Source organism: Balaenoptera musculus, chromosome X (assembly GCF_009873245.2).
Source record: "Balaenoptera musculus isolate JJ_BM4_2016_0621 chromosome X, mBalMus1.pri.v3, whole genome shotgun sequence".
In the NCBI taxonomy this organism is placed as follows: domain Eukaryota; kingdom Metazoa; phylum Chordata; class Mammalia; order Artiodactyla; family Balaenopteridae; genus Balaenoptera; species Balaenoptera musculus.
In genome coordinates this window covers 72,142,906-72,214,994 of record NC_045806.1, presented here as the reverse complement: position 1 = coordinate 72,214,994, position 72,089 = coordinate 72,142,906, and positions in this window count along the sequence as shown.

Below are 72,089 nucleotides of genomic sequence, written 5' to 3'. Positions count from 1 at the left end.
TTTTGACCAGTTAATAATAGTGTAAGTGTTTCCTGAAGAAAATAGGAACTAAATGAATTGGTGGGATGGAGTAACTTGCAATAAACCAAGAATGACATTTATGAATTGGCAGAAAACAGCATAATTGGAAATCTGAAGTGAAATATAGTTATATTAATCATGCATATGGTATTAATAATGAATAGTATTAAATACTATTAAAATTAAATAACTATAACATTTATTAAGTAGAATAACGTAATAGTGCAATCATTCAATTAGTAGATTTTATCACTGTGTCCAGTAATGAAGCTATTGATAAGTTCAGTAGGAACAATCACTTATAGATGAATTTCCTGTAGATACTATATAAACAAAAATGTCTTGCAAATGCTCGTGAAAAGGGTGTGTGATACAAGGAACAATTCAGATTGTTATTTATGTATTGTATAACAATCTAAATGAAAATTGAATTTTATTAATTTGCTTGCTAATTTCTAAATATTGTTAGTAACACAGTATAGTGAATGCTTTGATGTTAAAACATGTATATGCCTTTCTATATTCCAAGTCATAGGGAAAAACAGTTCCTTTGGCCTTTCCAGTCTCACTTAAAACAACTATGTAAACATAAGTCATATAATAAGGTTGTTGTTATTAAACATTTTATACTAATAAAGGTTGCCCTAATTAAATTTTAAGCTATATTTATCTACTAACAAGATTCAAACTTTTATGTGGGAAAATCAACCATGCTTTTGATAAGAAGAATTATACAACTTGTATTTGATGGAAGAATAGTTCCGTCATTATAAAACAGTTGAAGGGCAGTCCCAGGCTAAGTTAAATAGGAAGAATGAATGAAAAACTCTCAAATTTCAATGATCAAAAGCATTTTATTAAATCCCAGGCATAGGGCATAATTCATATCAGACTTGAGCATAAACTGTTTGACATAAAGTTATACTGTTTAATGACAACAAGCCACAGGTGGATGGAAGTGACTGTTGAATGCTTCACCACCCTCATGCCATTCTAGGAAAAGGTGGTGACAATAATTATAGGGAAAAAAGTAAAGACCTCTCTACTCAATTTTACACACCATTTGCTGTACTTGCTGTATTCCTCCATTAAATGGACAGTTTCCAATGTCACTAGACAGTAGTTAGGAATCACAGTTTTTTTTATAAGTCAACTGAGTTTTACAAATTAAGCCATAGGTGAACTTTAGGGTATAAATTGGTGCTGTTAATCTGTTCTAATTATTATGTTTTTAACACTTGGATCTTTCATTTTCAGGTTGTTAAAGAAATTTAAAAGTATGTTTTTAAACAGAAAAACAGAAAAATGTGCAGCCCTAACTCATGAAAGGTAAAGTCTCAGAGGTGGGTGGTAGAGGCACTTTATAAATGGAGATATTAAGAAACACGCACTCACAGAATTCTAGACTTGAGTCAAGAGTAGGCATACTGATAATTGTTTTATGTTCTTAATAGCTTAATCTTCTTTATGCTGGTTGTGAATTTAAATAGCCTTTTCTATATATTGTTATAAACACTCATTAAAATGTATTTTTCTGGGGCTTCCCTGGTGGCTCAGTGGTTAAGAATCTGCCTGCCAATGCAGGGGACATGGGTTCGAGCCCTGGTCCGGGAAGATCCCACATGCTGCAGAGCAACTAAGCCTGTGCACCACAACTACTGAGCCTGAACTCTAGAGCCCACGTGCCACAACTACTGAAGCCCGCGCACCTAGAGACCATGCTCCACAACAAGAGAAGCCATTGCAATGAGAAGCCCGCACACCACAACAAAGAGTAGCCCCCACTCGCCGCAACTAGACAAAGCCCACGTGCAGCAATGAAGACCCAACGCAGCCAAAAATAAATAAATAAAATAAATAAATTTATAAAAATAAAATGTATGTTTCTATACAATTTACCTTAATGTTGGTAAAAATAAAAGTTTTTTTTAAATTTTTAAAAAATTTTATTGAAGTATAGTTGATTTACAATGTTGTGGTAGTTTCAGGTGTATAGCACAGTGATTCAGTTATATATATATATATATAATTTTTAAGATTCTTTTCCCTTTTAGGTTATTACAAAATATTGAGTATAGTTCCCTGTGCTATACAGTAGGTCCTTGTTGGTTATTTACTTTATATATAGTAGTGTGTATATGTTAATCCCAACCTCCTAATTTCTCTCTCCCCACCCCTGGGAGAAATGCTTCCAAAGAACAATTTAGATTACAAATTAAATGTCAAAGTGTATTAAAATAAATATTAAGATATTAAAATGAGAAGAAAAATTTAAATATGGGCTGTGAGTTACAGTATTTCTTACAATAAAGCAATATGATTTTTTCCTCAATGCTTAATTTCAAAAAAAGTGCTTAATTGGCAAATAATACTTTTTAGAAAAAATATTATATTTTATCATATTTTACCAGTATATATGGAGCATATTTTAATTATAAAAATATTCACAAAATATCAACACTCTAAACACTGGGAAAATTTTCTGAAACAACATATCTTTACATATGTGTTTCTCAGTGACACTTTGTAAAGATTTGACCCATAAAAAATGTTTTAATGCTGCAATTTCTTACATCCTTTTGTTTACCTGAGGAGAGGCATAGTGATTAATGTATTTGATTCTATCCAAAGTTTAGTTGTTATATAATGTGGTTAGCATTACATGTAGACATTTTTCCACAAAATGATAGAGAACCATATTACTTTATTTCGCCGGATGTCATAAGAATTTATAGAGAAATCAGGTTGGCTGCATTCAAGAAATTAATTAGAAACATCAAAAGCAGTACTCACAGAAAGCTTTTAGGTTGTCTTTAAAATTATCGTACCTAGCAATTTTACTGAACCTGTTGTTGCAAAAAAATTAGTTACCAATTCTATGAAACATTATGTACAGGCATACTTCATTTTACTGCACTTTGCTTCATTGAATTTTGCAGTTATTGTTTTCTGTTTTTTAAAAAAAATTGAAGGTTTGTGGCAACTTTGCATCAAGCAAGTCAATTGGCTCCATTTTTCCAACAGCATTTTCTTACTGTCACATTTTGGTAATTCTTGCAATATTTCAAACATTTTCATTATTATTATATTTGTTATGCTGATCTGTGATCAGTGATCTTTGATGTTACTACTGCAAAAAGATTATGACTCACTGAAGGCGCAGATGATGGTTAGAATTTTTTAGCAATAATGTATTTAAAAATTTTTTTTAGACATAAAAGGGATTTATGAGTGAATTACCTAATTTTCTGGTTTTACATTCATTATAACTAAGTAAACTAAGGCACAGTGAAAAAAAGTAGCTATCTGCGGGCAAGATTGCTTGGAATACATATTTGTTATTCTGAGTAGAAAACTATTACTGTAACCAGAAGTTGCTTAGGATTTAACAATAGACTTTGAAATATAATCTACTTTTTTAAATGCCACATTTCTAAACTGCAATCCAGACATTCATATAATAAAAGGAGATAAAGGTATCCATTTTAATTTCTAAAGAGGATAAAGGTGTCTGTCTTAATTTTAAAGAGCAAATTGATAAATTTATTTGAACTCATTTCTTTAAATCTTTGAGAGCCTCTGAATCTATTGCTGAGTAAATATGTACAGTAGCTAGTGAAACTCAGTAACAATTTTCATGAGTCTTTATTCACTTTTTTGTTTTAATCGCTCAGCTGGTCTTTGCTAGCTTTCATGATGATTTTGACCGTTATATAATTTTAAAGTATTTTGCCTATTATTCATATAATATTTAACTTATATGCATAAAGAACATTGATTTTGAAATACAAGGTAATCAGAATAAAAAATGATACTCCATGTGGCATGATCTGCATCAGATCCAAAAATTCATTAGTATGACAAAATCATCCATGAAGTGTGAAGATATCTCTGGCAATTCAAAATCAACACAAAAAAGTGAAAATATATTGAAAAACAAAATTATATCCCATGTCATTTTTTTATTAATTTGAAATAAAAATGACTCCCACCCATAACATGATAGTTGCAAAGCTTGAAACTTACTCTTGTAATATAATCTTATAATTTGGAAATAAAACATGATTATATAAAAATACATTGATTTATTTAAAATGCCAATACAGGGCTTCCCTGGTGGTGCAGTGGTTGAGAATCTGCCTGCCAATGCAGGGGACACGGGTTCGAGCCCTGGTCTGGGAAGATCCCACATGCCACGGAGCAACTGGGCCCGTGAGCCACAGTTACTGAGCCTGCGCATCTGGAGCCTGTGCTCCACAACAAGAGAGGCCGCGATGGTGAGAGGCCCACGCACCGCGATGAAGAGTGGTCCCCACTTGCCGCAACTAGAGAAAGCCCTCGCACAGAAACGAAGACTCAACACAGCCATAAATTAAAAAATAAATAAATAAAAGAACGTGAATTTCTAAAAAAAAAAATGCCAATACATAGGTATTAAACATCAAATCATAAAACAAGTTTATCTATTTTTGGTGCATTACATAGAGTTAATTTTCTGTCTCTTTGTTCAGTCCCAAAATCAAACATGAGTTTATATTTCAAGAAATCATATTTATACTAACATAATTAATGAAAATTAAAACAGTGCATAAGGTGGATATTTTGAATTGTCTTGCTCATCATCCATCTCAACCTCCTTCTAATGTGCCTTGCTGTATTGCAGAGACTGTAAAGCTAAAAATGACATTTTCCATAGTTCTTATAGCACAGATGTGATTTTATTCCTCTAATCAGATGCACTTTCATGCATGAGGTTTAATTTGAAAATGAATTTAGTAGAGAAAAAGATACAAGTTTTTTTGTAAGTATAATTGACATACAATATCACATTAGTTTTAGCTGTGCATCATAGTGATTTGAAATTTATATACATTTTGAAATGTTCACCACAATAAGTGTAGTGCACCATACAAAGTTATTACAATATTATTGACTATATTCTCTATGTTGTACATTACATCCCCATGATTTACTTTTTTTATAACTGGAAGTTTGTACATCTTAATCCACTTCACTTATTTCTCCTACCTCCCAATCTCTTTCCCCTCTGGTAACCACACGTTTGGTTTTTGTATCTGTGAGTCTGTTTCTCTTTTGTTTTGTTCATTTTTTTTTTTTTTTAGATCCCACATATAAGGGAAATAATATGGTAATTGTCTTTCTCTGTCTTACTTATTATACTTAGCATAATACCCTCTAGGTCCATCCATGTTGTTGCAAATGACAAGATTTCATTATTTGTTATGGCTGAAAAATATTCCGTGTGTGTGTGTTTGTGTGTGTTTGTGTGTGTGTGTGTATCCCATCTTCTTCTTCATCCATTCATCTATTGATGGATGCCTAAGTTGTTTCCATATCTTGGTTATTGTAATTAGTGCTGCAGTGAGCATAAGGGTGCATATATCTTTTCGAGTTAGTGTTTTTGTTTTCTTCAGATAAATACCCAGAAGTGGAATTGCTGGATTGTACGGTAGTTCTATTTTTAATTTTTTGAGGAACCTCCATACTGTTTTCCATAGTAGCTGTACCAATTACAGTCCCAGCAACAGTGCACAAGGGTTCCCAAATGCAAGTTTTAAGGCATCCATTTGGCTGAAAGTTGTAGAATAGGCAGCATGGGCCCTTGGTCATCAACTTTCTTAATCAGCAGCAATGGCAGCCTAAATGAGAGAGAAGTTTGTGTCTCTCTCATGTGAAAGAAGTCTGTGGGTAGGCAGTTCAAGGGTGAGGTTGCTTCACAAAATCATCAAGGACATAGGCTTCTTCTACCTTGCTACTCTCCCATTCTTATCAGATAGTTTCAACCTCATGATCCAAAAGGTTTACCCATCACATCTGCATTCAGCCAGCAGGAATGAATCAAAGGCAAAGAAAAGGCATGGTCCTTTCCTTTAAAAAACACTGTTTTAGTTACAAGGCCACACTTAGCCACAAGGGAAGCTGGGAAATGTAGTATTTAATCTGAGAAGTCATGTGCCCAGCTAAAAATGAGTTTCTCTTTCAGAAGAAAAGAATAGCTATTAGGAGACTGCTGTCACAACGAGTCACTTGTTAAATGGGAATAGGTAAAACTATTTTTAAATGTATCATATTTTAAAAGTATATTTAAAGAAAACATAATAAAATGTTTGGTCTAAATTAAGCTTTAACATCATTTCTTTATCATATGCCAAGCAAAACTTTTAAACAGTGGCCTTTACTTTTTACTTTTTTTACTTTTAAAAACTAATTAAGTAATTACTTAATTCCTAAGAGCTTCTCAAAATTATACATTACTTTGAAAGAGATTCTTGAGTCCAAAAGGGTTAAGAAACATAGATTTAAAGAGTTCCCAGTAATTGGATTCAAACCTGACCCTAATACTTGACACACACCTACTTTTTGCACTACTTTTGACAAGTAATTTAACCTCACTAGGCCTCATTTTCTTTATATGCACAATAGAGAGAATGATATAACCATTATTACAAATATTCATTTATTTAAATGATGCATGTTAAATTACTTTCTAAAATATATAATATAATGTACAAATAAGATTATGTTACTATTAGCGTTGCTATTGAGTAGCAAATAAAAATAAGGAATGCACAGTTAAATATAAACTTCAAATAAACAACTACTAATGTTTTAATATAAGTATGTACTGCAAATACTTTATTTGGCAGCCCTAGTTTTTCTTCACCTAGTTGGGAAGGTAGCCCAACTTTATACTTTCGTATTTTATACTTTATAAGGAATTTTCACATCCACCATTTCATTAGATTCTCACAACAAACTTTTGACGTTAACAGTGAAGATATGTAAATAATACTCACCCACGTCCCTTTGGGGGAAAAAAAAGGCTCAGAGAGATTAGGAACTGAGGACCCAAATTCAGACAGTTTAGCAGAGAAATTAGATCCAGACTCCAGTACTCATCACATTGTCTCTCCAAGCTTCTTCAACACTAAGGTCCTTTAATTGGGATTACTGTCATCTTGGTAGCTTATTAGGTTTTGTCATAATTCATTTATTATTGCCTCTAATAGACCAACCATGGGACTGAGGCAGGAGGCAGTTCTTAGGATATTGTAAAAAATAATTTGCTTTTGCTTCTTTATTAGTATCTGACTCTGAGATGCTGGATTTTTATATTCAATGGCGGTAGAGTCTATGTCTTAAAAGGGTCAGCAAACTTTTTCTGTAAACAGTTATATAGTAAATATATTGTGCTTTGTAGGCCATATAAGATCCCTGTCACATGTTCATCTTTGTGTTTTATTTATATGCTTTTAAAAATGTAAAATAACATGCTCAGCTCTCAGACCTACAAAAACAGGCTGAGGAGGGTTGCGGAGTAGGGGGAAGTGGGGGGGGGGTGACTGCTAATGGATATGGGTTTCTTCTGGGAATGATGAAAATGTTCTAAACTTGTGGTTATGGTTGCACTAATCTGTGAATTTAACAAAGCCCACTGAACTATACACTTTAAGTCTGTGAATTGTATGGTATGTGAATTATATATCAATAAAATAGCTATAAAAATAGATAATCCTAAGAAGTGAAGAAAAAGAAAGCTGAGGATGGGATCTGGCCAAAGGCTATTGCCAACCCCTGGAGAATAGTGTTACTCAAAATAGAGCTCCTCACCAAAGGCAGCAAATGAGAACATATTCGAAATGCGGAATCTCAGGCCCACTCCAGTCAGAATCTCTGAGTGTGGGGACCACCTATCTGTGTTTTAACAGGTTCTCCAGATGATTCTGATGGACCCAAATGATTGAGAACCACAGTTTAAGATAATTTGTAGTTTTGGGTTCCGTCACTATTGATGACAGAGATTCAATATTTAAACAATGAGAAGAATATTGAGGGAGGAGAGTAAGGGTTTCAATAACAGAACATTAGAGAAACAATGTATACAAAAAAGAAAAAAAGGATACAAAGTTAAAGGTTTTTGTCCTTGTGAAGCTCATGTGGGAGAGGGGGACAAAACAAGCATACCAAAAATTTAACATTATGCAAGTATACATTGTTAAGATATAGGTGAATTCAGAGGAAATAAATCTCATCAGAATAGGCCTCATAGGTATAGTGAGAGGTATATTGAAGGGTGAAAAAGATTTTGACAAGCAGAGATGATATATTAATTTGTAAGCCTGCATTTCCTTTCTAAAAAAAGGTATACCTCTTTTCTCTTTTTAGTATTACATTCGGGGGAAAATCAACAGAATTAAATGTCTAACAAAGTATGCTATGATATTTGCCTTTCATTCTAAGCATATTTATAATCTCTCTGGTAAATGGAATTGATATAAAAGTACTGAATTAACAACCACCCTAAGGTTTTATTTTCCTTTTTTTTTAAAGTTTAGGTTCACTTTATTTTTTTTAATTTTTTTTATTTTTTAACATCTTTATTGGAGTATAATTGCTTTACAATGGTGTGTTAGTTTCTGCTTTATAACAAAGTGAATCAGTTATACAGATACATATGTCCCCATATCTCTTCCCTCTTGCATCTCCCTCGCTCTCACCCTTCCTATCCCACCCCTCTAGGTGGTCACAAAGCACTGAGCTGATCTCTCTGTGCTATGCGGCTGCTTCCCACTAGCTATCTATTTTACATTCGGTAGTGTATATATGTCCATGCCACTCTCTCACTTTGTCCCAGCTTACACTTCCCCCTCCCCGTATCCTCAAGTTCATTCTCTAGTAGGTCTGTGTCTTTAATCCCATCTTGTCCCTAGGTTCTTCATGACCACTTTGTTGTTGTTTTTTAGATTCCATATATATGTGTTAGCATACGGTATTTGTTTTTCTCTTTCTGACTTACCTCACTCTGTATGACAGATTCTAGGTCCATCCACCTCACTACAAATAACTCAATTTCGTTTCTTTTTATGGCTGAGTAATATTCCATTGTATATGTGTGCCACATCTTCTTTATCCATTCATCTGTTGATGGACACTTAGGTTGCTTCCATGTCCTGGCTATTGTAAGTAGAGCTGCAATGAATATTTTGGTACATGACTCTTTTTGAATTATGGTTTTCTCAGGGTATATGCCCAGTAGTAGGATTGCTGGGTTGTATGGTAGTTCTATTTTTAGTTTTTTAAGGAACCTCCATACTGTTCTCCATAGTGGCTGTATCAATTTACGTTCCCACCAACAGTGCAAGAAGGTTCCCTTTTCTCCACACCCTCTCCAGCATTTATTGTTTGTAGATTTTTTGATGATGGCCATTCTGACGAGTGTGAGATGATATCTCATTGTAGTTTTGATTTTCATTTCTCTAATGGTTAATGATGTTGAGCATTCTTTCATGTGTTTGTTGGCAATCTGTATATATTCTTTGGAGAAATGTCTATTTAGGTCTTCTGCCCATTTTTGGATTGGGTTTTTTTTTTTTATATTGAACTGCATGAGCTGTTTATGTATTTTAGAGATTAATCCTTTGTCAGTTGCTTCATTTGCAAATATTTCTCCCATTCTGAGGATTGTCTTTTCATCTTGTTTATGGTTTCCTTTGCTGTGCAAAAGCTTTTAAGTTTCATTAGGTCCCATTTGTTTATTTTTGTCTTTATTTCCATTTCTCTAGGAGGTGGGTCAAAAAGGATCTTGCTGTGATTTATGTCATACAGTGTTCTGCCTATGTTTTCCTCTAAGAGTTTGATAGTGTCTGGCCTTACATTTAGCTCTTTAATCCATTTTGAGTTTATTTTTGTGTATGGTGTTAGAGAGTGTTCTAATTTCATTCTTTTACATGTAGCTGTCCAGTTTTCCCAGCATCACTTATTGAAGAGGCTGTCTTTTCTCCATTGTATATTCTTGCTTCCTTTATCAAATATAAGGTGACCATATGTGCATGGGTTTATCTCTGGGCTTTCTATCCTGTTCCATTGATCTATATTTCTGTTTTTGTGTCAGTACCATACTGTCTTGATTACTGTAGCTTTATAGTATATTCATTTTCCTTTGAAACCATTTGCAAAGGAGTCATAAATTATAGCCTTTAGTACTGCCTCTGTGTGAGTGTTTGTGTGTGTATATGTTTGAGAATACATATGTGTGCAAGGCCTTTCCATCTACTTCTTAATCCAAGTTCCAGCTAGTCTAGACATTTATCTGGTCAGCCCCATTCTTCTTTCCTTTTTTTTGGTTGTTGCAGACTCATCCATTCTCCCAAGTTATTTCTGCTTCTTGGTTCACCCATTTACTATTAGCTTCTTTTCTCTACACTCCACCTCCTGTTCCAGAGGTGGGCCAGTGTTACAACTTGACTTCCTCCCTATTTTCCGCTATCTACCAGGAGACCACAAAGTGAAATTTCTGGCATCTTTACAACGTTCTGACCCCAAATGCCAGAGATTTTTAGTAAATGACCCTCTGTTTTTCAGTGATGTTACTCTTAATCTTTAAATGTGTGATGTTTTAAAAGTTATTTTCATGCATCCTGTTTTATTTTAAATTCCTACATATGAATTTTCTTGTACCTTTGAGCATTACGTAAACAATGACTTTTCTTAGGTGAATGAACAACTAAAATTTCTGTTGTAGACTTTGAAAAACCCCTTGAATAGGAAAAAAAATGAATAAATGAATTTAGTTACTTTTTAATGAGTAAATGCATGATTCCAAAATTATATTCCCCTTCTCTATTTTCAAAGTTTATGTAGAGTATCTCAAATACTTTTGTTTTCTGTCCATAGGCTAATGGGTAAGAATGAAATAGTTCACTATTTGCACACATAATATATTTGGTAATGTCATAATTTAAAATTAACAACTTATCTAGGATCATATTTTAAGGGAATATTTTTAAAAGTGTGGTCCTAGGGCACAGAGGCTGTCTTAATGGGGTGACCATTTATTTCAGAGTTTTAATAGGCAGTAACTCAGTTTTACCACAGTGAATAGGTCAAGTCAAACATAATCCTTTTGTCCAATTGTATTACATGAAATATAAATACAGTGCCAAGGAATGGAAATAATGTTTTGTCTGTTGTTACATGACAAATTCTTGTGTAATTTTAATTGAAATGAATGATAAATGGAAGAATGGATTTTGTAAATTGCTGCCACAGAAATGGTGTTAATACATTTGAGTTTGGAATGCAGCAGAGTTCCTGAAGCAAGATATGACAGGTCAGGAGCCTCCCAGATTGCCAGTGTTTTCATTTGAGTTCTGTATTGTCGTTCTCCCTTCAAGAAATAAATCTTAAGACATTCTGCTCAAGAAATAAATCTTAAGACATTCTACTTCCCCACAACTCCTTCCCACCCCCAATGCTAACATACTATAAGTCTGCAATCTACTCATAATATCTCTGTTTTCAGAATTACCGTTTATTTCTGGAGGAGAGATGGTTAGATTCCTGTGGTAATTGTAAATTCCTCCTTTTATTGTATAAACTCCTTAAGGACAAGAACTATGTCTTATCTACCCCTGGTTATTATTACTTTTTGTCAATAAGCATGCATACTCGCTGATTTGCGTTTAGTAGATAGTCAATAAATGAATGGTGAGCAAAGGATTCCTAGGTTTTCTTCATGGTTTGTGGCAAGCCTAGAGACAAATAGAAAAGCCTTCAATAGGAGTTGAAGTTGTTTCACCAATAGTCACTTCTAACTTGCCTCATTACTGTAGTACTAAAATTCTTAATTAGTTTTCAGTGTATATTTAGACAGCTGGTAATGAAATATAAATTTTAAAGTGTGGTAATTTCCATGACTTTACAAAACTCAGTATGTCTTACAGAAAAACATTAGTTGAGCTAGTCAGATTTTTGACCACGTTGTAATTAATGCGAACAGAAAATCTGCATTAATACAGTGAGCTACTGCTAAGTGCTAAGGTCAGTTGTGCATTTCATACTTCAGCTGCACTGAAAGAATTTTATTGTATTTCATAATCATACTGCAGTGAAAGGGTTCTTTATGATGCCACAGACAATTAATTGAGGTACATTACCTAGAAACTTAAAAAGGTCATATGTGGAACATAATCAACACCTCATAACCCCTATTACTGATTACTAAAATGCAAATTAGTGCTCTTCAGTTTCCTTTGAGAAGCATAACTCTTCTTTAGACTTGAATTACATCTTAATTTGCTTACACTCCTAAAACTTAAATGTTTAATTTACTCTTTTCAAATAATGTCAATCCAACTTAAAAAACTGTACATCTGCATTCATACAAAATTCTATTAGGTTGCAATTAAAATATTATAATTTATAGCAAATAGCTTATTTGATGAATCTGTTATCTTTTTTTGCTTATATGTAATCATGTATTTTTATATATGATCCTACAATAAAGGGAGGAAGAGCATACAAAAGGCCAATTTTTGAAATAGAGGCAGTGAAGTAAAGCCCAGGAATCATATATTATAAAGAATGTTATTTGATACTGGCAACAAATCTCCTTACTGTGAACAGATCATTTATTGATTTTGGAAATATAAGACCAATTATTTCACTTTCAACATCTATGATTTAGGGAGCGGAACCACTTATTTCAGCCTTACAAACAGAGGCAAATTTAACAAAGAGTGAAGGGGAGAGTTCTGTCATATCACATCATCTGAGAAAGGCAGAATTGCCTGATTTTGGCTCTGTTCTCCAAAACCCATTGACATGTCCTGTGAAGTCATAGAGCAGAGAGAACGATCTCTCGACTAACTACAAAAAAATCACACATGAATTCACTTCTACCTTTATAAAGCCCAGAGTTGTTCAGCTATGATCCAAAAGCTGCTGTGATAAAAGACCTCTGAAAGTCTCTTTCCAAAATGAAATCTAGAACCTTTTTAGCTGGAAAATAGGAAGCCATTCAAGTTCATCCATGTGATGAATAAAGAGACTGTATTCAGCAACCACTTGGAGATCTAGAGTTTGTATTCAGGAAAGTTAAATTATGCTTCTACAATGAAGTATTTTTAGCTTTATTATTGTTTCCTGAAAAGAAAGATGGACATTCTTTCTCACTTTTAAATAGCTAAATCTGTTTGCCTGCTCAGTGTTTCTTAAATTTTAAGGTGCTTATGAGGAGACCTTGGGTCTTGTTAAATACAGACTCTGAATCAGCACGTGTAGCGTGGGGCCAGGGTTCTGCATTTCTAACAAGCTCCCAGGCCATGCTGATGCTGCTGGTATGAGGACCTCACTTTGAGTAGCAGGCCTCTTGGAAAGCAAACACTGTACTTTCTGCCTTATGGTTATGCGTTACTGCTCGAGACAGTGGTTCACAGTCCCAGCTACACATTAGAATTACTTGTGGAGCTTTTTAAAAATACAGGTGCTTGGGCAAAAATTCAGACCTTGAATCAGAATTTCTAAGGGTAAATCATATCTATTTTTTAAGAAGCACCCCCGGATATTTTGTATATATGCTGTTAAGAATCACTTAAGCATATTTAAAGTCATGACTAAGAGTAAACAAATCGAGTTATTTTGTGGTTTCTATGAGTAAAGAAAATGTTGCATGGTATATGATTTTTAATATTAAGAGTGTATGTTAATAATGTGCATACTTATTTTTGTGCAACATGGCTCAACATATATTAGTCAAAAATGAAAACAATTAGAATGAAAGAATTTTACCATAATAACCAAATTCATAGTGTATATCCAGGATCTGTTTGCTCATAGCTTCTACCTCCCTGCAGGGTGATAAAGCATGGTTACATAAGGGTAGTGAACATACTCAAACATAGATTCCTACCTTATAACCTTGAGAGAAACAATTGCATACACTCTTATGCATATAGATTTCTTGATTCCAAACCCAGCACTTCTGCCCTAGGATATACCTGAAAATCCTCTATAAGATGACATACTCTGAAAAACAAGTTAGAGCAATTCTAGCAATAAAGGAAACATCACTTTTATTCATAGACTTGGCATTTTAAAGTCCTTCAAGGTTTTGAGTTGAAAGAATATTTCATCAGTCAGGAATTCATCTCTAAGCATCAGTAAAACATTTGTAACATTTGAAAACCAATGATGAAAGGTTTGGGATGAAGGAAAGGTCATACTACTATTTCTGAAAATAGTTTATTTGAAAAGGTGACACAGCAAGAGAAATATTCTGATAGCAAATATTGAGCTCTGTCATAAAAGCAATTGACTACTGTGGTCATGGTTAGATATAACTTGTACATCATATAAAGGAAATTCTGCATGTTGAAAGTCTTTTCTTATAAATTGTATTGAAAATGGGAGAGGATCATGTATACTATAAGAAAAAAATGAAGATTTCAGTTAAATGCCAGTTCAATGATTATGAGATGTAAATAATCAGATATTAACTATTTACATTTTGGGGAAGATTTCTGCAAGTTTCTCTACATATATTGTATAATTTTATATTAAGTTTGTAAATTATATGGAGGAAACAGGAAAAGTAACATTTATCTTAACAAATTTTTCAACTTATTATTTCTCATTTGCATTTTCATAAATTTTACATAAGGTATACAAATTTGGTTCCTGGCTATTGTACTGTATGTCACATCTTTCACAAGTCAAAGCAAAGTTGGTTCTCCTATGAGTTTCTGTTGCTCATTTCCAAAAAAGACCTCCTCAAATATATAGCCTGTATTTTCCAAATTGTCTATTATGAAGACTGTATTTTATAGTTAGTTCTACTTTGTTGCTCCACCAAAGCCTTGCTGGATCATTAGTCAATTGTTTCTTATAACAGAAGAAGGAACTTTGAGTTAGATATGCATACTTCTCTTCAAATTCCAGATTACACCATTGCCATAACTATTATAAAGCTTCTGATAAAATGCACACACAGTGCTAAATGCAGACAAATGACAGTGTATTGTTCTTAATCACATTTTCAACAATGATTGGACATCTTTAACCATTATAATGTTAGATGTTATTTATTGTGCCTCTCCAGTGTCATGCTGGAATGAGCTGGTGCCAGCTTCTGAGAGCTGATTATGCACATCTCTTCCCAACTCTGCATTCAGTGACATAACATTGACAACTTGAAATTGGCCGTGGTAGAAATATTTACATCATGGAAATTGGGAAGCTCTAGAAATCAGGGCTTTTTGTTCCCCTGAAAACAGGTTGTTAAACATTTACCAGCACACCATCAGGCACTATGCTAGACAGTTTCATTATGTTATTTCATCTTCACAATAACTCTATGAAGAGAATATTATTATTTCCATTTTACAAATGTGGAAACTGAAGCTTGGAGATATTAAGTAACTTACCCAATGTCACACATAGCTAATAAATGGCAAACCCATGATTAGAAACAAAATCTCTCTGATTCCAAAGCTCATCTTTTTGTTCTATATCACATTAATCAATTACTGTCAATTGGTAAGCACTATAGTAAGCACAATGGGATATTCAAAAATTAATAAAATACAGCTCTTTTTTTTTAAATTGAAGTATAGTTGATTTACAATGTGGTGTTAATTACTGCTGTACAGCAAAGTGATTCAGTTATACATATATTGTAGATTTTGGTTTGTGGTTCCCATGAAGTTTTGATATAGCAGTCTATATATGTACAAGATTGTTTTAAGTTACTGATCTCTTAATTTCAAATGTATTTCCAATATCCTGCATTTGTACTCTCCTCTTCTCATGATTGCTGGGTTTGATATCATATTGTGTGTGGATAATTTCCTACATTTACTGTATATTTGCCTTTACCAGTGAGCTTCCCCATTCATAATTTTCTTGATTCTAGTTGTGGCCTCTTCTTTTCCACCTAGAGAAGTTCCTTTAGGATCTGTTATAACACTGGTTTGGTGGTGCTGAATTCTCTTAGCTTTTGCTAGTTTGTAAAACTTTTGATTTCTCCATCAAATCTGAACGAGAGCCTTGCTGGGTAGAGTATTATTGGTTGTAGGTTTTTCACTTTCATCACTTTAAATATATCATGCCACTCCCTTCTGGCCTGCAGAGTCTCTGCTGAAAAATCAGCTGATAACCTTATGGGGGTTTCCTTGTATGTTATTTGTTGCTTTTCCCTTGTTGCTTTTAATATTTTCTCTTTGTCTTTAATTTTTGTCAGTTTGATTAATATGTGTCTTGGTATGTTCCTCCTTGGGTTTATGTTGTAGGGGACTCTCTGCACTTCCTGGACTTGAATGAGCATTTCCTTTCTCATGTTAGGGAGGTTTTCAGCTATAATCTCTTCAAATATTTTCTCAGGCCCTTTCTCTCTTCTCCTTCTGGTACCCCTATATGTTGGTGCATTTAATGTTGTACCAGAGGTCTCTGAGACTGTCCTCATTTCTTTTTATTCTTTTTTCCTTATCCTGTTCTGTGGCTGTGATTTCCACCATTCTGTCTTCCGGCTCACTTATTCGTTCTTTTGCCTCAGTTATTCGGCTATTGGTTCCTTCTAGTGTATTTTTCATTCCAGTTATTGTATTGTTCATCTCTGTTTGTTTGTTCTTTAAATATTCTAGCTCTTTGTTAAAAATCTCTTGTAACTTCTCCATCTGTGCCTCCATTCTTTTCCTGAGATCTTGGATCATCTTTACTATCATTACTCTAAATTATTTTTCAGATAGGTTGCCTATCTCCTCTTCATTTAGTTGTTCTTGTGGGTTTTTATCTTGTTCCTTCATCTGAAACATATTTCTCTGCCATCTCATTTTGTCTAACTTTCTGTGTTTGTAGACTCCTTTCTGCTGGCTGGAGGATTGTAGCTCCTCTTGCTTCTGGTGTCTGCCCTCTGGTGGGTGAAGTTGGTCCTGAGGCTTGTGGGGGCTTCCTGATATGAGGGACAGGTGCCTGCCCACTGGTGGATGGAGCTGGGTCATGTCCCTCTGGTGGGCAGGGCCATGTTTAGGAGTGTGTTTATAGGTGGCTGTGAGCTTAGTAAGGCTTTAGGCACCCAGTCTGTTGATAGGTGGGCCTGTGTTCCTATCCTGCTGGTTGTTTGGCCTGAGGTGTTCCAGCACTGGAGCTTTGTAGGCTGTTGGGTAAGGCCAAGTCTTGATGCCAAAATGGCAAACTCTGGGAGAGCTCACACTGATCAATCTTCTCTAGGGCCTCTGACACCAGTGTGCTTGACCACCACAGTAAGCCACAGCTGACACTCATCTCCCTAGGAGACCCTCCAAGACTTGTAGGTAGGTCCAGCCCCAGCTTCTATGGAGTTACTGCTTTGTGCTGGGTCCCAGTGTACATGAAACCTTGTGTGCACCCTCCAGGAATAGAGTCTCTGTTTTCCCCAGTCTTGTGGAGCTCCTGCTCTCAAGTCCTGCTGACCTTCAAAGCCAAATGCTTTGGGGATTTCTCTTCCTGATGCCGGACCCTCAGGCTGGGGAGGCTCAGAACTTTCACTCTTGTGGGAGAACCTCTGTGATATAATTATTTTCCAGTTTTCAGGTCGCTCACCCAGTGGGTATGGGATTTGATTATGTCATGAAAGCACCCCTCCTGCTGTCTCATTATGTCTTCTTCTTTGTCTTTGAATGTAAAATATATTTATTGGTAGGTTCCAGTCATTCTTTGTCAATGGTTGTTCAGCAGTTAGTTGTAATTTTGGTGTTTTCATGAGAGGAGTTGAGCTCAAGTCCTACTCTGCCTATTTCTGGAATCGATGGGCTGCTTTTAGTTTGGATGCTTGCTGCCTCTTTCCTCAGTGTATGCTGGCCTTTATCCCCTTGATATGGGGTGTGCAGGTACAGCGGCCCTTGTGCGCTCCCAGGACAGTGGGGGCAATGTCTGCCGCCTGCTTTAGGGTCTTCTATGGGCAGCTCCTCTCTGTGCCCTCCCAGGACAGCAGGGACAGGGCCCACTACCTGCTTGTGGATCTCGTAGTGGTGGCCAGTGCCCACCTCTGGAGTCCACGATGGCAGTGGCTACTCATGCCCACCCCCGGAGTTCCTTTAGGTGGTGTCCTGTTGCCTGGGAACACTCAAAGGGAAAGAAGCTATTATGGTGGTCCTGCTCCTCTCCTCATTCACTCTCAAATAATGGTGCCTTGCCTCTTTGGCGGACCCAGACTTATTCTGAGTACACCCTCAGCTGCCACAGCCCAGCCTTTTCAGGCTCTTTCCACGCAGCCAACCCTGGTCCTCTCCCTGGGTCTGACCTCTGAAGCCTAGCTTCAGCACTCAGCCCTGACCCATGCCGACAGATGAGTGTCTCAGGCTGGGGAGCACAGCACAGCAGTGCCAACCTTCTGTGCAGGTTACTCTCCATTTGCCTTCCACAAACCTGTTGCTGTGCTCTCCTCCTAGGTTCCAAAGCTCCTCCTCTGTCCACTCTGATCCCCCCAACCGTGAGGAAACTTCCCCAGGTATGGGAACATTTCTTCCTTCACAGCTCCCTCCCCAGGGCACAGGCCCTGTCCTGATTCCTTCTTTTTCTTTTTCCTATTGTTGTACCCATTTATGTGGAGGTTTTCTTGTCTTTTTGGAAGTTTGAGGTCTTCTGTCAGCATTCAGTAGCTGTTCTGTGTGAGTCGTTCCACTTGAAGATGTATTTTTAATGTTTTTGTGGGAGGAGGTGAGCTCCACGTCCTATTCCTCTGCCATCATGATCCCCCCTCCTTATCATAGGATATTGAATATAGTTCTCTGTGCTATACAGTAGGACCATGTTGTTTATCCATTCTATATATAAAAACTTACATCTGCTAACCCCAACCTCCCGCTCCATCCCTCCCCCAAACCCCTCCCCCTTGGCAACCACCAGTCTCTTCTCTATGTCTGTGATTCTGTTTGTGTTTCATAGATAGGTTCATTTGTGTCATATTTTAGATTCCACATAAAATATAGTTCTTAACTAGCCCTAAGGAGCTCAAAACTTTTGTTACAGATAACATTAAGTAAATATTTGTCAATACTTACAGTAACAAGGAAAATTTTTGTAAGTTGGCAGGACATAGATTGAGCAATATTTTCAATAACAAACTTCTAATACATTTGTAATGTAAGAAGATGATGTATCATATTTTACTGAGAAAATAGAAAGAAAAATCATACAAAGCTTCCTTAATTTCCCATCACTCAAAATGTCAACTCAACTGTGTTCTTACTCTCTGCCTTCTCTTGTGTACTAGGAAAGGTTTCCTTGCTCCCATCAAAGACTCCTACATTTGTGTTCTAGATTCCATTCCTCTCTTTTTTTCAAGGTCTTCACTCCTGATGTTCTCCTTTTCTCCTGCATCTTTAATTAATTAATTAATTGGACCATTTAATTGGACCATTACCTTCAGCGTACAAAGATGCTATAGTTTGTATCTTTCATTTTAAGAAAAATATCCTTCCTTTAACTGTGTGATACTGAACAATTATATTTGAAAAGAGCAAATGCAGTTGTCTTCATTTATAGCATTGAGTTCCTACTATATGCCAGGTACTGTGCTAAGCTAAAGTATCCCCTTGTGATTTTTTATTTTCTATTTTGTTTGTTTTTATTTCAACTTGACTTCACTTTTTGGTGTAGAATTAGATATTTCCCCACATATTATCACAGTGGTAAAAACTGAAATACTCTTGGGAAGCATCTCAAGACCAGATATAAATAGCTACAGATAATTTCTTTGATAAGGGTAGGAGTGCTAATTGATTGATTGTGCTTTCTTTTCCCCTACATTTTCTTCTAGCAGTTTTATAGTTTCAGTTCTGTTTTTCAGTCTTTAATCCATTTTGAGTTGATTTTTATATATGGTGTAAGGTAGGGGTCCTATATCATTTTCTTTGCATGTGGATATCCAGTTTTCTAGCACCATTTGTTGAAGAGACTATCTTTTTATTTTTTTAATAAATTTATTTACTTATTTTATTTTTGGCTGCGTTAGGTCTTCGTTGCTGTGCACGGGCTCTCTCTAGTTGCAGCAAGTGGGAACTACTCTTCATTGTGGTGCACGGGCTTCTCTTTGCAGTGGCTTCTCTTGTGGCAGAGCACAGGCTCTAGGCACACAGGCTTCAATAGTTGTGGCTTGTGGGCTCTAGAGCGCAGGCTCAGTAGTTGTGGCTCATGGGCTTAGTTGCTCCGTAGCATGTGGGATCTTCCCGGACCAGGGCTTGAGCCCATTTCCCCTTCATTGGCAGGCAGATTCTTAACCACTGCACCACCAGGGAAGCCCTGAAGAGACTATCTTTTTCCCATTGTGTGTTCTTGGCATTCCTACCAAATTCAGTTGACCATATATGGGAGGGTTTACTTCTGGGCTCCCTAATTCTGTTCCTTTGGTCTATATGTCTGTCTTTATGACAGTACCATACTTTTTATTTTATTTATTTATTTATTTATTTGAATATATTATGAGGATGCATGTTATATTTTCCCACCATATGTATTCCCTCCAAATGTATATTTTTTCGTTCCAGTTTTATTGAGATATAATTAACATACAACACTGTGTAAATTTAAGGTGTATAGCATAATGATTTGACTTACATCATTAAATGATTATCACAATAATTTTAATGAATATCCATCATCTCATATACATACAAAATTAAAGAAATAGAAATTTTTGTTTCCTTGTGATGAGAACTCTTAAGATTTACTCTCTTAACAACTTTTATATGTGTCATGCAGCAGTGTTAATTATTTTATCATGTTGTACTTTACATCCGTAGTACTTATAACTGGAAGTTTGTACCTTTTGACTTTTCTTCAACCTATTCCCCTTACCCCGACCCCCCACCTCTGGCAACCACAAATCTGATCTCTTTTTCTATGAGTTTGTTTGTTTTTTGGGGTTTTTAAATAAATTTATTTATTTATTTATTTATTTTTGGCTGTGTTGGGTCTTCATTTCTGTGTGAGGGCTTTCTCTAGTTGTGGCAAGCGGAGGCCACTCTTCATCGAGGTGCGCGGGCCTCTCACTATCGCGGCCTCTCTTGTTGTGGAGCACAGGCTCCAGATGCGCAGGCTCAGTAGTTGTGGCTCATGGGCCCAGTTGCTCCATGACATGTGGGATCCTCCCAGACCAGGGCTCGAACCCGTGTCCCCTGCATTGGCAGGCAGATTCTCAACCACTGCGCCACCAGGGAAGCCCCCTGTTTGTTTTGTTTTTGAGGTATAATTGACCTTCATTATACTTCACTGTATAATGTATAACTATGTATACATTATAGGATAATGTTATACTACGTATAACATTGTTTAATGTATAGTATAATATAAATAATAGTTATATATTAGTTCCTATTACACAACATAGTGATTTGCTATTTCTATACATTTCAAAATGATCACCATGATAGGTCTAGTTACAATATGTCACCATACAAAGATATTACATAGTTATTGACTATATCCCCCATACTGTATATTTCATACACATGACTTATTTTTTTGCCACTGGAAGTTTGTACCTGTCAATCTCCCTCAACTATTTCTTCCCCTCTCCCTTTGGCAACCCCTGTTTGTTCTATGTATCTATAACTCTGTTTCTATTTTGTCATGTTTGTTCATTTGTTTCTTTTTTAGATTCCCCATATAAGTGCAATCATACAGTATTTGTCTTTCACTGTCTGGCCTGCATTTCTGTCCTCTAACAATGAACTATCAGAAAGAGAAATTAAGAAAGCAATCCCATTTATAATCATATTAAAAAGTACCATACTTTTAACTTACTTTATTTTTGTAATATGTTTTGAAATCAAGAAATGTGATGCTTCCTGCTTTATTTTTCCTTCTGAAGATCGCATTGTCTATTCTGGGTCTTTTGTGGTCTCATATGAATTTTAGCATTGTTTTTTAAATTTCTGTAAATAATGTCAGTGGTATTTTGATGGAGATAGTATTGAATCACTTCGGGGATTATGGACATTTTAACAATATGAAGTCTTTCAATCCATGAACACAGGATGTCTTTCCATTTATTTGTGTCTCCTTACGTTGCAAGGGAGGTTGAAGCTGTAATTCTAGGAAAAAATCTGGCCTTTGAAGTGACACAAATCTTACTCAAATCCCAGCTCTAATAACTACTACTATTTGTCAGAGCTTGGGCAATTACTTCTCCTCTTGGCCTCAATTCTCTTACTTGTAAAATGCGAATCATAATAACTAAAAAGGATTTTGAGGAGTACCTTGAGCTAATGTATGCAAAATGCATGCAAAATAGTATGGTGCTTGGCATACAGTAGGCACTAGATAAATGGCAAATATTATTGTTATCATAGCTCAACAGATGTTTTCTTTGCCATTTATCTCTATATAAACACTTGCTACTCAAAGTATGATCCACAGAGCAGCAGCATCCACCTGGGGACTTGTTTGTAAGGCAGTATCTCTGGTCCCACATCAGAACTACTGAATCAGAGGCTGAATTTTATGCTAAATGTTTCATATGCATATTAAACTTTGATAAGCACTAGTCTAAACCATCTTAGATTACAAATGGGGTTCATGTTTTTATGTTTATCTTTTACCTCTTCTTTAAAAAAAAAAAATCCATTTTCCTTATTTCCTCCTCCCATTCTGGAAGTGTAAATGCTTAGGACAATATCACTGAGTAAAAATATTCATTTTAGTGAAGAAGTATTCACCAAGGCTGTGAAGAAACTTGAATCAGTGGAATAAAATTGGATGAAAAATGTATAAATTGAGTGTAAATTAGCTGCCTGTCCCTATTAACATATACCTGTTTTATTGCATAGAAAATCTTTCTTACTCTTGAAAGAGTTAAACTGGAACATTGCCTTGGGAAGTTTCTCAAGACCAGGTATAAGTAACTACAGAAGATATATTTGAAAAGGGTAGAAATGCTAATTGTTCCTTTGTGATTTCTTTTAAAGAGAAGCTTTTCAGGGTAGGTTGAAAATGTAATTCTAAGGAAATAGAAGAGTAACACCTAGTGTATGGGTCAAAGAAGCTTCTACTCTTCTGCTTTATTACTTTTTTTCCTAAATTTGCTATAGACTCTTGATTAGAGATCATCCATGTAATTGCTAGCATCAGCAAAAGTCTTCTATATAGTATATTTTACAAATGGCATCTCACCTCTCAAAGTTCTGATTAGCCGATGTTGAAACTTATGTTAAAATGAGTATATGTACTTATCAGTGCTGTTCTTTTTAATGCAAGTTCAGCATTGCTTATCAAGCAATAAAAGGGAAGTTGAAGGACCTTGACATATGATATTTTCAAATAACATATATTGAGCTAATGAGCGTGTGCTTTTATTCTCTTTAACATTAATTTATTTCACTATGTTGGAGAAAATATCTTTACCATAATTCTCCCTGCCTATATAGTTAGTAGAGAAAAAACTACCTAGATATATAATGCTTTGATGTTTTTGATTCAACACGTGCTTTTAAATTCTAAAGTTTTTTGTTTGTCAGAAAACATATGATATCCTCTGATTCATGCATAGAAAGAAAAAATGAAATATTCAATTAAGAAACTATCACTAGCATCTTCTTGATGTTATTCTATGTTAGTATACCATTTTGAGGAAGTCCAACACTGACTAGAGTAGTCTAATGAATAAGTTGCTTTATTAACTCCCTCTATTCCTTGATGATCATTAGAAGATCATCCCGGCTTATCTGTGGAACCTTGAACTTAGGCTATCTATTCTAGCTAGTAGATAATTTCCTATTGTGAAGTTCTGGAATTATTTGGGGATTTAGGTAGCCATCAAAGTGGAACTGCAGGCATGGGTTATTTAGAATCAAAATCATCCAGATTGACCTAAACTAATCAGATACTACATTATTCATTTTTAGGCCTGGAGTTTACTTGCCCTGAGCCAGGCCAGAACAACCACTACAATATAGTATTTCAAATACTTAATACAAGGCATGTGCTATGGCTTGTTTCTCTTTTCATCTATTCTTTGTTTACCCCACCATTGCATTGATCATATAAAGAATTTTGTATGAATTATAAAATTAACATTCTACTGACTTTAATTGATAATGGGATGGCAAATAGGTATCTAATGGAAAGGCTATTTGAATAATAGTCATGTCATGTTTTCTAATTGTACTCATATCTGTAGATGGCATAAGGAAGTAGAATGATACCTGAGCATTATCCAATAAGATTTTGACTTGTATTACTTAAATGAATTGCCTTGTCACTAATCTAATCATATGTTATTGTTGAAGTGCTATGCCTGCTGTCTCCTAAGTAAAAATAAAGACAAGAGTGGCACTTTAATGGAATTTAAGAAGAATTATAATCAAATTTAATTTCCAATATGGTATACTAAAGAGAAGATAAATTTAATTTTGGTCTAACAAACATTAGAATTGTTACAACCTTACTTGTTCCCCTTATTTCAAATACAGAGAATTAAAATGAAAATGAAAACATTTTCTTTACCTTTAAGAGAGCAAAAATGGAAACATTTTTTTTTATGAAGTAGAGATCCATAAATGAAAATAAATACAAACCATACAAACAGATGTTTGTTATGCTAAGCTGATAGGAAATTGTGTTTACGCAGTGCAGTGTTTCCAACCAGGACATACAGTCATTATCTGGTATGCTCACTTGATGAGTAAGAAGTGTGGTTCTACTTGCTTTCGTGAAATTATCATTAATTCTGTTCCAACAAAAGATGTGAGGAATTATCTCATTTCCCATGAAAAGCTGAGTTGGAAATAAATTTCTCATACCCTTTAGAAAAGTAGAATGAAGGATCATTGCAGATACTAGATCCTCTGTAAAAGAGTAACATGAAATAATGTTGGTAAAATCAAATAGTGATTTTAGGTTAAAATAAATCTGAACAAATTTCATCTTTGAAAAATCTGTTTTGAACTGTGGTCCTCTATTTTATTACAAGTTTAGTAACTTCAGACCCTTAGCATGAGAGTCTTGTCATTTGGTTATTATTTTCACTATTTTAAGTCAATTTCCATATATTTCAGTTGTTAGAGATATGGGCATGTAATGTTTTGTACCTTGGTCAAAGTCATATACACTGTGAAATTCTTTTCACAGCCCTAACAATGTTGTTGAGGTCTACAAGATGACAGTCTTTATTGGTGTAATTATTTATTATAAATAAACGTCTCTCCAATACTCTGTAATGGCCTATAAAATAATCAAAAAAAACGGGTGGATATATTTATATGTATAACTGATTCACTTTGCTGTACACCTGAAACTAACACAACATTGTAAATCAACTATACTCCAATAAAAATTAAAATAAATAAATAAATGTATGTCTCTCAAAGGGTATAGTCTTTGAAGAAAAAATATATGTGCACATAAAGCATCTATAATCAGAAGTACACTATGAATTCAGAGGAAAAGTTCAAAATTGGAAAATGTTTTTTTCAAAACTTCTGAAAATAGGTTGATAACAAATATTTATTTGAATCATCTTTTCCCAGGTAACTAGAATTTCATGTCTAAATGTTTCAGGGTTTTGCATAGATATAAATTGAATCATTTAGTCCTTCTTTTTAAATCTATCTTGATACCTGCTAGTAGAAAAATGCTTACTATGTTGATGAATATCTTAATATCCCTAGTTATGTCATATTAAAGTATCTGAAAAAGTAATAGGGGTTGTTTAATATTTACAAAAGAAAAATAGTGATTTGTTTAAACACAAAATGTCCTTTCTTTGATTTTAAAATGATTCTCTTACATTTTACTCGATCTGCTTTTTTATTGTTCATCTACAGGGTGTTTAGTAGTTTACTATGGTCAATAACACCATAGGCTTATAAATATAGGAGTGAATTTTAATGTCTGATGAATTTATGCATATTTTCAAGCTTCAGTGAAGCTGTGGACATTCTCTTTAGGGTGTCAATTGAGCCAAAATTTGTTTAATCCAACTAGAAAAATGAGAGGAGAAATATTGTCTTTTATAAAAATCTGTATTATGGAACCTAATTCCTATCTAAAATATCAGACAGAGGGGCTCAAAACTGCAGGCTCTAGGATGATATGTTTGTTGAAGAATGCATTTTTATAGCTCACAGGAGGAAAAAAATTGAATAAAAGTTATGAAAGTGAATTTGATAGTCGATATAAAAAGTGCTGGGACAATAATTGGAAAATTGAATCCTTACCAGCATTCACTGTAAAGAGAGTAAAATTTGGCATGCATGAAATGAGATGTTACTTTATTCATAATTTATTACTCTAAGTGCGTCTGTTTTAGTCCATTTAATTTCACTTTATTGTTGCCCCTCCTTTCTTCTTTTCACTCACCCTACTCCTGAAGCCACAGGCGTGCTCACCTCTCTTTGCTTTATCCCTCTTCTCTCCCTTCAGTTACCTGCCTGCTGAATCAGTCCACTATTACCATCACTTTTTATAAAGTTAAAAAATTTGATTTCTGATTATATTCATTTTGTAGCCAAAGGTAAAAAGAAGAAAGTTATTACATGTCATCGAACTTCAAAGAGAGGTAACCATTGTTAATTTTTTAAAATGTTTTCCTCTAGTCATTTTTGATAAACATATATTTACAAAGTTGAGATCATACTGTGTATATAGTTTCAAGTCCTATGGTTTCATATCACGTCATAAACATTTTCCATCTCATAATTTTAACAAGTTCATTTTAATTGCTGCAAAATATTCTGTTGTATGAATGCATTCAAATTTGTTTTACCAGTCACCTATTTATATAGTTTTCTTTCTTGTGCTATTAAAAATAACATTGCACTGAACAGCAATGAACATAATTCTTTGTACACATCTGCATGTTTACTTAGAAATGGATTCTTAAAACGAGATTGCTAGGTAAACCTTTTTTTTTTTTTTTAAGGCTCTTGATATTTTACTAGATTAGTTTCTAGAAAAGAAGTACCGATTTACACCCTCTTCAGCAAAATTGAGGCTTCCATTATCTTTTTGAAGAAAGTAATTTAGTTCATGCCATTGGGTTGAATTAAATACTTTTCAGGGCAATATTAATGCTAGTTTTGAAGAATTATATGAAATGCCCTTCTTACATTACACCTTAGCAGATTAATATTCCTGCTTTAGCTTTCAGAAGAAAACACTATAAACCTGTGGGACTGTGAAGGAGAGTAATCTCTCTTGGGTGCATTTCATGTTTTTGCTTACTATCAAAGTCTGACCTCATTTGCCAGTTACTAGCTGTTTATCCCCATTCTTTAATGTGTAGCTCACATTTTGCCTTTTTAATCTAGTCTTTCTTTACTAATACTTGACCTTTTATAGCCTGGTCACAGCATTTAATTATAGTAATTTAGTATGTTTGTTGCTTTTATGTATACATCTCCCATCAAGATTAGAAATCACTGCAGAGCAGGGAGCATATTTATATCTTTTATGTTGTGCAGAATGCAAAAAGACAACTTGAAATATTAGTTAAGTTCAATCTCAAGCAGGCTAAAGACTTAGGTTCAATGTAAGAAAAGTAGAAATGTATGCATAGTATATGCCAGTTTCCAAAATGTTGTTCCAGGTATGTTGATAAATGTTTTCTCTGCAAAGAGGGTATGTAGCCACATACATAAGTATGTTTATTGAGTGACTTTTCCTAACCTTTAGTATGCTAATGTATTGTGACTTTCCAAGACCATTACTATGGTTTGAAAATATCCTCCAAATTATTTGACCACAAAATTTTGGGTGTGGAATATTAATTATAATTTGATAAATACTCATGTTTTGTGGCATGGCTTGGGAAATGCTAGAGCTTATTATTTCCTATTAAAAAATCATGACTACTGATCATTATCCTTACTGGTTTTTCATTTACTGCTGAAATAATTGAAAAGCATTCTGTGCTAATTTCTACTTCCTTATTTCATTATAGATTTAGATATAAAGAAGTTGGATGCTTTATGTTTTTAAAGATGTAAAGAAATTTTATTACCTTATCTCAGCAAAATTAGGAGGGAAACCCAGATTGTGCACCTGGGGGTAAATTCTAACAAGCATTATTAGCTCATGCATGATATAAACATTTATCCTTCTTATGTCAGATAAGTCATGTAATTTTTTGTCTGTCCAACTGCTCTTTTTTCAGTAATGTTTCATCGACATGTCTAGGTTACATAACTTGTGTGAGATTTTAAAGTGAAAATATATACTAATGGAGGCAATTGTCTTAGGGTACAAAAATGTTTCTTCAGTGCCAGAATTTCACACCCTTTAACTCTCTAAAGCATAGGGGCAGTGGGGCTCTGGATGAGGTCCCCTTCAGAGCACACATTTCCAGATTCCATCAAATCTCTGTATTCTTTTTGATTAGGTGGCATTTTCAGGTCTTTTTCATCATTCAGTGTAATAATAATAATAACAGTAATAATAGCTAAAATCATTTGAATTATTAATATTTGCCCAGAACTATTTTAATCATTTGCACATATTAATTCATGTAGTCCTCAAAACAAATTCAAAATCTGGCACTACTATTACCCCCATTTAATGGAAATGGAAACTGATACACAAAGAGGCTATTTGACTGAGATTAAACAGCTAGTAACTAGCAAAGCTGGGATTCCAATGCAGTCAGTTTGAATTCAGAATCTATGCATTTAACTACTAGGGCTGTAGTACCAATTTTATAGACAATTGGTGACCATCATCCTTTTGACTTTTGAATGATATTTGGTACACTCATAATAAATAGTGATCATAGCTTTTATATTGAAAAGTTAATTTTTTCTACATTTGATGAATACATATTCAAGGAAAATTGACCAAAGTAAAGCCTATTTTCAAGTTTCTTATGACTTAATATGTTACTTTAAAAAATACCATAGCTCTTTATTATTAAGCTGAATATTAAAACAGTGTGACACTCCAAGATGGAAACTGTTTAAAAACCCACTATTAACCCACTCTTAACCTGTGCATTGTATATTTCCATTATGGGGAACTGTGCAGAGGTACTAGAATCAGTCTCTGACTGGGGAAACGTTTAGGTTCACATTCTTCTGAGTCATGTTCTCAAGATGGAGCCTCATTGCATTGTTTGAGAAACTCCTAGAACAGAAATCACACTCACTTCAAAATTTAAGTAGGAAACTACAATCCAAAGCTGTGTATCATAGATAAAGTGCGTAAGCACATGTAGTTTAGAGACAGACTGTCTGGGATTAAATCTGGTTCCAGTACTTATTACCTTGTGAACTTGGGCAAATCATTTTAAGTTATGTGGCTCAATTTCTTCATCTGAAATATGGGGAATAATAACAGTATCTGTCTCATAGGATTATTGAGAGCATTAAATGAATTAACCTATGAAAAGTGTTAGTACAGTGCCTGGTTGATATTAAGACTTTATAAATATTAACTATTATTATATGGCATGACAAGGATTCACTAGTGAATTTTACTTTGTTTTTATATCCTAAAGTAGAAACAGGAGATGTAATAGTAGCTTTGACTTGCTTTATATCTTCTCCCTTTAGATTCTGGTTCCTGTACCCAAATGGGTAAACAAGCACAGCCCCCCTCCCCACCACCAATTCTCTTCATATCACTTTTTTTTTTCTTTCAGAAAAATCAGTGATTGAGAATCTAAGGAAGAGAGCTTCAAAGTAGAAAGGTAAATCCTGGGACATACAGAAGAACCTCAAAATGCAGTGCCACCCAAGGGTGATTTTCTTGTGAGCCCATAGATTGAACCACATTTTTAAAAAAAACATTTTGTTTGTTTTTGATGATGTTACTCTTTTGCAATTACAGTAAAACCTTACCATACTATGATAGGACATATACAAAATTCAGTCACTAACAATGGAGGTTTTGTTATTATGATCTTAATAAATGACCACCAATAGCTACCCTAGAAGGTAGTCCAGGGTCTTGTTGCACTATCCAAATCTGTCCTGATTATGCTTAAAATTTTGTGCTACTTGATGGTGATTATCTACTCTGTAATTTTTGAACTTTAATGAGATATAATTGATATATAACATTGTGCATGTTTAAGGTATACAATGTGATGATTTCATACATGTATATAGTATGAAATGATTACCACAAGATTAATTAACACATCAATCACATCATATAATGACTTTTTATGGTGAGAACATTTAAGATTTACTCTCCTGGCAACTTTCAATTATATAATACAGTATGTTTATCTATAGTCAATATGCTGTACAGTAGCTTTCCAGAACTTTTTATTTTACGTATGGAAATTTGTACCCTTGGACCAATATCCCCATTTCCCCCACTCCCCAGCCCCTTGTGATGACCATTCCACTCTGTTTCTATGACTTTGGCTTTTTTAGATTCCACATATAAGTGAGATTATACAGTATTTTACTTTTTTCTATCTGGCTTATTTCATTTAGCATAATGCCTACAAGGTCCATACATGTTATTACAAATGGCAGGATTTCTTTGTATTTTATGGCTGAATAATATTTCATTGTGTATGCATGTGTTTGGTGTGTGTGTATATGTATGTATGTATATATATGTGTATATATTCCACAGTTTTTAATCCATTCATATGCCTTGGTTATTGTGAATAATGCTGCAGTGAACATGGGGGTGCAGATATTGCTTTGAGATAATAATTTTATTTCTTTTGTGTACATACCCAAGCAGTGGATTGCTAGATCAGATGGTAGTTCTATTTTTATTTTTATTTATTTATTTGTATTTCTTAATCACAAACTCCTAATCCGTTCCTCCCCCCACCACCAGGAACCACAAGGTTGTTCTTTATGTCTGTAGATCTATCTCTGTCCTGCACACAAGTTCATTTGTATCATTTTTTTAGATTCCACAAATATCAAATATTATATGATATTTGTCTTTGTCTGGTTTACTTCACTTAGTATGATAATCTCTAGATCCATCCATGTTGCTGAAAATGATATTATTTCATTCTTTTTTATGACTGAGTAATACACCATTGTGTATATGTACCACATCTTCTTTATCCATTTATCCTGTTGATGGACATTTCGGTTGTTCCCATGTTTTGGTTATTGTAAATAGTGCTGCTATGAACATTGGAGTGCATGTATCTTTCCGAATTATAGTTTTCTCCATGTATATGTGCAGGAGTGGGATTGCCAGATCATATAGTAACTCTATTTTTAGTTTTCTAAGGAACATCCATACTATTCTCCATGGTGGCTACACCAATTTACTTAATTTACTTAGTGTTCCCACTAACAGTATAGGAGGGCTCTTTATCCTCCACACCCTCTTTGGCATTTATTATTTGTAGACTTTTTGATGATGGCCGTTCTGACCCATGTGAGGTGACACCTCATTGTAGTTTTGATTTACATTTCTCTAATAATTAGCGATGTTGAGCATCTTTTTATGTTGTTTGTTGGCCACCAGTATGTCTTCTTTGGAGAAATGTCTGTTTAGATCTTCTGCCCATTTTTTGATTTGGTCATTTGTTTTTTTGATATTGAGCTGCATGAGCTGTTTGTATATTTGTATATTTTGGAGATTAATCCCTTGTTGGTCACATCATTTGTAAATATTTTCTCCCATTCCATAAGTTGTCTTTTTGTTTTGGTTATGGTTTCCTTTGCTGTGCAAAAGCTTTTGAGTTTCATTAGGTCCCAATTGTTTATTTTTGTTTTTATTTCCATTACTCTAGGTGATGGATTCAAAAAGATATTGCTGTGATTTATGTCAAAGAGTGTTCTGCCTATGTTTTCCTCTAGGAGTTTTATAGTATATGGTCTTACATTTAGGTCTTTAATCCATTTTGAGTTTATTTTTATGTGTGGTGTTAAAGAATGTTCTAATTTCATGTTTTTACATGTAGCTGTCCAGTTTTCCCAGCACCACTTATGGAAGAGACTGTCTTTCCTCCATTGTATTTTCTTACCTCCTTTGTCATAGATTAATTGACCATAGATGCATGGGTTTATTTCTGGGCTTCCTATCCTGTTCCATTGGTCTATATGTCTGGTTTTGTGTCAGTACCATACTGTTTTGATGACTGTAGCTTTGTAGTATAGTCTGAAGTCAGGAAGCCTGATTCCTCCAGCCCCGTTTTTCTTTCTCAATGTTGCTTTGGCTATTCGTGGTCTTTTGTGTTTCCCTACAAATTTTAAAATTTTGTATTCTAGTTCTGTGAGAAATGCCATTGGAAATTTGATAAGGATTGCATTGAATTTGTAGATTACCTTGGGATAGTAGTTCTATTTTTAATTTTTTGAGGAAACTTCATAGTGACAGTTTTTCCATAGTGGGTGTACCAATTTACAATTCCACTCACAGTGCACAAGGTTTCCCTTTTCTCCACACCCTCAACAAACACTTCTTATATTTTGTCTCTTGGTAATAGCCATTCTGATAGGTATGAGGCCATATTTCATTGTGGTTTTGATTTGCATTCCCCTGATGATTAGTGATGTTGACCATCTTTTCATGTATGTGTTGGCCATTTGTGTATATCTTTGGGAAAATGTCTATTCAGGACCTTTCCTCATTTTTAAACTGATTATTATTATTATTATTATTATTATTTTGTTGCTGAGTTGTATGAGTTCCTTATGTATTTTTGATATTAACCCCTTATCAGATAGATAGTTTGGAATACATTTTCCCATTCCATAAGTTACCTTTTCATTTTGTTGACTGTTTCTTTTGTTGTGCATATGCAGTTTTAGTTTGATGTAGTCCCACTTGTTTATTTTTGCTTTTGTTGCTTGTGCTCTTAGTGTCATACCTCCAAAATCATTGCCAAGACCAATGTCAAGAAGCTTTCCCCCTATGTTTCTGTAGGAGTTTTGTGGTTTCACGTGTTACTTTTAAGTTATTATACATTTTGAGTTAGTTTTTGTGAATGTTATAAGATAGGGGTCCAGTCTCATTCCCTTGTATGTGAATATCCAGTTTCCTCAACATTATTTATTGACGAGACTATCCTTTCCCCGTTGACTATTCTTGGCTCCATTATCAAATATTAGTTGACCATATACATGTGCTTATTTCTGGGCTTCGTATTCTCTTCCATTGACCTATATGTCCGTTTTTGTGCCAGTACTAAGTTGTTTTGATAACTATATACTATATAAATATATGCCATTTATAATGTAGTATGAAATCAGGAAGTATGATGCCTCCAGCTTTGTTCTTCTTTCTCAGGATTGCTTTGGCTATTTGGTGTTGTTTGTGCTTTTGTATGAATTTTAGGATTTTTTTCTATTTCTGTGAAAAATGCCTTGGAATTTTGATAGGGATTGCACTGAATCTTTATATGGGTTTTGTAGTATGGACTTTTTAACAACATTAACTTTCTGGTCCATGAACATGGGTTTCTCTCCATTTATGTGTGTTTTCTTCAACTTCTTTCATCCATGTCTTATAGTTTCAGTGTACAGAATTTTCACCTCTTCAGTTAAATATATTCCTAAGTATTTCATCATTTTTGACACTATTGTGCATGGTATCATTTTCTTTATTTCTTTTCAGATATGTTATCATTAGTGTATACAAACACACCTGATTTTTTTATGTTGAATTTGTATCCTGAAGCTTTACTGAGTTCATTTATTAGTTCTAACAGTTTTTTGTGCAGTCTTTAGAATTTTCTGTATTCAGGATTATGCAAACAGAAATGACTTTTATTTCTTCCTTTCTGATGGGGTGTCTTTTATTTCTTTTTCTTACCTGCATTCTCTGTCTAGGACTTCTAGTAATATGCTGAATAGAAATGGTGAGGAGGGCACCCTTGTCCTGTTCCTGATCTTAGAGGAAAATCTTTCAACCTTTCACCTTAGAATATCATGTTAATTGTAGGCTTGTCATATATGGCTTTTATTATGTTAAAGTATGTTCCTTCTACACCCATTCTATTGAGAGTTTTTATCATGAAAAGATGTTGAATTTTGTCAAATGTATTTTCTGCTATTATTGAGATGGTCATATGATTTTTACCTTTCATTCTATTAATGTGGTGTATTGCATTGATTGATTTGTGTATGTTGAACCATCCTTCCATTCCAGGGATAAATCTCAGTTGATTTCAGTGGCAGGAGCTGGGCTGGCAGCATGCAGGTACACAACTGCAGGGGATAACTATAGCCAAGTATATCAGTGCAGGCCAGTGACAGGAGAGAAGCCCACTAGCAGCTGTGGTGGCCTTGTTGTCAGCATGCATTCATACAGCTATAGGGGCTAGCCACAGGCATGCACAATGTAGTGGGGGTTGGAGGTGGAGCTCTAGGCTAGTGTCTTTCACATGCTCAATGCAGAAGCCAGGGCTGGCTGCAGGTGCGTGTCCTGAGCTCTGGTAGGGGCAGGGAGGCAGGAGTTGTGAGGGACTCAGGAAGCTGATGTCTGCAAGTGCAAAAATCTGTCAGGGGTGTGTGTGTGTGTGACAACTTCAGTGGCAAAATTTGTAGGGTGTCTATGGTGGCTGTGCTGGTTGTTGGTTTCCTTAGTAGCAAAAGCTTCTGGCATCCTCTGCAGAGCAGTCTGTTGGGGTCTGCAATGAGGTCTTCAGTAATGAAAGCTGGAGGCGTCTGTAGTATCTGCAGGGGTTGTTGTTGGTCCTCTGTGGCAAAGGCTCCTAGGGTTCTCTGCATAGTGGGCCACTAAGAACTGTGGTTGCTCACACTACATAGCTGATACTGGTAGACCCTGCCCTTCTTCCTTGTTCCTAGACATCTCTAGATGTCTCAGCTTTGCTGGTCTCTGGTTGGGTAAAACAAAAGAGGGTCCTTTGTTCAGTGCCACAAAAGGCTAGAGGAACTGATCACTCACCCAACTCTCCTGTTCCTAGTGTGGGGAATTCTGTTGGGCTGGCGTGTTCCCTTGGGACTGAGCAGTGCTGACCTGGGACATGGGATGATGCAGACAAAATGAAACCGTTCTTTCTACCCTTTCTGTGCAGTTATTCTCAAGATTTTTGCTTCACTGTGTTACTGACTCTTCTTAACTGAACCCCTGAGAACTCCGAGAGCTATTTTTGTTTGGGGGTTTTATGATTGTTAAAATACAGCTCACCTCTGAGCAATGTGGGGCTTAGGGGCAGTGACCCCCCCGTGCAGTCAAAAATCCACATATAACTTGATTCCTCAAAAACTTACTGTTGACCAGAAACCTTACTGATAACATAGTCGATTAACACATATTTTGTATATTATATGTATTATATACTATATTCTTACAATAAAGTAAACTAGAGACAAGAAAATGTTACGAAGAAAGTCATAAGGAAGAGAAAATACATTGGCAATACTGTATTGTATTTATTGGTACCATAAGTTTACATCATCTGTTTGCAAGATGAAACATGTTGCCTGTCAGTACCTTCATCATTATTGTCTTATATGATACAATATACTGTACATGTTATCTGTATTACTATCACTAGACATCTAAAATGAAAAGATAATGTAAAGAGAAATTCATATGTATTCACAGGTATAACGATTCATGCATTGATAACAAAGAAGCTGCAGTATGATTGCTTTATGGTTGTCTAGTGTAATCAATGGCACCATATAAGGTCTGTAAGTGTGTGCTAAAGTTTTGGTAAATTTTAACTTTTTAAATAGATTTGTGTGCTTTTTGGGTAGTAAATGATAAAATAGACTAGTACCTACATATATTTTATGAGTTCATGACATACTAACTTTTTCTTAATTTTTTCAGTATCTCTAGGCTATGTCGTTCATCTTCAAGTTTTTTCATATTGTCGCAAATCTCCAAAATTTTTTTCCAATATATTTATTGAAAAAAATCCACATATCAGTAGACCAATGCAGTTCATACTTGTGTTGTTCAAGGGTCAGCTGTACATCGTTAAATGAAGAGTGTAATGAAATAATACAGATTTAGAAGAGGAAGACATCTCTGAATTCGGGAGTGTTTAAAGATTTCTTAAGACAGGTGGAACTTTTACATGAACCTTGGAGAATAATTATGATTGGGAAGGTAACAATAGCATTCCAGATGAATAGACAGACTAAATAAGGGCATAGAAGCAGAAATTCAGATGTCATTAATGGGGAATAGAAAGGATGTGGAAAACCACATGATGGGCACACTTTTTTTTTTTTTTTTAAAGCACTTTTCTTTTTTATAGCTACTTTATTTATTTATTTTATTTTATTTTTGGCTGTGTTGGGTCTTCGGTTCATGCGAGGGCTTTCTCTAGTTGAGGCAAGTGGGGGCCACTCTTCATCGCGGTGCGGGGACCGCTCTTCATCGCGGTGCGCGGGCCTTTCACTATCGCGGCCCCTCCCGTTGCGGGGCACAGGCTCCAGACGCGCAGGCTCAGTAGTTGTGGCTCACGGGCCCAGCTGCTCCGTGGCATGTGGGATCTTCCCAGACCAGGGCTCGAACCCGTGTCCCCTGCATTAGCAGGCAGATTCTCAACCACTGCGCCACCAGGGAAGCCCTGGGCACACTTTTATAAACAGAACATAGGAGGCAGGATATTAGTTATTGGAATGGGAATGGAGGTACAAAAAGTCAGGGTAAAGGGCATCTTGTGGGTGATACTTGGGAAAGGTATGATGGTCCTATGAGCACATTGCTTCTTTTACATTAGCAGAGGTAGAACTAATTACCAACCACTTCAAATATGAATATGTCCCCGGCTGGCAGGGCCTTTATTTCCATGCTGATCGACTTTGTATTACACCCACTCCTAACAACACAAGCAACAGAGAAAAAATTACAGTGGAATGAAAACTACTTGTTTATTAATTTTAACTTGAACTTATGTAACTATGCTAGGTAATTTTATTTTAAATAATGTATATTTCCATATAGAAACAAATGATTCTTTGAAAATTTTGTTTAGGACACCTTAGGGTTTACCCAAGGCAATATGAAATAGACTTAAGTTCACCATCTGTTGGATGTTATATTAGATAGAGAAGGAGAGAAGTCCTCTATTTTAGAATGTTTTAATTAATTTTATTTGAAGGAAACATTACCTTAAATCAGGCAGATTAATCACATTTCTGAATGTTAAAAGGAGCAGCGATCCACATTTATGACCCCTGATACCAAATTCTGCACAGTGTTTGCTGATTAGTGCTATTAGTCAAATTGAAATAAGATTGTACTGAGAATTTTTGAAGGGACTGCATGAGCTTGCATCAATATAACTTGGTTTTGAGTTATGATTTGCTCCCTGACTCACTGTGGCACTCTGAAGAAGCTACTAAATTTCTCAGGCTCTCAGTTTTCTCACTAATAAATGAGATGTCAAAGTCAAACTCTCAGATACTTAAAAATGATAGATGAAGCATCTTTAGCTGTAAAATTGAGGGTCAACCTTTTAATAAAATTAGATTTTTTGAAAAAAAATGTTTATTAGTGTAAAATTAGTTCAACCAAAGAAAAAGAAAAACACATACTGGTTGATATTCAGTGTTCTGATCTATGATGAATCAACTTACCAGGTTCTATTCATTTGTGTGTGTGTGTGTGTGTGTGTGTGTGTGTGTTTGTTAACATCCCTTTTATTATTTCTCTATATATCTTCTATGCAGTGCATTTTTCTTCTCTTTGTTCACTCATTCGATTATTTCTACCTTGTCCTCTTAACATATGAAATAATCTTCCTTACAGATATTACTTCCAAGAAAACATGGAGTTTTATTTTTAGCATTGCACCTGAGATAAGTAATTTTAATTTCTCCAACAGAACCTTTCAGAAGCCCAATCACTGACTTTTTGTCTTCTAATGAAATGTGGTGGTCTAACAAAGGAATATACGTGCTTATTTTTCTAAGGACTTGGTGATAGTCATAATGACTAAATGATCCTTGCCTCTTCTACCTTTTATCCAAACTGTAATTCATTTCATTGCCAAATACTTTCTGTCTCCTCTTTTCCCTGCTGACTGATTTCTACCCCCAATTCATTCAAAAATTACTAGTGGTTTCACTAAATCCAGTAAAAGTTTCTGTATTTCTCAATACTTTTAACCACTCCCACTTTTCCAAAGAACATGCACATTTCTTGATTTTGATGACATTTTACTTTTCTGATACTCCTATTTCTCTTATCACTCCATTTTTATATCCTTTGTTTATATCTTCTTCTCACTGTACCAGTTAATTGGGTATGCCCTAAACTCCATACCTAACTCACTATTGTTCATGCTTTTTTATGTCTTTGCTATTGCACCTTGCAAATGACTCCCAAATCAACGTATGCATGAACTCTTACATGCATTGCAGTACTCTATAGGACATATCCAACTGAATATCACACTGACATCTCATACTGAAAATATCTGAAACTGAAATAACTTCCCCTAAACATCTACCCACTTCATTTAGAATTTCTGTCATTCTTTTGATCTTCCAGACTAGACAATTTGAAGGTATTTTAACTCATTCATCTCCTTTTAGTCTATGTACAATTTATCACTGAGTTCTCTATTTTTTCTTTTAAATCTCTCTCATTTTTTTCTCCATTATTTCTGCTCTCTACCCTGTTACAGCTGTTTATAAACTCATACTTGGATTACTGTAATGTCCTTATAATTGTCTTCCTGCCACATGTCACTCACCATCTATCTTGCACTTTCTCCTGCCAAGTGGTTCTTCCCAAAGCATTATTTTCATGACTTTTATGCCTGTTATTTATGCCTGTTACTCAAGAACACTAATGTGAGATTTTTATTTTATTTCCTCTTTTTTAAAATTTCCCATTGGAGGTTCCTTAAAAAACTACAGATAGAACAACCATATGACCCAGCAATCCCATTCCTGGGCATATACCTTGAGAAAACCATAATTCAAAAAGAGTCATGTACCAAAATGTTCATTGCAGCTCTATTTACAATAGCCAGGACATGGAAGCAACCTAAGTGTCCATCAACAGATGAATGGATAAAGAAGATGTGGCACATATATACAATGGAATATTACTCAGCCATAAAAAGAAATGAAATTGAGTTATTTGTAGTGAGGTGGATGGACCTAGAGTCTGCCATACAGAGTGAAATAAGTCAGAGAGAGAAAAACAAATACCGTATGCTAACACATATATATGGAATATAAGAAGAAAAAAAAAAAGGTCATGAAGAACCTAGGGGTAAGACGGGAATAAGGACACAGACCTACTAGAGAATGGACTTGAGGATATGGGGAGGGGGAAGGTTAAGCTGTGACAAAGTGAGAGAGTGGCATGGACATATATACACTACCGAACATAAAATAGCTAGCTAGTGGGAAGCAGCCGCATAGCACAGGGAGATCAGCTCGGTGGTTTGTGACCACCTAGATGGGGGGGATAGGGAGGGTGGGAGGGAGGGAGATGCAAGAGAGAAGAGATATGGGAACATATGTATATGCATAACTGATTCACTTTGTTATAAAGCAGAAACTAACACACCATTGTAAAGCAATTATACTCCAATAAAGATGTTAAAAAATTTCCCACATTTTTCTCAAATTAGAGACAAAATGATCTAAATACTGAATATCTTAATTACTTGCATCCCAAGTGATTATTTTGCTGCTCTAGATTTTTGTATGCTCTACTACTCTAATCCTTTTTATTTCTATCATGTACATCAAAGCATTACCAGCTATCAAAACATATCTGAAAAGGACCTCACTTTATTCTAGCTATGTTCTGAGATGTGCTTCAGAAACCTAGAAGGTGGTAACTAGCAGAGCATTGTCAGCTCACCAGCAGAGGCATGACTACATGCTCACTCTATTATTGTAAAAGTGAGTACTTCAGTGTTCAGCAACTGGTAAATGAATTTTGAAAATTGTCTCCCTACATCCATTTATAGCAACAGTCTGTGCCTCCCCTGGCACTGTCCTGTATCTATCTAGTACTAGTTTATGTCACTCCTCTTGTGACAGCATAACCCTGAATAGAATTTCAATGACATGAGAGGGTCCATTAGTGTTACATTCTGTAGAATTTAATTTGAATAAATCCAATTATATCTTGGTAATGAGACTACTAAATTTTAATGTTCTCTTTAATGAGCAGAAAATACACTCCAAAACAAACTGAACAAGTTTTTCTGGCCCAGAGGTCCTTGGGGATTAATGCAGTTAATTGACTGATGTAGAAAATAAGGCCAGATGTGTATTATTCAGCTGATGTCCAGGAACCTCTGAAGCAAGCCTAAAGTTGAGGATAGAGTAGAAAGTATTTCTTATCACCTAGGAGAGCTAGAGGAAATAAGGAAGTTCCATTCACAACTGAATACAATTTAGGATATGTCCAGCTTGTTTGTGAGGGCACAAGATCAGATGGCCAACATTTGAGTGTTTTTGAGTATGCCCAGTTGGAATGAGGCACTGATATAGAGTGGATTGTATGATTTCTTAACATTCTGATTTGTCGTCAAGACCCAAGTACACATTTCTGATTGATTTAATCTTTCCTGTGCAAAGTGAAATGATGATAGGTTAGTTATAAGTCAAGACATCTCTTTTTAGGGAAAAAATGGAATTTATTTCTTTCAGTCGACTCATACTTTAGCTACACATAGGGAAATGTCACCAAACAAAAAATAATATCTTGAAGTCATATTTACATATGTATGGTATGGAGGTATTAACTAGGGATCTATGAAGTAAATTTAAATATGTATGAAGTAATTTAAATATGTGTTCTGGTGTACTATGGTATCATTGGACATTATCCACATACTTGAGTTATTGCTCATTTTATACTTTACAAGTAACCCAGGATTTTAACAGCTTCATTAGAGTTAATAAAAACATTCTTTCTAGTATATAATCCAATTTAGGAGTGATTTTAAGAAAGTAACTCAAGTGAGTTCACCTAACAAGCATTGTTGCATTTTCTTTACTATGTATGTGGCAATTAATAACTCTGTGTGTATATATGTATTCTAAAAGACAAAGGAGTGTTCAAAAAACAATATTAAAATGATTGAATTATGAGTATTATTTTATACTGACTTTACTCCTTTGGTATACTTTTTGATAGAGTAGAACTCCATTAAGTGCTAAAGTACATTAAGTTTATTTGAAATCCAATTTCTGAAAAAAAATCATAAGTATATTACCAATTGCATTAACATTTATAGTTATCATAATTTTCCACTTAAAATGTCAAATTGTATTGACTATTTTACAATCCCATGAAGTCATGGTTTTATACAGTAGACGTGTGAGAACTTTGACAGAGTAATTGGAATAAGATATTGAGATGATTATCACTCTTCTATATTTAATGACATCAGTTTCAGTTGCTGTTTTAGTTGACCCTATTAATGCTAATTATGAGCTACTGTGTTTTAATTCAAAGTAACTGCTACAAAAGTATATATATTTGGTATTTGTTGAATACAAAAAAAGGAATACACACCAGTGTGGTCCTGAAGAACACCATATACTTAATGGTTTGTTGAAGGCAGCAGTTGCTGAGATGGGCTAGGAATAATTTGTAAAGTTAGTTTGCCATTGCTATGTTTACTAATGCAAACTTGAAAGAGGGGGAAAGGAACAGCATGTTATAAACTTGTTTGAGATTTCTTCATTTACTTTATCCTTTTAAACTTTATTTTTGAGAGTAATTTATTGTAGATTGCTTTTTAAAAAATTGAAGTATACTTGATTTACAATATTATATTAGTTTCAGGTGTACAGCATAGTGATTCAGTATTTTTATAGCTTACACTTTATTAAAATTATTACAAGATGCTGGTTATAACTCCCTATGCTATAGATATATCCTTGTATATCTATTTTATACATAGTAGTTTGTTATCTCTTAATCTAATACACCTATCTTTCCATTCCCTTCTTCCCTCTTCCCACTGGTAACCACTTGTTTGTTTTCTATGTCTGTGTGTCTGTTTCTGTTTTGCTATATACATTCACTTGTTTTATTTTTTAGATTCCACATAAGTGATATCATACAGTATTTGTCTTTCTTTGACTTATTTCACTAAACATAATAATCTCTAGGTCCAGCCACATTGCTGCAAATTGCAGAATTTCTTTCTTTTTTATGGCTGAGTAATATTCCATTGTGAGCACACATGTGTGTGTGTACACATACCACGTTTTCTTTATTCATTCATCTGTTGATGGACATGTGTTGCTTCATATCTTGGCTACTGTAAATAGTGCTGCTATGAACATTGGGGTGTATATATCTTTTTGAATTAGTGTTTTCATTTTCTTTGGTATTATACAAAGGAGTGGAATTGCTGCATCATATGATAGTTTTATTTTCAGTTTTTTTGACAAATCTCCATAATGTTTTCCATAGTGGCTGCACCAATTTACATTTCTGCCCACAGTGTGTAAGAGTTCTTTCTCCATCCATATCCTCGCCAACATTTGTTATTTGTAGACTTTTTGATGATAGCCACTCTTAAAGGTGTGAGGTGATATCTTATTGTTGTTTTGACTTGCATTTCTCTAATAATTAGTGATGTTGAGCACATTTTCATGTGCCTGTTAGTCATCTGTATGTCTTCTTTGCAAAAATGATTGTTTAGGTCTTCTGCCCATTTTTTTGATAGGGTTGTTTTTTTTGTTTTTTTTTTTTGGGTTGTTTGTTTTTTGATATTGAGTTGTATGAGATGTTTATATATTTTGGATATTAACCCCTTGTAGTCACATCATATGCAAATATTTTCTCCCATTCCCTAGGTTGTCTTTTCATTTTGTTGATGGTGTCCTTTGCTGTGCAAAAGCTTTTAAGTTTAATTAGGTCTCATTTGCTTATTTTTGTTTTTATTTCTTTTACCTTAGGAGATAGATCCAAAAATATATCTATTATATATGTCAGAGATTGTTCTGCCTATATTCCTTTCTATGAATTTTATTGTTTCAGGCCTTACATTTAGGTCTTTAATCCATTTTGAGTTTATTTTTGTATATGGTGTGAAAATGTTCTAATCTCATTGTTTTACATGTAACTCTCCAGTTTTCCCAGCACTGTTTATTGAAGAGACTGTCTTTTCTCTATTGTATATTCTTGCCTCCTTTGTCATAGATTAATTAACCATAGGTGCATGGGTTTATTTCTGGGCTCTCTATTCTATGCAACTGATCTATGAGTCTGTTTTTTTTTTGCTGTTGTTCCAGTACCATGTGTTTTGATTACTCTAGCTTTGTAGCATAGTCTGAAGTGTGGGAGGGTGATACCTCCAGCATTGTTCTATTTCTCAAGATTGCTTTGTGATTTTGTGGTCTTTCATGGTACCACATGAATTTTAGGTTTATTTGTTCTAGTTCTCTGAAAAATGTCATGGGTATTTTGATTGGGATTGCATTAAATCTGTAGATTGCTTTGGGTAGTATGACCATTTTAACAATGTTAATACTTCCAATCCAAGAGTATGTGTTATCTTTCCATTTCTTTGTATCATCTTCAATTTCCTTTATCAGTGTTTTATAGGTTTCAGAGTATAGGTCTTCCACCTCCTTGATTAAATGTATTCCTAGGTATTTTATTCTTTTTGATGTGATTGTAAACAGGATTTTTTTCTCTCTTTCTGATAGTTCATTATTAGTGTATAGTAAAGCAACAGATTTCTGTATGTTAATCTTGTATCCTACAACTTTGCTGAATTCACATATTTGTTCTAATAGTTTGGGGATGGAGACTTTAGGGTATTCTGTATAAGTATCATGTCATCTGCAAATAGTGACAGTTTTAATTCTTTCTTTCCAATTTGGATAACTTTTATTTATTTTTCTTGTTTGATTGCTGTGGCTAGGACTTCTAATGCTATGTTAAATAGAAGTGGTGAGAGCGGGCATCTGTCTTGTTCCTGCATTTAGCAAAAAGTCTTTTAACTTTTCACCATTAAGTATGATGTTGGCTGTGGGTTTGTCATGAATGGCCTTTATTATGCTGAGATATGTTCCCTCTATATCCACTTTGATGTGAGTTTTTATTATGAATGGATGCTGAACTTTGTCAAATGTGTTTTTTACATCTATTGAGATGATCATGTAATTACCCTCCCTTTTGTTAATTTGTTGTATGATGTTGATTGATTTGTGAATGTTGAACCATCCTTGTGGCCTTGGAATAAATCCAACTTGGTCACGGTGTATGATCCTTTTTATATATTGTTGGATTTGGCTTGCTAATATTTTATTGAGGAATATTCTTGGATCTATATTCATTCAGAGATATTGACCTGTAATTTTCTCTTTTTGCAGTGTCTTTCTCTGGTTTTCATATTAGAGTACTGGTGGCATCTTAGAATGAATTTGGGAGTGTTCCATCCTATTCAATTTTTTGGAATAGCTTGGGAAGAATAGGTATTAGCTCTTCTTTATATGTTTGGTAGAATTCCCCTGTGAAGTGGTCCAGTCCTGGACTTTTGTTTGCTGGGCTTTTATTTTTTTAATTACAAACTCAATTTCACTGCTAGTGATCAGTCTGTTCAAATTGTGTTTCTTCTTGATTCAGGTGCAGGTTGTTTGTTTCTAGAAATTGGTTCATTTCTTCTACGTTGTCCAATTTTTGGTATATAAATCTTTGTATCATTCTCTTATGATATTTTTTTTATCTATCTTGTATCATTTGTCATTTCTCCTCTTTCATTTCTTATTTTGTTTATTTGGTTTCTCTTTCTTTTCTTCTTGGTGAACCTGGGGCTAGAGGTTTATACATTTTGTTTACCTTTTCAAAAAAACAGTTATTGGTGTTATTGATCTTTTCTATTTTTTATCTCTATTTTATTTATTTTCTCTCTGATCTATATTATTTCCTTCCTTCTGCTGACTTTGGCCTTTGTTTCTTCTTTTGCTGATTCATTTAGCTTGTAGGTTAGATTATTTATTTGATATTTTTTTGTTTCTTGAGGAAGGCCGTTATCACTATAAACTTCCCTTTTTGAACCTCTTTCACTGCATCCCACAGATTTTGGAGTGTTGTGTTTCCATTTTTATTAGTCTTGAGGTATTTCCTGATTTCCTTTTTGATTTCTCCATTGACCCATTGGTTTTTTACTTGCTTGTTGTTTAGTCTCCACATATTTGTTCTTTTCCCATTTTTCTTTCTGTAGTTGATTTCTAGTTTCATTCCATTGTGGTCAAAAAAATGTGTGATATAATTTCTATCCTCTTAAATTTGTTGAGACTTGTTTTGTGACCTAGTATGTAATGTATCCTGAAGAACATTCCCTATGCACTTGAAAAGAATGTGTTCTGCTGTTTTTGGAAGGAATATCCTGTAGATATCTCTTAAGTCTAAGTGGTCTGTTGTGTCATTTAAGACCATTGTTGCCTTATTTTTTTTTTCTTTCTGAGTGATCTGTCCATTGATGGAAGTAGGATGTTAAGGTCCCCTACTATTATTGTATTCTTGTCAATATCTCCTTTATGCCTGTTAGTATTTGCTTTATATATTTACATGTTCCTGTATTGGGCACATATATATTAATGTGTGTAATATCTTTTACTTGTATTGATCCCTTTATCATTCTATAATGCCTTTCTTTGTCTTTTGGTATAGCTTTTGTTTTGAAGTCTGTTTTGTTTGATATGACTATTGCTACTCCTGCTTTCTTGTTGTTTCCATGTGCATAAAATATCTTTTTCCATCCCCTCACATTCAATCTGTGTATGTCTTTAGCCCTGAAGTGAGACTCTTGTAGACAGTGTATTGAAGGGTCTTGTTCTCTTTTTTTTTAATCCATTCAGCAACCCTATATCTTTTGATTGGAGCATTTAGTTCATTGACATTTAAAGTAATTATTAATAGGTATGTACTTATTGCCATTTTATTACTTGTTTTCCAGATGTTTTTGTAGTTCTCTGTTTATTTTTTCTTTTTCTTTTATTCCCTTGTGGTTTGATAGTTTTCTTTAGTAATATGCTTGTGCTCCTTTCTTTTTGGTTTTTGTGTGTCTGTTGTAGGTTTTTGATTTTTTGGTAACATGGGGTTCATATATGTTGGCCTATAATTATATCTACTTGTTTTAAACTAGTAGTCATTTAAGTTCAAACACATTCTAAGAGATCTACATTTTTTACTCCCTTCTCCTACATTTTGAGTTTTGGATGTCATGTTTGCATCTTCATGTTTATCCCTTAACTGTTTATTGTATTTATAGTTGTTTTTACAGTTTTTTTCTTTTAACCTATGTACTAGCTCATTTAAGCAGTTGATCCTCGATCCTTACTATACATTTGCTTTTCATACTGGTACTTTCCCTTTCCTATAGATTCTTATTTCTTTTCCATTTAGAAAAGACCCTTCAACATTTCTTTTAGGGTCAGTTTAGTATTGCTGAATTCTTTTAGTTTTGCTTGTCTGAGAAATTCTTCATCTCTCCTCCAATCTTGAATGATAATCTTGCTGGGTAGAGTATCCTAGGTTGTAAGGTTTTCCCTTTCAGCACTTTCTATATATCATGCCACTCTCTTCTGACCTGCAAGGTTTCTGCAGAGAAATCAGTTTATAGCCCCATAAGGCTATAAGTTTATAGCCTTAAGGGGATTATCTTGTATGTGACTCTTTGTTTTTCTCTTTCTGCCTTTAGAATTCTCTCTTTATATTTAACTTTTACTATTTTGGTTATAAGTCTTGGTGTGTGTCTGTTTGGATGCAACTTGTTTGGGACCCTCTGTGCTTCCTATACCTGGATATCTGTTTCCTTCTTCATGTTTGGGAAGTCTTCAGCCATAATTTCCTCAAATACATTTTCCATCCCCTTCTCTCTCTCTTGCTCTTCTAGGATCCCTATAATGCAAATGTTGGTACACATAATGTTATCCCAGAGATCTCTTAAAATGTTTTTATTTTTTAAAAATTTGCTTTCCTTTTTGCTGTTCTGATTGGGTGATTTCCATTATTCTATCCTTCAGATTATTTGTGTGTTCCTTTGTATCACTTCATTCCTTCTAGTGTGTTTTTTATTTTAGTTGTTGAGTTGTTTATTTCTGGTTGGGTCATTTTATGGTTTCTAGTTCTTTTTTAAAATTATCACTGTGTCAATCTATTATTTTCCCTAATTCTATTAATATTTTTATAACCAATGCTTTGAAATCTTTATCTGATAAATTGTTCATTTCTGTTTCATTATTTTTTCAGGGATTTTCTCTTGTTCTTTCCATTGAGAGCAGTTTCTCTGCCTTTTCATTTTGCTTTTCTCTGCCTCTATGAATTTAGGTGAAACAATTACCTATTGCATTCTTGAAGGGGTGCTCTTCTGTGGGAGCATCCCTATAAAGATTGCATGTGCCCAATGCCTTTGGTGGGAGAGCTGGATTTGACGTGTACACAAGTCATGTCTTCCCTCATGGTATGCTGGAAGCTATCTCCTTGATAGGTGGTGGGGCTGTAAATGGAGGGGCTACAGCTGGAGCTGCTTATGAGGTGGGATTTTTCCCTCTGCTCAGTGGTCATACCACCCTATTGGGGGTGGGGTCTAATCCCAAGTTGCTGGAGCAGAAGCCCTGAGGGTTGGCCCAAATTGTCTCTGTTCCCTTTAAGTGTGTGTTTTCCCTTCTCCCTGCACCAGGATCCTTGCCCCAGAGAGGGGAATACCGAAGAATGTGGAGTCCTTGCTGGCTCTTGGCCCGTATCGGTCACAGACAGGTCTGAGCTATCTCCAGTGCCCTGCCTGTGCAGGTGCACATATTTGTTTCCCTCCCTCCACTCAGATGCAGCATTGGGTGCATGTCCCATTTGTCCTCCACAGCAGATAACTTCCCCCAGCTTCAGTTGCCTGCACCCTGTTGTGAAGTCACAGTTAATTGCTGGCATAACCCATGTCAACTCTTGGCATGTATAGGGTGGTGATCTGTGGTGGAGCTCCTTTAGTAAGTGCCAACAATGGCTACCTCCAGCTCCACCCAGATTACACCGAAGGACCTCATGGCCTCTGCATCCCAGGGTTGAGTCTCCTCTGTAGTAATGGCTGCCCCAGATCCAGTGCAGCACTGTGACATAGAGTGAGTGGGGCTGGAGCATTTGCTTGGTCTGAGCTGGGGTGCTCACTGAGGTGGTCATGGGAAACCCTGCAACTTCTAGATCAGACCTTTCTTCCCCCTGCCTTGGGGGCAAGTCAGCAACCATATGTGGAGTCCAGGCTTCCCACTACTCTCGTGTTAGTTCCAGCGATCCTCCAACTAGCTAAGGGGACTCGTCTCCCCTGTGTAAGACCAGGGCTGGGACATCTAATCTTTGACTCTCACTGCTCGCTCCCCAGGGTGGGTGTCTGTGTAATCTCCCTTTTCCTCCAAGTATCCTCCCAGGGGCACAGGTCCCGACCTGATCACTCTTCTTCCCTTCCTACCTCATTACATGTCTATCTTTCTTACAGCCTTAGCTGTCTTTCTACCAGTTTCCAGCTAGTTTTCAGTGAGAATTGTTCTGCGTGTAGATGAATTTTTGATGTGTTTGCTGGTGAGGGTGAGCTCCACCTCCCCTTACTTCACCATCTTGATCTATCTCTATTGTAGGTTACTCTTGCTTCACAAAAGCAGAAGCATTGTTTTCTCCAAATCATGAGGAACTGGCAATAAAGTAAGTAATAGCAAGTATAATCGCTTTTTTGATTTGGGGTTTTCTTTCAATACTGAACTGTAGTGAAGTCTTTGGTTGGACTTTCCTTAAATGAGTCATTATTTGCCACAACTCATGGTTCATATTCAAAGTAATTAACTATCAGTACAACCTGAGTACAGACTACTTGGAACAAATGATATAAACAAGCGGTCCCCAAACTTTTTGGCACCAGGGACTGGTTTCATAGAAAACAGTTTTTACATGGACCAGGGAGAGGATGGTTCAGGTGGTAATACGAGTGATGGGGAACAATGGAGAGTGGCAGATGAAGCTTTGCTCGCTCACCCGCCACTCACATCCTGCTGTGCAGCCCAGTTCCTAACAGGCTGCAGATCGGTACCAGTCCATGGTCCAGGGGTTGGGGACCCCTGCTATAAAAAACATATACTAGTACCAGGGTATTATAAAAGAATATTATCCCTGCCACCCTCCGTTAAGTAACAGTGTAGAGACAGCCCAGTGGCAACACATTGAACCGTAGGCATTCTAGTCTCTATCTACCCTTGGCACATTGTCTGTCCACTCACAGTCTTAATTGTTTATTTTCCTTCAACATCATGGTCCTCTTCTTAATCCTGGCACAAGTGTTTTGCCTCAGTCCAACTGGAGCAGAGCCACGTTTAGATATGGAACCGAGCAGGACACTATGAAGCCTTCCCTATATCCTCTGCTTTAGCTCCTCTCTGAAGTACCTAGATAATAGCATTTGATGCAAATTTCCTGAGATGTTTTGCAGATGTGAACCCCTCCGAACCAAATGGAAGAACTACTTGATGACCATGAGCACATAGCCCCAGGACTCCTGGAGCCTAAGGACTGATAAGGTTAATCACTGTGACACCACCCTGCTATCTCACCATCAGTCAATCAGAGAAATGTACACAAGTTGATCACATACCCTGTGACCCATCGCCCTCCTGGCCTTTAAAATGCTTTGCCAAACCCTTAGGGGGGCTCAAGGTTTTTCAGGGCATGAGTCACCTCGTCTCCTTGTATGGCCTTGCAATAAACCTTTCTCTACTCCAAACTCCAACTTTTCAGTTTGTTTGGCCTCACCATGCGTTGGGCACATGAACACAATTGTTAACTGCGTTAACAATTTTGGTGAAGCCAGCCTAGGAGTCCATGCCCATGACAGGTCGACCCCAGCCTGGCCCTTCCCTGATCCCCCAGCAGCTGCTGGAGCCCATTTTGCTCCAGGGATCTGGAAGGGCTGTCCCTGACAGGCATTGGCCACCCATGGCATGAAGCTGTTGAGATGAGAAATGTCTGGAGCTGCGGTCCACATTTGGTGTCATTGGGTGAGTCACTTCAGCTTGTGCAGGTTGGGAATTCTCTCCACTCCATTTGGGGTGCTTCCCTTGTGGGAAGTGAGCCACTTGAGTGTAAGTCGCTCCAGTGTGCACATCAGGAACATATTCCCCCCTCAGATTGGCTTTTCCTTTACGGAACAAGCCAATTTGTTTGGTTGGGGTACCCTGTTGGAGAGGGGAATTGTTTTTGGACTCTACCTGATTTGGGAACCTGTTCATTTGGGAGAACTGGGCATGGCGGAGACCTTCGTTGGGGAGTGAAAAGGGAATTCTAGACTACACCTCTTCTGATTTTCTGTCTGTGTGACCATAGCTTAGTTGTTGTTTGTGTTTTTATGTGTATCATTTTGGGGTGAGCCACTCGTGGTCAATTCTTTTTCGGGAGCCAGGCCACTCTGGAGCCTCTGTCTGGGAATGGAGGTGGAATTTCTGGGCTATGCCTCATCTGATTCTTTGTTTGTGGGACCATGTGTTTGTTGTTTGTATGTGTGTTAGTACTTGTATTGGCTAGTTGAGATGTCTTTGGTGAATAACGGGGCTTGTGTGTGACGACACCAGGATATCCTTCCCTATTGCGTTGGTTTTGCCTGTGGCAGAGCGTTGGTTAGAACTTTCTTCCTTTTAGGGGCTAGGGAACTGTGACCCTGAGAGACCGATTTGAATTGCTGTTTGCTCGATATTTGATAACACCGGCCATGAATAATTAAGTATGGATGATCAGAGCTCTGTTCCATCTTATCGTCCCCTGGGGTGCTTTTACAAAACTAAGAGATCTTTAGCTATGTTCCCTAAATGAAAGAAAATGCTTCAATATTCCCTGAGATCTGGAAGGCAAAGGCCCCTAATGGCTTGGCTACTATGTCAAAGTGGGTCTTTTGCAATTGCTTTTATCTTGGGGGTATGTGTGTGTATGTGAATGGGTGTCTTGGTACCTGGGTCCGAATCCCTTTTTCTCTTCCTGGTTTTGCTGGAAAAGGGGCATGCGAATGTGAGTGGAGGATATGTATGTATTTGTTTGTTTAAACTGAGGTGGATATTTGGGAACTGAGAAAAAGGAAAGTTCCCTGAAAATAGCCTGAGATGGCTGGGTTTTGTATAAGTAGTTAGAAGAGGAATTTGCATTTCTCTTCCTGTGCCTTTGAGATATAAATGATCTACCTGGGCTCTCTGGAGCTGATCTAATCAATCTGTGTTGCTTGGAACTGAAGAAAAAAGGGGGTGCATGAATAAAATTTGAAACTGCTGGGAATGTTCCCTCAGCCAAACTTTAATTCATAAGCTTCATTAGGGTCTGAAGAAACTTACAGTAAAACCTATTAATTATAAAAAGATGAAAGAGGTCCAACAGGGACGGGAAAAAAATCTTTCAGTCTTCCAAGGTAGACTAGTGGAGGCTTTTAGGAAGCATGCGAACGTGGATCCCTCCTCCCACAAGGGACAGGCCCTTTTGGCTATGCATTGCATAGCCCAGTCTGCCCCAGACATTAGGCGCACAATTCAGAAAGCAACTGCTGGTCCTCAGGCTCCAATAAACGATTTGTTCCAATTGGCTTATTTGGTTTTTAATAGTAGGGATATGGTTGAAAAGGCTGAATGCACCCAGAGAAATATGCAAAATACCCAGATGATAGCAATGGCTTTGACCCCTCAGAGACCACCAAAGGGGAAAAATGTCATCCAAGGAGAAGCTTGCCTGTATCTTTGAGATGCAAATGTCCTATCTGGTCTTCTCAGGAACCCTCACCTCTGCCATCCTTTTAAAATGCATATTTTGAAAAGAGGGTAAAGTAATTTAGAAACTGACTTGTCAAGGGTAAATAGAAATCCTAAGTGCTTTTTTCTGCAAATATTTAAACATCTAGACAAGTGAGCTTGATTTGTTCCATCTGCCAGAAACCTAATTTTAATCCAACCTCTTTTGTAAACTGATGGGTTTTACATTGCTGTACCTGACTTAGGGCTGAACTTTTGAAATGAGGACTATGAGGTCTCTCTGTTTGTTTGTGTGTTTGTATGTGTCTGTCTTTGGATAACTTTGCTGAGGTTAATTTGTAAGTGAGCTCTATTTAATTGGCTTAAAGAAAAGTAAGCACTTACAAATCAAACAATTCTAAGTACAAGAGAAATTAAGGTAAATGAGTTTCAGGTTCTCGTGAACTGGGACATATTTAGTGTTAAAATAATACCTGGTATTAATGTTTAAGTTTGTGGATCTAATTAATTTAGACATGTCTTTAGAGTCATCAACTTTAAGTATAATACTTTCACTGCACCTAGGTTTAATAGAAGTTAAATGGAATCTTGTTATACCTGTCGCAAATTTGTCAGCAAGAAGAATAACTTGGTATGATGAAACTTTAAAGTAAATGTAAATGAGATAAGAGCTTTTAAGTAAATTCTATAGGAATAATTATGTTTTGAAAATTATCTAAAATAGTCCCTCCAGATTTTGGTAACTATTACTTGCCTCTTGGTTTTCACTGGAAATTAAGGGTTTTATGAGTTGGGGATTCTAATTTGGATATCTAAGTAAAGCTACTAAAAATAATAAAACATTTCACTGTACAGTAGGAAAGTGGGACATATATTTTGAGTAAAAAAGGAGTTTTATGCATGGTCAGGCTTAGATTAGATTACACTTAATTGGGTAAATGGATTTTGTTATTAAAAGTAGATTGGTGTCAACAACAAATTGGCACTTGCCTTTGGTGCTTGCAAACTACCTCTACAAGGATTAAACCATGTGCTGCTGCAGCTGCTGATTTTCAACTCCCCCGAAAGGAGTTCAGCATGGAGAGCAGAAATGAGTCACTCTGTGCTCTGGGAAAACTGACAGAACAGGTCTTCAGATAGTTATATATTTTCAGGAAACGATTTTATGAGTCCAGTTCTTGTATCTCCTCATATCTAAAAAAGCACTAAAATCCTTCATGGTTTAGCAGAAACCTTCTGCAAAAAAAAAAAAAATATATATATATATATATATATATATATATATGTGCTAGATTGTATGTGCTCCTCCTTCACCAAAAGCACATATATACTGACCTTCCCCCCTACCTCTTTGGAACAGTTTCTTAGAACTATCTGAATTGCTGTCTCCTGGGCTATAGTCCTCAGTTTGCCCCAAATAAAACTTGACTCATAATTCTCATGTGCATTTTTTTTTTAAGTCAAAAGTTTCATGGCGACCATGAAGAAGGGACTCAGAGTGGAGTTCTCTCTTTTGACTGAACTGTATGAGGGACCAGAGCCTCGGTACCAGCAGAGACCCCTTGCACCCATCCAGCTCCTTGGAGAGTCCAGACGAATTTGGGTAAGTCTCTCTTGGTTCTCGGATCTCTCGTATTGGTTGATGATCCTGAGTTTTATTTGGTGGTGTATAGCAGGTACCTGCCCCCTTCCAGCTGAAAGATACCAGGGAAATACCCACCTAGTTGGAAGATACTGGGAGGAGCCTTGTTGAAAGACACTGGGGTTTGCTTAATTGTAGGAGACTGAGTGATCTGTGCTGAGTGGTTAGATAAGAGGCTGATCTGATGCTTTGCCTCGATTCAGCTGCCTTAATAGAATTTGTCGGGATAAAAGTGAAGATATTTCATGAGAGCTTTGCTCCGAAGAAAAGGGACAAGACTCCTCCCAGCCAGTTACGGCTTTCTCAGGTGACTGAGAACTTTACGGGAGTGGTGGAGGCAGAGTCCTCATACCGTGCAGTGGTCCCATAGGGAAACCTACTCATTAATTAAAACACTTGCTCCTCCAGGGGTCATGGATAAGAATTGGTCATTCAGTGATCCCAGCAACCGTGGTGGTCTTAGAACACCAAAGGGAGAAACTGAGACACGTAAGAGGGATGAAACGACTCTAGGGTGATGCCTAGAGGAGTTAAGCTCACAAACAGCACATTGGCCCACAACACAATTTCACTAGTAAATTTTATCTCTGACAAATTCAACGTTAAAATGGGAAATAGAGCCTCTCAAACACAGAAACAAGGGACATCAGAAAGCCAGCTTCTGACTAACACTCCAGCCAGCTTTATGTATGTACAAAACTCATACTTGCAAGTACGTACTTAATTGGGGAAATTATACTAAAGGAGATCTCAACCTAAGATGGCCAAATTGGGGTTCTTTTGATATTTCAAAATTGATATTTTTGCATGCAAAGATAGAAAAAGCCAGCAGTAAGATCAGACTTAATTGAATGCTTACTTTGATTGATATCTGGAAGCTTCTAAAAGAGAAAATGATAGAGTAACTTCTTGAAACTATATCAGAACTAAAAAAGGCTACTAGCACTGTCTCTGATTCTGTCTCTCCCTCTGCTTCTCCCATGTATCCTCTTCTATTTTAATTGCCTGGCCCAGATGCTCTTTTTCTCTTCCAACTCTGGCCTCCTGCTGCTCCCTTTTCTCCAGCAAAGGAGGATAAAAAATCAGAAGTGATTATAGCTCCCTTTAAGGAGAAACCTATTACAGGGAGAGGTGAACCATCTTCGGTGTTTACGTACACACCCTGGAGCCGAACAGAACTTAAAGCCTTAGGTACGGAATTTCATGATCCAAGTCATGATCTTTTGGGATTTGCTCAGGAATTTGAATTAACCATCCAGACCTACAAGCCCAGGTTTTCAGACCTATATCAATTAATACAGCTATTAGTTTCTGAAAGCAAAGCACGGGAATGGAAAGAGAAGACAGGATGGAAACGCCCCTTAATGGATTTTGAATCAAATAGTCCAGAGGCTCACACTGAATGCAAGGAATTAGCTCAGAAATTACTCGAACTTATCCCAGAGCTTTTTCCCAAAAATCCGTAGAGTGGACAGAGATTCAACAGTGTAAGTAAAGATCGGATGAATAAATTCTGGACTATTATGAAAGGTTTGAAAGAAAAAAAAATTAAGCAATATTCTGACTTGACACCTGAATCATTCTCTAACCACCAAAATGATCCTTTGCTTAACTCCGCTTTTTTAGAAGGCTTAGATGAAGATTTATGTACTCTAGTCAAAAGACACAATCTAGGTTGGTCTACGTTAAATACAAACGCCCTTGTTACACTGGCTGACCAACTTTTCAAGACCATTAAAAAAAAAAAAAAGGAAAGAAGAAAGAAAAGGGGTTATCTACGAAAATTATGAACCTTCAATTGTGCCAATTAAGTATACAATGCCTGTCGAAGGTTAACTGACCACTGTTTAATTCCCAACCAGTAGAGAAAGCTAGCTTGAAGGAAAAAAGAAAATCACTTCACTGTTTTGACCCTGAGGGAGTAAGACCTACTAGGAGAACCTGATTTTCTCTCCCTGTGACTTGAGACCAGAGTTCTCAGGATCACTTATCGTATTTGGATCATCTCTAAATTCCTGAGACTGACAAAAAAAAAAGGAGGGGGGGGATTCTTTTTAAAATTTAACTTACTCCAACTGTTATTTACAACTAGTGAGTTTTATATTATGATATCTGATTCATGACTAAGTTTAGAAAATGAAGCTATGAGATCTCTCGTGTCTGTCTGTATGTTTATGTGTGCATTATCTTTGTTTTTACCTTTGGATGGTATTATCAAAGATTAATTTGTAAGTGAGCTCTACTTAATTGGATTAAAGGAAATTAATATTTGTTTCCTTTATTTCGCTTATATAAATTCTCAAAAAAAAAAATACAGAAGGTAACTGGCCAGAATTAGTTTCAGGTTCACACAAACTGGGAAATAGTATTAAATTAATGTCTGGTACTAATATTTGTTTGTTGATCTAATTAATATAGACATGTCTTTAGAGTTATCAACATTAAGTATAATACTTTTATTGTGCCTAGGTGTAATATAAGCTAAATAAATTCTTGTTATATCTGTTACAAATTTGTCAGCAAGGAAAGTAATTTGATGTGAAGAACTTTTATTTTATAAATTTATTTATTTTATTTATATTTACTTTTGGCTGTGTTCAGTCTTTGCTGCACGTGGGCTTTCTCTAGTTGCGACGAGCAGGGGCTACTCTTCATTGTGGTGTGTGGGCTTCTCATTGTGGTAGCTTCTCTTGCTGCAGAGCACATGCTCTAGGTGTGCAGGCTTCAGTAGTTGTGACATGAGGGCTCAGTAGCTGTGGCTCACGGGCTCTAGAGCACAGGCTCAGTAGTTGTGGTGCATGGGCTTAGTTGCTCCGCAGCATGTGGGATCTTACCAGACCAGGGCTTGAACCTGTGTCCCCTGCATTGGCAGGCGGATTCTTAACCACTGCACCATCAGGGAAGACCCCAAAGAAAATTTTAAGGAAAGAAACTATAAATGAGATAAGAGCTTTTAGATAAACTCTATTAAGAATAATTATGCTTTAGGAATGTCTATCTAAAATAGTCTGTCCAATATATACACTACCAAATGTAAAATAGATAGCTAGTGGGAAGCAGCCGCATAGCACAGGGAGATCAGCTCGGTGCTTTGTGACCACCTAGAGGGGTGGGATGGGGAGGGTGGGAGGGAGGGAGATGCAAGAGGGAAGAGAAATGGGAACATATTGTATATGTATAACTGATTCACTTTGTTATAAAGCAGAAGCTAACACACTATTGTAAGGCAATTATACTTCAATAAAGATGTTTAAAAAATAAATAAATAAATAAATAAATTAATTAAATAAAATAGTCTGTCCAGATTCTGTTAACTTGAAATTCTAAAGTTGTGCTAAATTAAGTGATGCAATCTTATAGAAAAGCTAGGTCATTCCCGAATATAATAAGATACTGAAACATTAATTAGTGAACATTGGCTTCCTTTTACAGAGAAACAAATGGTATTTAGGACTATTAATGAATATGTTTGGTGCCACATTCTCTAAAGAAAGCAAATGTTTTTAGAAAATATTACTGGTATTTATGTTCACCAATCTACAAAATGCTAATGTAAAAGACAGTTCATAATTGCTTACTTCTTAGTTTTCACAAGAAATTAAGGTTTTAAGATCTGAGGATTCTAATTTAAGCATGTAATTAAAGCTAATAGAAATAATAAAGGAAACATTTCAGTATACAGTAGGAAACTAGGATGTGTGTTTTCAATAAAGAAGGTATGAGGAATGGAATTACATTTTTTTAAGGGAAAAGGAAGTAGGTCTGACTTACAGGTGGCTGTTTCTGAATGGGAAGATAAAGTGATGGATACAGAAAGTGAGGAAAGGTTTGTGGAAAGTGGACCCTGAGAAAAGAGTTTTGTGCATGGTCAGGATTGACTAAGGTTAAAATAAATTTAATTGAGTAAATGAATTTTAAAAGTAAGCAGGTACAAACTTGAATTTAGTTTTTCTCTCTCTTAAGAGGACAAGATTTCTTAAGATATTTAACCACCTTTGATAATACATTTCAAGTTTCTTTACCTTTTAAGTGATCTGTTCTGTATTTGCCTTTGAAATCTTTTATTGTTACTTTGGCTAAGTGAATAACTATTTTTTCACAGTGACCTGTGATCTTATCTGACTGAGTGTTCTAAACCCTTTTTGATTTTTTTTTTTTGACAAGACTTCCTAAATCAAATTCTAATGAAGTCCTTTTGACTTCTAGCTAACTTTCGGATACTTCAGAGGGCCCTGAAACATCCCAAAGAGAGCTATTAAACTAATTAGGTTCATATGGTATGTTAAATTACATGAAAAGTATTGTCAAATGAGTAATAAATCTTCTTAGGTTATATTGTATGGTAAATGTTACTAATATAGAGATCCTAGAAATTATATGGAATTCCTAAAATTCTGATATGTCCTGGTAAAATGTTCTCAGTCATAATTCTAGTTGTTATCTTAAAGTGTTGTATGTCACAAAAGTAACCAAGTTTCTTTGTCAATTTCCCTGAAAGATAAGGATTGGTACAGAACAGACTAAGTCAGATGACCTGAGGATATACTGGGTTGCACCTAATGGAAGTTCTTGGCTTAATTCTTATTTATGACTTTAATAATACTGCTAGCTACTTTATTTGAATTTTGTCTGTTTTACAAGATTCTTATTTCTTGCATTACCAAATGTGTGACTGAGCCTCCGACAAAAATATATAGTTTTATATGAGATCAATGATTGTAAAATTGTAACTCTACACTTGGGAAAATACAACAAAGGGGAATTTTCCTGGACCATAACAGATTGGTAAGACAAGTGGGCCAGAGTCCTTAGTTACTGTTAAAAGACCTAGTCCAGTAATAGAACATTAAGAAGCCTATCAGTGAAATCTTCGCCAGAACTAGGAATGAGCCTTCCTAGCACCATTCGTCCTTCCTTTCATCCCATTTCATGGGCCGAAATGGTCATGAAATGCTTCCCAAAGCAAGGTCGAATTTACGACCATGAGGTGGCCCTGTCAACAACAAATTGGCACTGGCCAACAACCTCTACAAGGATTAAATCATGTGCTGCTGCAGCTGCTGATTTTCAACACCCCCTGAAAGGAGTTCAGGGTGGAGAGCAGAAATGAGGGCACTCTGTGCTCTGGGAAAACTGGCAGAACAGGTCTTCAGATAGTTAGATATTTTCAGGAGCCGATTTTATGAGCCCAGTTCTTGTATCTTCTCATATTTAGAAAAGCACTAAAATCCTTCATGCTGACAACTGTTCCTCATGATTAACAGAAACCTTCTGCAGAAAAATATGTGCTTGATTGTATGTGCCCCCCTTCACCAAAATCACATATATACCGACCTTCCCCCCTGCATCTTTGGAGCAGTTTCTTAGAACTATCTGAAATGCTATCTCTTGGGCTATAGTCTTCGTTTTGTCCCAAATAAAACTTGACTCATAACTCTCATGTTGTGCATTTTTTTTTAAGTTCACACTGGTACAGGACCTGACTTGGTTCCTCTTTGCTAAAAGAACAAGTTTACTTAGAATGCTGATTTGATAACAGATTGAGGGAACTATCTTGCCTTAACCAATCTGTATTTATTCTTAAATATTCTGTCTGACCAAATGTTTTATAAAAGAAAAGAACTTTTTGGCATTTTTGACGAACTTCCTATCAGATTCTAATTCAAGTTGTATTGACTTCAGTTAGCTTTGGGATCCTTCAGAGGGCCCCTGAGGTACCTCAGAAAAAAATCTTTATATATATATTAAACTGACTAGAATTGATTGGCATGCTAAATCACATGGAAAACATTGTCAAATGAAAGATAAGCATCCTCAGATTATACAGTATGAATAAATGTTACTTTTATCATTCATAGGCAGCTAAGCTAATGCTTTGCACAACTGCCACATCTACAAGAAGAGTCAGAGAAAGGATGCTTTGACAAAAACAGGTTTCTGATAACTTTTAAATCATAATGCTGGACTTGGTAAGATATGTTAAATGTAATGGAAACTCTGATTTCATAAAACTGTTAGTAAAAAAGATTAATTATATAGGACTGAGTAAACTGATGAATATGATTTCAATTTTTTGGTCTTGCATGAATTACTGGCTTTTAATCTGTGTTTTCACTAAGGGATTTAATATTCCCTGCCCAAAGCTGATCAGTTCCAGTTCATAATCACCCTTCATCGCCTCCATACAACAGAAAGTAGCAAAGTGTGGTCGTCGGCCCTTTCCCCACAAGATTGTGAAATGGATATTGACAGTTGGTAATTGTAATAGGGAAGAACAAATCTGATGCCCTATTAGACCTGTTTTTTTTTTTTTTTTTAACGTCTTTATTGGAGTATAATTGCTTGAAAATGTTGTGTTAGTTTCTGCTGTATAACAAAGTGAATCAGCTATATGTACACATATATCACCATATCCCCTCTCTCTTGCGTCTCTCTCCCACCCTCCCTATCCCACCCCTCTGGTGGTCACAAAGCACCGAGCTGATCTTCCTGTGCTATGAAGCTGCTTCCCACTAGCTATCTATTTTACATGTGGTAGTGTATATATGTCAATGCTATTCTCTCAATTTGCCCCAGCTTACACGTTCCCCTCCCTGTGTCCTCAAGTTCATTCTCTATGTCTGCAACTTTATTCCTGTCCTGCCCCTAGGTTCATGATAACCTTTGTTTGTTTGTTTGTTTTAGATTTCATATATATGTGTTACCATATGGTATTTGTTTTTCTCTTTCTGACTTATTTCACTCTGTATGACAGACTCTAGGTCCATCCACCTCACTACAAATAACTCAATATCATTTTATTTTATTTTTACTATGGGGACCTTAATATAATTCTTAATTTATCCTTATCTATGGTGGTAGAGATAATCTGGTGGTATCTTCCAAAAAGTTATTATTGAGATATAATTCATTTGCCATAAAATTCACCATTAAAAAGCATAAAATTCATTGGTTTTTAGTGTATTCACAAGGTTATGAAAACATAACCACTGTTTAATTACAGAATATTTTCATAACCTCCAAAAGAAACCCCATACCTCTTAGCAGGTACTCCCAATTCCCTCATCTCCCTATACTCTGGCAAACACTAATCTGTTTACCATCTAAATGGAATTTCCTGTTCTGGGCATTTAATATAGATGGACTCATACAATACATGGCTTTTTGTGTCTGGCTTCTTTTACTTAGAATAATATTTTCGAGATTATTATAGCATATACCTGTAATTAATTTCTTTTTTTTTAATTAATATAATTTATTTTTTGAATAGCTATAGGTTTATAGAAAAATTGAGTAGAAAGTACAGTGTTTCCATATAACCCCTAAACCCATTCTCCCTTATTTTCCTCTATCCTTAACAACATCTTGCACTAGTGTGGTACATTTGTTACAATTGATGTGCCAATATTGATACATTATTATTAACTAAAGTGCATAGTTTGCATTATGGTTCACTCTTTGTGTTCTGCATTCTGTGGGTTTTGGCAAATGTATAATGATGTGAATCCACCATTACAGTATCATACAGAATAGTATCACTGTATCAGAAGAATCCCTTGTGCGTCACCTGTTCATCCTACACTATCTTCTGCTGAATCCCCGGAAACCACTGATATTCTTACTATCACACTAATTTTGCCTTTTCCAAAATGTATATAGTTAGAATCATACAATATGTAGCCTTTTTAGTTTAGAAATAAGTTTCACTTAACAATATGCATTTAATATTCTTCCATGTATTTTCATGGCTTTACAGCTCATTTGTTTTTATTGCAGGATAATACTCCATTCTATGGATGCACTAAAGTTTGTTTATACATTCACATGTTGAAGGATATCTTGGTTGCTTCCAAGTGTTGGCAATTATAAATAAAATGGCCATGAACATTCCTGGGCAAATTTTTTATGGACATAAGTTTTAAAATCATTTGGGTAAATATCAAGGAGCATGATCGCTGGATCATATGGTATGCATATGTTTAGTTTTGTAAGGAACTGCCAAACTGGCTTCTAAAGCAGATGTACCATTTCACAATCCCACCAGCAAAGAATGAGCATTACTATAGCTCCACACCCTCACCAGCATTTGATATTGTCAGTGCTTTGGATTTTAGCCATTCTAATAGGTGTGTAGTGGTATCTCATTGTTTTAATGTGCAATCCTTTAATGACATATGGTGTTGCATATCTTTTCATTTACTTATTTGACTGCTTATTTATCTATATGCCTTCTTTTGTGAAGTGTCTGTTCTTATTTTTTTCCATTTTTAATTGCACTGTTTGTTTTCATGTTACATTTTAAGAATTCTTTGTATATTTTGGATAACAGTTCTTTATCAAATGTATCTCTTCCAAATATTTTCTACCAGTTTGTGGCTTGTCTTATCACTTTCTTGACAGTGTCTTTTTCAGAGCATGAGTTTTTAATTTTATGAAGATCTACTTATCAATGATTTATTTCACCAATTGTGCCTTTGTTGTTGTATCTAAGAAGGCATCACCATACCCAAGGTTATCTAGGTTTTCTCCTGTGCTGTCTTCTAGGAGGTTTATAGTTTTTCATTTTACATTTAGGTCTATAATCTATTTTGAGTTGCTTTCTGTGAAAGGTGTAAGGTCTGTGTCTAGATTCATTTATTTGCATGGAAATGTGCAGTTGTTCTTGCACCATTTCTTGAAAAGACTATCCTTTCTCCATTGCATTGCCTTCACTCCTTTGGGAAAAATCAGTTGTGACTGTATTTATGTGGGTCTATTTCTGGTCTCTCTATTCTGTTCCATTGATCTATTTGTTTATTCTTTTACCAACACCACACAGTGATGGCTTTATAGTAAGTCGAAGTTGGATAAGTTCAGTCCTCTAACTTTGTTCTTCTCCTTCAATATTGTGTTGCCTATTCTGTTCTTTTTGGCCTCTCCATAAAAACTTTAGAGTCAGTGTGATGATATCCACAAAATAACTTGCTGGGATTTTGATTGTCCTTGTACTCAATGTACCTGAGAAAGAAGGATATGCTGGGATTTGAGACAACATAAATGGACTTTGAAAACATTATGCTAAGTGAGATAAGTCAGACAGAGAAAAAAAAAATACTGTATGATGTCACTTATATGTGGAATCTAAAAAAAGCCAAACTTACAAAAACAGTAAAATTGTTGTTACCAGGGGATAGGGGGTGGGGGAATAGGACAGATGGTGTTTAAAGGGTACAAACCTGCAAAGTCGTAAATAAGCCGTAGAGATCTAATGCACAGTATAGTAAATATAGACAACAATAGTGTATTTTTATGATCACACTTGCTAAGAGACTAGAAATTAATCATTCTAATCGCTAAAAAGAAACGATGGTTATGTAACATAATAGAGATGCTAGCAAGTTATCACTACAATGGCAATTATTACAACATATAATTGTATCACATTAACATGTTTACACCTTAAATTTATACAATGTTGTATGTCAAATATATTTCAATTAAAAAAAGAAAATTAATAAAGGACCAAATGGTTAGACACTGGAAAAAAAGTGAAATAAAAATCCAGGGGACTCAGCTTAATTTTGTCAAAACTCTCAGTGTTAACTGACAATCATAGAAAGACAGCCATGTCACTGTAACTTGTACTGAATAAGCTTATTTATGTTAGCATTTGAAGCTAATGGTGCTACATATTTAAATTTTTGAAGTATGAGCTTAGGTACTTGTCTGTTAAAAGACATTAATGAAAAACTGAATGAGTACATTCACGCACACAAATAGCATTTATAAAACTTTTAAAAGTTGACAAGTCTCTTCCATATTTATTTTGTCATTGAATATAGCAATCCTCTTAAGATAAGTAGTTTTTCCTCTATTTTACAGGTGAGTAAATTAAGCTCCAAACAAAAAATTACTAATTTGCCCCAAGACACTGTACTCAAAACTCAGAACCAGGTTCCCTGATCCTAAACCTTCTTCTTTTTCTTCTAGAGCACATATTGTCAATTTTCTAGAGATAGTAACACACATACTTCTTTGAGTTCAAACTGGAAAGCACTCACATCTAGGGAAGAAGACACCCTCCCAGCCATCTTCTGGAAGAACTATAGTAATTCAGGTGTTCTGTTTTTGCTAGTGTCATGGGTGGTGGGAGACAGTTCTCCAAGGGTCTCTCATATATTTCTGCATGTCTTCTGAACAGAGGCACTCACAGCTTTTCAACGATATTTTTATAGCAAACAGCTTTGGAAGATAGATATAGTATGTTTCTCTGTAGCAAAAGGCAAATTTGTTTGCTGTCCAGTATGGGAAAGATAAAATCTCCCTTTAGGGCAAAGGATGGGCAAGTTTCCTGTCAGTCCTTCTGTAACTTTGTGTGTTTCTTAAGCTCAGAGTTTCTCAGCTGTGGCACAAACTCACTGTGTGCTCTGCATCCACTTGGACCCAACACTGTTTTCCCCCCATGTGACTTGGGCAACAAGGGATACTGTTGTGAACGTGAAGTTCATGTTGCCTGTTATGCCATGAATAATAAAGTCCTTCTTCTCTGATGCAGGAGTCTTGGGTTTTCTGCCATTATCTATGAAATTGTTGCAGGCTAACTTGTTAACTTTTAAGTAGGGTGAAATCTCAGACCTCTCAGAGTTTTTGAGAGTGGAGAAAGTGGCAAAATTGAGCATTTGTTGAACATCACACACAAAGAAAAAACTGAAGAAAGTCAAAGATATTCATCTGATCCCTGAAACATGCCAATTTAAGAAGCAAGTAAGATTTGTAGATGGAAAGATCCCTCATACCGAATATTTGAGTCATGGTAGAAACGGAAGGGCATTTGAGGTCATTTGTAACTGAGGGGTTCAGCTTGCAGCAGAGATAAACACCTATCACAAATGACAGGATGAAAGCCCTTAATCAAATACATATGCAAGAAAACGTTGAGTACTGATGCAGGGCAAATAATAGAACAGCTATAGTTCAACTTGAACACAATACCTGGTAAGGGAAACGGTCATCTACTTGAGAGTGAAAACTAGCCTTGAGCCCATGTTTGGGGTTGACTGCCAATATGATAAAAATGATTGGTTCCTTAGTAAAGAATGTAAGTGCATTAAATTTGTTGAGCAGATTTGTCAGGAAACAGATTTAGGTATAATATGTGATACTGAACAAAAGGAGTGGATAGAATTAAGGAGGCAGATGTTAAAAGGCAGGGGAGAAAGGATGGGTTGGCAAAACTATCTTCAGAGAAGTTTACCAAGTTAGCACTGAATGTAATAATTTTTTAAAGTTTAGTAATGTAATATGATAAGCAAAAAGTGTTATGTTGTTATTTCACTTCAATTTTCTTTGATTATTATTCCTTTTGAATTTTAAAAATATATTTGGCCTTATTTTACATAACTTGCCTGTGCAGTTTGCCTCTTTAGATATTAGTAAATTTGATTATTATGTATGTATGTGTGTATATATATTTTATATCTATATAATTTGCTTTTTAATTGCATTTGTGTTTTTTAATACGAAGACTTTTTTATTTTAATGTAATATAACCAGCTGCTCTTCTTTATGATTCTTGCCTTCTCACATATACACCTAAAATGCCTTCCTTACTTTTAGATCAGATAGATGTTCACCTCTTAGTTATTTTATAGTTCACTTTTCTACGTTTATCTCTTAAATTCTTCTGTTAATGATCTTGGCATTGTTATGAATTATCTAACTTTTTATTTCCAAGTAGTATAATATATGTGTACACAAAAAATATACAGAATAAATAAGGGCTACCTACAAATTTTTAAAAAGCAACAAAATAGAAATATGTGCTAAATTTATGGATATTCAATTCACAGAAAAAGAAATATAATAGCCAAAAATATGTGAAAATATGCTCAACTTTACCAGTGTTAGTAAACTAAAATCATGAGATATAAACTTTTATTTCAGAATGGAAAAATTAAGTGTAATTCTATAAAGTTCTGGTGAAACTTTGAGAAAGTTGATTCTTTTTCTTTCATTTTTTTGGAAACTGAGGTATAATTGACATATAACATTATTTAGTTTCACGTGTACAACAGAATGATTTGATATTTGTATATATTGTGAAATGATCACCACAATGTCTACTTGACATCTGTCACCAGACATAGTCACCAAAAAATTATTTTTCTTTGTGATGAGAACTTTTAAGATCTATTCTCTTAGCACCTTTTAAATATGCAATACATTGTTATTAGCTACAATCAGCATGCTGTATATTACATCTCTATGACTTATTTTATAACTGTAAGTTTGTACCTTTTGACTCCCTTCACTCATTTTACTCACCTCCTGCCTCTGGCGACCATCAATCTGTTCTCTTTATCTTTGAGCTAGGTTTTGTTTGTTTGTTTGTTTTAAATTCCATATATAAGTGAGATCACATGGCATTTGTCTTTCTCTGTCTTATTTCAAAAAATAAATACTTTTAGAGTTGCCACATGTAGTATATAAAAATACAGGATACCCAGGTTAATTTGAATGATTTATATTTTCCTATGCATATGAACATTGAGATAAAATTAAAATATTGCATGAGACATTTTTTTACTAAAAATTATTTGATATTTACCTGAAGTAAACTATAGGCATCTAAATTAAATACTTATTTTTAAAATTATATTTCCCTCATAATTTGGCTCTCCTTAAGAGTTCTGTAGTTTTCAGAACTTGCCTAGAAAATTTCTCAAAATTATAGTATTTTTTATATTTGTATTGTAATATAGCTTTAACAGTGGTCACATCCAACTTATTTCTACTTTGGTCAATTGATTATTCATTAGTGAGTAAATACGGTCAACATTAGTATTATGAACCAGTATACTGGTGTACTGGCATAAAGTTAATAATGCTGAGAATTGTTCTTCACATTTTATTTTGAATATTTTAAGATGAGCATAATACCATCTTCTGTAGTATAACTTTCTTTTCCATTCTTCAGGATTATTTTGCATCTTTTGATCAGCTTTTTAAAATGTTGTTCACTGACAAAAACAGCATTGCTATCAATTTCTTCCCACTCTTCTTCAACACTATACATTATGATTCTGCTTGTTCCCATTTGGGAATAGTATTAAACAGCATCCACATAAAGAATCAAATTATTTAAAGGATATCTATTTCAAAAGATTGGCATAGTAAGTACCATAATACTATTTAGTTCAAGTTGAAATTTCATTTTCTGTTAATAAGTAATGTTCCTTTTAAGAATAGCCTTGATACCTAAAATAATACATTTTTTGTCAATTCATTCTTTAAGAAATTCAATAATTTCCTTAAACATCAATAGCACTGTTTATCCTTCCTTCAGTCTGCATAATTCTGTTTCTAAAAAATACTAAAAACTATAAACGATGAATAAGTAGGCTTCATTCAGTGGATTACTTAAAAAGTCAAGAAGAATTTTTGAGACCTTTCTTAAGAATTAAAGTATGATTTCAGTGCTTCACAAAAACAGGATTCTCTCAACTGCATTTGTTAAATAAAGCCAATGGATTTGTTGGGTCTTAGTTGCGGCACGCTAGGGCCCCCTGCATTTGGAACGTGGAGTCTTAGTCACTGGACCACCATGAATTTTTAAATGTGAGAGAATTGAAGAATACCAAATGCCAATACCAAAAGTGAAAAAAAAATCCTTTAGTCACTCAGTTTGAAGACTATAAATGCTGAAGTAGAACAATTTTATAACGATTGCTTCAAAGTCAGTAGAAAGAACATCAGATACTATTTGAGCAGCATTATGCAGGATATGCGTAGGTTAGCCAACAACTTCCATAGAATCATTCATACTTTTTTTCAACTTTGAATATGCATTGTACCTTTACCCAGACATCCACTAAAATCTGTATTTGTATTATCTCCACCAAAAGCAAAAATTTGCAGTTTCTGATGTTCTACTTGCCAATAGACTTTCAAGTAACCCGTTTTTTTTTTTGTGAGAAAGTATGGCACAAGCAAAAGGAAATTTCTTCTTGCACTGTAATTACTTGCATCTGTGGCTATTTTGTTTAAAAAAAAAAGTGAGTTATTTAGAGCTTTAGTAATCTCTTTAATTTACTTTTTTTGTTGTTATTCCAGTACATTTTGTCCTGGAAGTTGAAAATTTGCTTGCAATTTTGAAATCAGAAAATACTTCTGGTAGTAGCATGTTCAATTATTTTTGCTGATAGATTGATGATGTATGGTGCAGAAGGCCATTACAACTTCTGCTGTGATTATTTTATCTTCATCATCTGAATTTCTCTTTAATAAAAAAAAATGTTATTTTGTCACTTTCTTTGACACTAGTTGAAGAAACCATATATATCTTATACTTAGCAATTAGTATATGCTGGTTTATATCTGACTTCCCACCATTTTTATATTGAATGAACAATTACATACTACACAAAGAGCTTCAAAAGGACTTTTTCTTGTTTAATAAATCTTTACTGTTCAGAAAACTCATCACAAAATTTACATTTGTGTTTTCGCATTTGGGGATTAAATATACACAAATAAAAAGTGGATGATAGCAACCATTACAAGAGTTGAAAGACTGAACTTCATAATATCATCTCATGTCCACATCAGTGTATCTGTCACTTACATACCCAAACCCATAACTAATCATAAGATAAGGTTGAACACTGACAGGGTCATGAACTAATGAAAAAATAAACTAGGTATCTGATGTAAAAATGGTGAACTTTCTGTTGGCCTGAGGGAGATCTGTACTTGTATAGGCTAGGTTTCTCGAAAAAAGCCAAAGTTTATTTTATATAGCCATACCTCTGAGATATTGCAGGTTTGGTTCCAGAACACTGCAATAAAGCATACATTGCAATAAGGCAAGTCACAAGAATATTTTGGTTTCCCCGTGCATATGAAAGTTGTTTACACTATACTGTAGTCTATTAAGTGTGCAATAACAATGTTTAAAAAATGTATATACCTTGATTAAACAATACTTTATTGTCAAAAAAAGCTAACCATCATCTGTTCTTTCAGTGATTCATAGTAGTAACATCAAAGTCACTGATTACAGACCACCATAACAAATATAATAATGACAAAGTTTGAAATACTGTGAGAATTACCAAAATGTAACACAGAGACATGAAGTAAGCAAATGCTGTTGTAAAAATGGCACTTACAGCCTTGCTCGTTACCGGGTTGGCACAAACCTGCAATTTGTAAAAACTGCTTTACCTGTGAAGTGCGATAAAGCACAGCACAATAAAATGAGGTATGTCTGTATAAGGTTTTATTTAGCCTGGGGGTTCAGGGCTTGGTAGCCTTCCAGAAGCAGAAGTGTTTAGGAATTGTAGAACTTTCAGCTCTGTTTCTATGGTCACTGGAATAAGGTTGCTGTGGATCAGTTAACTTTCAGAAGCATGGTCACTGGAGTGATGCATTTGCTAATTGGCTATTGTATAAAAGAGTCACATTGTCACTGATTTGCTGACTTTAGGGATTATCATTGTTTGCTAACCTTCAAGGGCACAATTACCAGGGTAAGGCTGTTGTTGACTGTCTCCTTTTTTTTTGAACATCTTTATTGGAGTATAAATGCTTTACAATGGTGTGTTAGTTTCTGCTTTATAACAAAGTGAATCAGTTATACATATACATATGTTCCCATATCTCTTCCCTCTTGCATCTCCCTCCCTCCCACCCTCCATATCCCAACCCTCTATGTGGTCACAAAGCACAGAGCTGATCTCCCTGTGCTATGCGGTTGCTTCCCACTAACTATCTATTTTAGTTTGGTAGTGTATATATGTCCATGCCACTCTCTCACTTTGTCACATCTTACCCTTCCACTTCCCCATATCCTCAAGTCCATTCTCTAGTAGTTCTGTGTCTTTATTACCGTCTTGCCACTAGGTTCTTCATGACCTTATTTTTTTCTTCCCTTAGATTCCATATATATGTGTTAGCATACTGTATATGTTTTTCTCTTTCTGACTTACTTCACTCTGTATGACAGACTCTAACTCCATCCACCTCACTACAAGTAACTCCATTTCGTTCCTTTTTATGGCTGAGTAATATTCCATTGTATATATGTGCCACACCTTCTTTATCCATTCATCCAGTGATGGACATTTATGTTGCCTCCATGTCCTGGTTATTGTAAATAGGGCTGTAATGAACATTTTGGTACATGACTCTTTTTAAATTATGGTTTTCTCAGGGTATATGCCCAGTAGTGGGATTGCTGGGTCGTATGGTAGTTCTATTTTTAGTTTTATCAGGAACCTCCATACTGTTCTCCATAGTGGCTGTATCAATTTACATTCCCACCAACAGTGCAAGAGACTTCCCTTTTCTCCACACCCTCTCCAGCATTTATTGTTTGTAGATTTTTTGATGATGGCCATTCTGAACAGTGTGAGATGATATCTCATTGTAGTTTTGATTTTCATTTCTCTAATGGTTAATGATGTTGAGCATTCCTTCATGTGTTTGTTGGCAATTTGTATATCTTCTTCGGAGAAATGTCTATTTAGGTCTTCTGCCCATATTTGGATTGGGTTGTTTGTTTTCTTGTTATTGAGCTGAATAAGCTGCTTGTAAATCTTGGAGATTAATCCTTTGTCAGTTGCTTCATTTGCAAATACTTTCTTCCATTCTGAGGGTTGTCTTTTGCTCTTGTTTATGGTTTCCTTTGCTGTGCAAAAGCTTTTAAGTTTCATTAGGTCCCATTTGTTTATTTTTATTTTTATCTCCATTTTTCTAGGAGCTGGGTCAAAAAGGATCTTGCTGCGATTTATGTCATAGAGTGTTCTGCCTATGTTTTCCTCTAAGAGTTTGATAGTGTCTGGCCTTACATTTAGCTCTTAAATCCATTTTGAGTTTACTTTTGTGTATGGAGTTAGGGTGTGTTCTAATTTCATTCTTTTACATGTACCTGTCCAGTTTTCCCAGCACCACTTATTGAAGAGGCTCTCTTTTCTCCACTGTATATGCTTGTCTCCTTTATCAAAGATAAGGTGACCATATGTGTGTGGGTTTATCTCTGGGCTTTCTATCCTGTTCCATTGACCTATGTTTCTGTTTTTGTGCCAGTACCATACTGTCGTGATTACTATAGCTTTGTAGTATAGTCTGAAGTCAGGGAGCCTGATTCCTCCAACTCCATTTTTCGTTCTCATGATTGCTTTGGCTATTCGGGGTCTGTTGTGTTTCCATACAAATTGTGAAATTTTTTGTTCTAGTTCTGTGAAAAATGCCAGTTGTAGTTTGATAGGGATTGCATTGAATCTGTAGATTGCTTTGGCTAGTAGAGTCATTTTCACAATGTTGATTCTTCCAATCCAAGAACATGGTATATCTCTCCATCTATTTGTATCATCTTTACTTTCTTTCATCAGTGTCTTATAATTTTCTGCATACAGGACTTTTGTCTCCTTAGGTAGGTTTATTCCTAGATATTTTGTTCTTTTTGTTGCAATGGTAAATGGGAGTGTTTTCTTAATTTCACTTTCAGATTTTTCATCATTAGTATATAGGAATGCAAGAGATTTCTGTGCATTAATTTTGTATCCTGCTACTTTACCAAATTCATTGATTAGCTCTAGTAGTTTTCTGGTACCAGCTTTAGGATTCTCTATGTATGGTATCACATAATCTGCAAACAGTGACAGCCTTACTTCTTCTTTTCTGAATTGGATTCCTTTTATTTCTTTGTCTTCTCTGATTGCTGTGGCTAACACTTCCAAAACTATGTTGAATAATAGTGGTGAGAGTGGGCAACCTTGTCTTGTTCCTGATCTTAGTAGAAATGGTTTCAGTTTTTCACCATTGAGGACGATGTTGGCTGTGGGTTTGTCATATATGGCCTTTATTATGTTGAGGAAAGTTCCCTCCTTGCCTACTTTCTGCAGGGCTTTTATCATAAATGGGTGTTGAATTTTGTCAAAGGCTTTCTCGGCCTCTATTGAGATGATCATATGGTTTTTCTCCTTCAATTTGTTAATATTGTGTATCATGTTGATTGATTTGCATATATTGAAGAATCCTTGCATTCCTGGAATAAACCCCACTTGATAATGGTGTATGACCCTTTTAATGTGCTGTTGGATTCTGTTTGCTAGTATTTTGTTGAGGATTTTTGCATCTATGTTCATCAGTGATATTGGCCTGTAGTTTTCTTTCTTTGTGACATCTTTGTCTGGTTTTGCTATCAGGGTGATGGTGGCCTCGTAGAATGAGTTGGGGAGTGTTCCTCCCTCTGCAATATTTTGGAAGAGTTTGAGAAGAACAGGTGTTAGCTCTTCTCTAAATGTTTGAATGAATTCACCTGTGAAACCGTCTGGTCCTGGGCTTTTGTTTGTTGGAAGATTTTTAATCACAGTTTCAATTTCAGTGCTTGTGATTTGTCTGTTCATATTTTCTATTTCTTCCTGGTTCAGTCTCGGTAGGTTGTGCATTTCTAAAAATCTGTCCATTTCTTCCAGGTTGTCCATTTTATTGGCATAGAGTTGTTTGTAGTAATCTCTCATGATCCTTTGTGTTTCTGCAGTGTCAGTGGTTACTTCTCCTTTTTCATTTCTAATTCTATTGATTTGAGTCTTCTCCCTTTTTCTCTTGATGAGTCTGGCTAATGGTTTATCAATTTTGTTTATCTTCTCGAAGAACCAGCTTTTAGTTTCATTGATTTTTGCTATTGTTTCCTTCATTTCTTTTTCATTTATTTCTGATCTGATCTTTATGATTTCTTTACTTCTGCCAGCTTTGGGTTTTTTTTTTCTTCTTTCACTAATTACTTTAGTTGCAATGTTAGGTTGTTTATTCAAGATGTTTCCTGTTTCTTGAGGTAGGCTTGCATTGCTATAAACTTCCCTCTTAGATCTGCTTTTGCTGCATCCCATAGGTTTTGGGTCGTCGTGTCTCCATTGTCATTAGTTTCTAGGTATTTTTTGATTTCCCCTTTGATTTCTTCAGTGATCACTTCGTTATTAACTAGTGTATTTTGTAGACTCCATGTGTTTGTATTTTTTACAGATTTTTCCTGTAATTGATATCTAGTCTCATAGCATTGT